Source organism: Phytophthora infestans, genomic scaffold (genome assembly GCF_000142945.1).
Source record: "Phytophthora infestans T30-4 supercont1.20 genomic scaffold, whole genome shotgun sequence".
NCBI lineage: Eukaryota > Oomycota > Peronosporomycetes > Peronosporales > Peronosporaceae > Phytophthora > Phytophthora infestans.
Window position 1 is genome coordinate 630,455 of NW_003303739.1, and position 70,908 is coordinate 701,362.

The following is a 70,908-nucleotide window of genomic DNA, read 5'->3' on the forward strand; positions in this document are numbered from 1 at the left end:
AAGACACAAAGGTACCGCAGCGTGACACTGAGGAACGTGCTGTGTGTACTATATGATTAGCAAATGCATATATTTCGCTGTGTAAAATCTACCCATGTATATCTTAAACATTGGGCTGCCCGGTCGGGACAGTAGGCGCGTCAATCCGAAGTGCGCTCCTTGCCAGTCCAATAATCACTTCAGGGTTGTTTGACATCCAATTCAGCGATTTCTTTTGTGATTTCCGAGCAGCTTCAAGTGCATCAACAGTAAGTTGAACCGCGGTAATGTCGTCACTGACACCAGAATCTGCCAGTTGTGCGCTTATCTCCTTCACAAGCGTAATACCTCGACGCCTTCGATTAAAGAATCTGCGTTCGTCTGAATTACACCACTTGGTGCCATATTTCTCCTCTAAAATGCTAACACCAGGACCGCCATTCAACCCAACAGACCACGCCTTCCACAAGTCATGTACAGACACTAGACTGCGGTTCAGCGCGTAGGAAACAGGTGGGGTAGTCGGAGCGCTGGGCGCTGGGCTTGGTTTAACAACACCTGGCTGGAACGACGCAGTAGTGGATGTGGCGCTAGCTTTGGGAACCAGCCTAACTTCAACAACCGCAGTACCGCAAGATAGCGGCACTATTGTCTGCATCACACCATTCAAGTTCCTCTCCATATTCTGCAACGACATCCCAGTTTTTTCGATCGCTACCTTAAGATCGTGATGCACGCCGTCGAGTTTGGACTGCAACACAGGCATTGCTTTTTGAAGACGTTGCTCCGATGGATAATTCATTTCGCTAACCAACCGTTTTGCCTCGCACTTGTATTGCAAAAACTCTGGCGATTGAAATATCTTGTGCTGCCAAATCGGGTGCCCAGGCATCCGGTCACTCATAAAGACTGCATCTTGTAAAATTACAATTCTCAGGTATTGTAGCAGCTCCAAAATTCCTCCTGCGGCAATCGTTTGCTCAAAATCACCAGTATTGAGTGATGATTGCGTTGATTTGACCTGTGGAAACACTTATCGTTGTAGGGTAATCGAAGGCTTGACGTGTGTGCGGGCAAGAAAATAGCTTCCATTGGCAGGCTCAAACACCGCTAATGCTCGCATGGCCTCACGGGGAAGAGAAGTCAAATAGCACTTTCCATGACTTGGTTATTCCACCGTCCAAGACGTCGAATCTGTGCCTCTCTTGCTCCAGCCAAATCAGCCATTCGTGCCCCCGATCCTCTGCCTATGTGCGTTTTCGCTTTGCTGTTAATACTAACGCTCTTTAATGCAGTCGCCATTGCTTCGCGGTGTACCTTATAGGACATCTCCACGGTTGGATCTTATCCTGTTTTTAGTAGTTTTGTTGGATACCATCGGTCGGAAGACGTAAAATCAGAAAAAGGCTCTCGCTCCACATGAAAACGCCAGAACAAATAGAATCCCAACAATCTATGAGGGCATATCTCCACAAACTTGTTTCGCAAGAAAGCACCAACTTCAATGCGACCGACCTGATTTGTTTTGCCTTGGCGCATAACCATAAGATGACACGACAAGGGCTGTAACCTTCGTTTTCTAGTTTGACGGAATGAATATCAGCAAGTTCCATCTTGTGAGAAGCCTCGCCCCGCATCAATGCGTAGTGGCTCATCAAAAATCCCATCAAGTTACGAAGTTTCACACCGGGATCGCCACCACTCTCCCAAAAGAATTGAGCAATGTGTCGTATTTGGTCTGTGGTCGTATACTTATCCAACATCGTATCAGACTTCGAAATGTTTCCGCTTACGCTCGTCCTCCTCGTATTCTGTTACTTTGAGAAGAGCTTTCACAGCCTCGTTTCGCGGGGAGGGGTTACTGCTGATATTTGCTTGTACTTGGTCGACCATTGCCGCAACGTAGCTGTTTACTGTAGATTTTCCGATTGTACTTTGTCGTTCCGTGCTTGGGCATCCGTTCTCGTTCTTGTGTCTCTTGCTGCGACCGATGACGCATTCTTCAAGAAACAAATGAAGCTTTTCACCCGTTACAGGGGTGCGGATTTAGTTACTAAAAGCTGGTCCTTTTGCCGTACACCAGTTCAAAAACTCTCGCTGACGGCTGTTGTACGCGCGTTGGGTGTTCTTGGGACGAATTTGAGAGGCCTTCGCGTACGTTCGATTGATTGACTCCTGGAGCTCGACGCTCATACGTGCTGCCTCCGCCATGGCGCTCTTCCTTCACCTTCTAGCGTTTGGGAGTGGGCCTCCCACTCCTCCCTTCACATTTTCAACCAATCAGTGCTTGAAAGGCGCTATGTCCAGCTAAATAGGATATTTAACCTCATTTGCGGGTGATAACGAGGTTTTTTGTACGCGCGGAGCTGGTTTCGGCCCGGGCGCCGGTTACGATAATGTATCCGACCTTCAGAGTACTATTGGTTTGATACGTGCACGAAAGTCGCCACTGATTGCGTGCATCTGAATCAACAAAGTGAGCGCTTTGACAAAATTGTACTCAGCGAAACCAGAATATAATGTTTGCTGTCGTCAAGTCACACTTAAAGTTCTGTTATAATGTTAGTCTTGTTTTTATGCATTTAAATCAAGATGTATGCATTTTAACAACAGTAATTTCAGCTTAAAAGTGCCTTTTAAAGGACTTAGGCACAATACTTAGTGACTCAGACGAATACTATCAGCATCCAAGGAATCTTAATTCCTTGTAATGCTACATGAGCTGTACGTACAGACCAATAAGGATTAATTCAGGGGTGAAAATGTGGTCCATTGAAAAGGTACGTACCTCAATACAAATTTCAAATAAAATGCTCTTATAATCTCCATTTTTCTCATGAATTCCGCAGGTTTTTCACAGCCATTCTTCGAAAAGAAAACACAGTTATTGTTACGACTAAAGAGTCATCATAAAGGAAAAAAAGCTACACCAAAACAACGTTAATAGTAATCTACCCCCGTAGTGGAGTGTGCTATCTTTCAGTCCGTCCGCGGCTAGGTTTAATAAAAATTACGCTAATGCGGGCGCTCCACTGGCTGTCGAGCGCAGCAAAGGCGACCCCCATTGGCCAGAATCGACATTATGTGGTGGACACATTATATGTGGTGGACATATCGTACTTAAATGCACCGTTCAAAATTTATTTTGCCCCCATTTTTAAAACGGAGGACACGGAGCGCCACGCTACTCGAGGTACGCTGCGTGTATGCATATTAGTTTGCATTAGTAGCTAGCAGGACCCACGTACACAGATAGACAGTCCGAGGCTCCTGAGGCTGCTTAGGGGGGGGGGGCTTATAACTTGCAGGATTTTAGCCTGCAAGGATGCGGTTGGTCGCATGATGCACGCGTTTCCTTGAGATATGGAGCGGTTCTATCTTCGGCAAACTGCTCTGTCAGCGTAGAGGCCCAACGTCGTTTAATGGCTTGATAATGGCTAACGGAATTGTCTGTGCCATATTTCAAATTGTGGCGCGGGAGGCTGGCTACTTGGATAATGACAACGAGCGGATTTCGTGTGTGAGGGAAGCGGCTGAGTTCCCAATGCCGTATTAACTGCGGCGCGGGAGGCTGGCTACTTGGATAATGACAACGAGTGGATTTCGTGTTTGAAAGAAGCGGCTGAGTTCCGAATGCCGTATCAACCACGACAGCTCTTCGTCACCGTTCTGGTGAATTCAGCTTCAGCAAATGCTGGTGTTTTATGGGATCGGCTCTTCCCTGATCTTTCCGAAGACTACGCACGGAAACATCGGGCTTTGATGGACCCCTACAAGTCGGCGCTGATAAAATTTGAAACGCTGATGAGCATTCAATAACTACCTAAGCGAACGGGTATGCGGTAGGAGACTTCGACAAGCTACCTCAATTGGGATCGCTCCCCACATTGATTAGTGAAGCGCTTCGCCAAACGGATTACATCGACGTGAGCTCACTGGATACGATGCGTCAGCTTTGGAGGCAATTGTAAGCACAGAAGATCAGCTAAACGAAAGTAAGCGAATGGTTTACGACCAGATTATTGAAGCGGTTGAATGCCCGGAGGAAGGCAAGAAGTTATTTTTTGTCGATGGCCCGGGTGGTACTGGAAAATCTACACTGCTTCGAAACATACTGGCCAAAGCCAGACTCTCGGTGGAAATCGTCATCGCTGTGATGTCCAGCGGTATTGCCTCGCTCTTGCTCATGGAAGGTAGGACATCTCATTCTACATTCAAGATCTCTTTGAAATTGAACGAGACCTCCATATGCGGTATCAGGAAGAACTCCTATATTCAGGAGTAGATCTAGCATGCTAGTTTGATTATTTGGGACGAAGCACCCATGGCCCATCGCCACGCGTTCGAGGCAGTAGACCGAACACTCCAGGACATACTGGACAACGATACCGAGCCTTTTGGTTGGAAAGTGTTTGTACTATCGGGAGATTTCCGCCGGATTCTCCGTCGTGAAAAATGGTACAGCCGTCGAGACAATTGACGCTAGCCTTAAGTTGTCGAGGCTGTGGTTTTAATTTCAGACGTTCCATCTTACTAAAAACATGCGAGTGCGCACTGCTGAGGAAATGGCTGCGTTCTCCGAGTTTCTTCTGCAAGTTGAGGAGGGAATACATGATGTTAACCCTATCCTAGCAAGTTATTACATGAAGATTCCGCGCGATATGCTGATCGAGAATCCACCTGTGCCTGAGGACGAGGACCAAGAAATTCGTCCTGGCGCTATTCCAAGAGACATGGATCGAATCATCGACGAGATGTATGGCGAGATTAAAAACCCCGAGGTTGCAACCAGCGGATATTTTGCTAAACGAACGATCCCCACGACCACGAAGGCAATCGTCCACCGCATCAATGAAGCGGTGGCCGACCGATTAGCTGGACAGGCGCGGAAATACATGTCCTCCGACTCTGTACAAGACGACGGTGACGGTAATTGCTTCGAGCAGGAGGTTTTCCACTCGAGGAATCTCAGTGGAATTCCTCCCCACAAGTTGACCATCAAGATAGGAATGCTTATCACGATGATGCGGAGCCTGAATCCAGATCTAGGGCTGTGTAACGGAACGCGGCTTCAAACCGTGACCATCAAGCCACATGTTATTCACGCCACAATCATGACAGGTGAGCGACCCAAACAAGGGCAGCATGTGTTAACTCCCCGCATTGTTTTCACCAGTGACGTAGCCATTCGGAGCTTTCCGTTTCATTTGAGACGCAAGCAGTTTCCTATCCGACCAGCCTTTGCGATGACGGTCAACAATGCGCAAGGACAAACGGTGCAGTACTGGGGGCTGTATCTTGCTAGGCCTTGCTTCTCCCACGGGAAGCTGTACGTTGCGATGTCGCGAGTGACTTCAAGATCAAGATTCAAGGCGCTGGTCGAGTACCCAAAGCTGGAGGATGAGGATGGGGCTTACACCCAGGACATTGTCCATAGGCAGATCTTTGGTTCGGAGTAGGAATATTCAATTTCATATGCATTTAATACATTACGTTTTACATAAAAAAAAATGATTTCGCCGGAGCGAAGAGCAGCCGGGAGCCCATTTCCCCTGAGACTAAAATCTGCCACCTCCGTCGCGAAGCGGCGGCGGCCGACTAGTCTTAGCAACTATTGCGGCAGTCTATCTGCCCGTCACACTTAAATTGTCGTGCCTGTCACGCTTTTCCGGACAATTCATTGGACAAATAATTTAAAGATTTTGACTGGCTGCCGAGAATTGGCTAACACTGGGTTGTGTAGCTTACATCATGTGTTTCACAGTTTACGTATGGGATTTGCACAAGGCTATCCATTACGGCATCGTTTTATTATTATTTACTATTTTAATAACGGCAAATCTACAGCCCATGATTTCTACACTATGATTTATACATGATTTGGTCCATGGCTGACCATGTTTGTAATTTAAATTATTTTCCCTTTTAAAATACAGGCGGGAAAGCCAGTCATTTGTCGGACACGCGTCACGAGAAGGCGAACCGCTCGCCACTGCTGCCCCGCGCGTCCTGGCAAGACCCCAAGACCCCCGCCAACCGACAGCGGTCTCTCTGCGCGCCCCTTCCCCCACCACCATTACGTCTGCCCGCAGGTACGCAGAATCGCTTATGCTCCATCATCTTCATTGACGCGTACAGGACGCAAACTAACTCTTCCTGCTGCTGAATCATGTTGTGTTGGACCATAGAGGCGTCTCATCCGCCCCAGAACCATATTCCAGCCCCCTCATCGTCTCCGTGTTCGCTTTAAAGGCTTTGAAGTAGAGAAACCTCGAAGAGGTGCGAATACGTGTGTTGATTGGATATGGATGCAGCTTTTGCTGATGAAATGCCTGCAGCTCGCCCAGAATTGCTCACGCGCGCGATACACCACCATGAAGCAGTTGAGAAGCACGACCAGAGTTCTCTACGAAACGGTATGACACATCTAATACGATGTTACCATGCGATGCATGTTCGACAACTAACTCTTTAACTAACTCTTTGTGTACTACTGTCATTTAGTAACCACTGCATTACTGTTACTTGGTACTCGCTGGAATTTTTGTTCAGGTATGTTTATTCCATGACCTTCGTGGCGATGATAAATAGTCAGGCTAAAGAGGTCTTCCATGTTTGCTCCATGTTTCTCCCATGTATTGATGTTACACAGCCATATGGTTCGGACAAGGAATGTTTAATCATCCTGAGTCCATCGTTAAACTATCAAATAAAAAACACTGCCGTCAACAGCAACAACAGCAAGGAGTCTTGCGACGCGATATCCAAATGTTTTAATGGCAGAATCGAGTGTCTAATGACTAATTTTGAATCAGCACAAAATGAACGAACTTCAATGCATTAAAAATGTTACAGTTTAGATATTTTTTAAGCTTTCAGGTATGAGAAGCGATCAATCTCCAGTTAATTACAAGCTCTAACAGGCAGTTCACGCGGGTATTTAGTGCAAGCTGGACAGGCCATCACTATCATTCGCATTGATGCGAGCTAAGTTTCATAGCGGCTTAGAAACGGCTTATTATATCGTGCACAGCGCTAGACTAAATATAATATATTTATAAATTAATTATTTAGTCAATCGCCGTGCTCGATATCATGGGCGCTTCATAATATTATTGTAAAGCGTTTTGTTTAAATGATTCTGACAGTGATAGCCAGCAATAATAAAGAGACTGTGTCAGGATTACTAGAATATTTTTTTAAGCATGGTAAGCAGGACTCAGTCTTTTGTAAAAATAATTGCGCGAACTGAAGCGACTGGTCTTAATTAACCCCATATTTATGACAATTTAAAGAAGTTGATTTAGGCCCATACGGGTTCAGAGGTTTTGAAAAATTATCCCGCCTCCACTTCGCTTCGGCGGGAAGGCAGCCAACTAGAATAGAAACTAAACTACCGCCGCGTAGCAGTAGCGCTCGGCTAGTTTTGCACAGCAATGAGCATTACTGACTCAGCGTGAAAGGCTCTGATGAAATATCCTCTCCGCGATGAGTTTGGTACTGCTCGCTGGGCGATCCAGGGCGATAACCTTCTCCTTCTTCGATAATCACTGATGACGTGTCCTCCCTCGCTGACAACTGAATCCGCATGACCCCCGAAGCTCCAGCACTTGAAGACTCATTGTCTTTCTCCGTTTCAATTAGCCTCTCACGCATTGATTTCCATCCAGACAAACTCAACTGCGGACCACGCGGTGGTCTTTGCGGACGGCCCCGCGACAACACCGATGGGTCCGGTGGAAGTTGCTCTAGCCCTGCAATAAAAAAAGCATTAGGCATTACATTCAGCCTTCGGACTGCAGCGACCTGTACGTACAGGGTAATGCTCGTTTGAGCAGCTTTTTGATGCAGAAGATGAACATCGAGAAGATGATGAACGACGCCACCCCCATAGCGATCACCAGCATAATGCTGCCCACTTTGGCCTTCTCGAACGACGGACATCTGTTGTGAACCACCAGCGAATTTCTCGTCTCTCGCTCGCAAACTGCCAAGCAAATGCACCCATTCTGTCCGATACAAACTGTCGAAGACTTGTCTCCTCCTTTTGCAGCATATTCCTCCTGCCATCGAGAGCGACAAGTAGTGCAAATTTCGTCTGAAAAATCACAATAGGATGAACTGGACGCCAAATAATAGACCTCGCCTGCGATTTGCTCCGAAATGCTCAAACATTGACCAAAAACTCCAACAGCACACTAAAGAACAATAGCGCGTTAAAAAGAGACCAGGCTACGGTGAACGTCGCCTTACCGAATCTCCAACGACTCCGACGTTAAGACAGTCGTAACAGGTGCGGGACTTCTCGCAACTTTCACCCGCGTACCAAGTGCACGAGTCCCCACTCGTAGAGACATTGGTGGGCGCTGTCACCTCCTGTTCGAGGCCGGAGCTGTTGGAGGAAGCCATGGAGTTGACTAGTGCTACGGAAGACTTTTTGCTTCGATAGAGACGTTGGTGGTACAGCATTACGCATCTTCTTTCTGGAACTTCAATATCGCTTGCACTTTAGAAGACGTTGTGGGTACATGTACATTGTGGGATGGCTCAACTTGCGTACCACTCGTTATCTAGGTGTCTGACAGTCGAGGTATAATAATAAAAGGGTTTGACTACATTGGCGCCATCATGTATTGCGATTCGACTGCCGGGGATCTCGGTGGGGCAGGACACACATCCACGACGACAGAAGGTGCTTCTGATAAAGATTCCTCGCTTCGAACTGTAGCGTCGAGCCTTGTCTCGACCTGGACGAAGCTGTGCTCCGTCTCGATGAGCTTCTCTCGCAGCGATTTCCAACCGGTCAAGCGAAGCTGAGGTCCCGACTGATGATGGTGTGTTGATCCTAGAAAGCAAGCACCGTTAAATAAACGTTTTGTTTCTCTTCCCGAGCGATAGAATATAAGCAAAATTACCTGATCTCATGGGTACCGAAGACCGGAACCACCTTCGCACCAAAAAGACCGAAAAAATTATAGTTGCACCGAAACAGATTCCCAAATGATGCATAACTGCGTGGCCGATGTAAACTCGTGAGAGCTATTTACGCTGCTGCTGTCACTGGATCCGTCGCACTGGTTCGCTACGACGGTTTGCTCCCAATCCGGCACTTCGGTCGCTGCAATACAGATACAGCCGTCCGATCCGGTGCAGTATTTGGTAGAGCCGCCACTTCCCGTCATCTCGTAGTTGCTCGACCACTCGGCAATGCAAGTCGAGCAGACTGAATCATCGGCACTGCAATATGTGTAGGCCGGAAAGTATCGTGACAACGGCTCGTAGTGTTCTCGGTTCGACAGATACTTTTCGTAGACAGAAATGCTGACGCAGGCGCCATTCGGGGCGATGGCACACTCGTCCGTCTCCAGCAAAACATTGAGACAGTCGAAGCCGGTTCGTGGCAGAGAGCAGGTCTCGCCGGCGTACCAAGTGCACGAGTCGCCGGCATTGGTAACCATCGCTCTAGTCGCATTTACTGCATCGCTTGATGCGGCGTTGGTGGGGTGCGACGTCATCTGTGTCTGGAGCAGCAAAATTTACTTAGGACGTCACTCCAGCGCAGGAATGGCGATGCGTGGCCATCGCACAAAATGGTCTCAAGTTGCTGGCACTTGTTTTATTGTGCTGCGACTTTGTGCCGTCTAGCATGACATCCAATCTCGGTACATGAAGTTACTTTTAGCCAAAATTTACTGAAAGTCGCTCACTTGATTTTAGTAAGCAAGTGCGATTGGACGCACTTTTAGGCTGCAAAAACATGCGAGAATGAGTTTTATCAGCTTTACAGTCTGCTGAAAAGAATTTATGGCACTTTTTAACATAGTGTAACCCTGGATAAACTAGCAATTTACTACATGTAAGAGCTACGCTACTGCATTCATCCACCTAGAGCGATGAGATGAACGCGCCGTTCATCCCATAGTTTAATGGGTTCATCTCATCATGCAAGTTGCATAGCTGAGGCGTTAGCACGCGTATTTTAATCGACGGCACTACTGCCCATGTTTGAAACCCATGATGAAATCCACGATAAATCATGGACATGCCCATGATCGGTCAGGTATTTTATTTTGCACCATACGGATCCAAATCCCCAACGCCTACCCTACAGTACCCCATTCTCCGGCTGAAGACGAGTGAACTATAAAGCGTGGCGCCGCCTCCGCCGCCGCTGAAGTCTGCCCCTCCGCTGAAAAAGCCCGCGCGCCCCGCGTAAGCTGCCACAGCGATCCGTTGGGTTGTGTAAAGGAGCCGCCGCCAAAACCGTTCGTAACGGACCGATGGTTACGACGCGCAGTTTGAGTGCCAAAAGAACCCGCGAGAGCACGGAGGTCGACATGGACGTGGACCATGACCAGGAAATGGACGTAAGCCAGGGCCAGGCCACCAGCAAAGCAGAGGACAACAAGGACGAGGAACGCGACGGTGATGGAGATGACAGTGAGGACGCTTCCAGTGCTGAAGACGACAGTGATGAAGTGGCGCCCGCCGATGATGATGCGTTGGACGAGACCAGCGGCGGCTCTCGCCATTACGGCGCTCGCAAACGTGCCAAGCAGGCGACGAGCGTTTGTTCAGACGAGTTGCTGGGCCGCGCAGAGGACAAGTCAGATAGCGCGGCAGAGTCTGACCCTGCGCGTCGACCTCCCGGCAACCACGTCAAGGTGGAGGTCCATGTTGACCCGCCTCAAACGTGGCATGCAAATTGGGACGCGTGGTTGGAATACCTTGAGGTGTACCAGGCCAAAACTCATCAGATGCTGCGGATCAGGGAGGTGCTCACCAACAAGACCAAGAACGAGCGCGTGCTGAAGACCAAACGCGGTAGCAGTGGAGCTGGTGTTGTACCTACGGAGCTCGATCCCTACTTCCGTGTGTACATATGTACACACGGATGGAAAGCCCCCGCAAGTCGCGAGCGGGCTGGGAAGGCTGGCAAAACGTGCTCGCCGCCAGGTCCGCACGACTGAATGTCCGCTGCGGTTCGTCGTGGAGTGGTGTGAGCAGGGCACCGGCTGGACTCTCCGTGTTCAAAACGGCGTATGGGTTCACAACCACCCAGTGGGCCACGCAACATTCAGAACCTACCCGGAGCAGCGTGGGGTTGGTAACCCCAACCTGCAAGATCATGTGAATGGGATGCTGTCGGCCTGCGCGCGGCGTCGGAAGATCTACGCTTTCTTGGTGTCGAATGACCAGAGCATCATCAAGTGCGATGTTGACAACTTGGTGCAGAAACATGCCGCTGGTGATTCGTCAATGGACGAAGACGATGCAGTTGCCAGTGGGCTTGGTGCATTTGCGGCAGCGGATCCCGAGAACCTTATAAGTGTGGATGAAACTCCTACAGGTAAGACAGGGGTGATCTCGTTGACGTCCAAGCACATGCGGCGCATGTACTATCGATTTAGCGAGTTCCTGATGATCGACTGTACGCACAAGACAAACAGGTAGTGTTCATGATTATCTATATCTGATCCATGATTAATCCATGACTGAGATTTACTGAGCGTGTGCTGATCAGTACCAACTACCAGCTCTGTACGTTCATGGTGGTGAATGACCACGGCGAGGGCGTCCCAGTACAGCACTCACTACTCGAGACCAACTTGGACTGGTACATGGACCGCGCGTGTGATCACTTTAAGCGCGCGCACCAAGGGCGCTTCAACATGCTGTGTGATCATGGTGGATAAGGATCTAAATGAGATCCGCATTTTGCGCAGCCACTTTCCTGAGGCCCAGATACTGATATGTGTGTTTCATGTGATCAAGTACCTGAAGGAGAAGCGGGCGAAACCCGAGTACCCCAAATTGTTGACACAAGACTCCTCTCAGATCGACGCGGCCATCCATAGTATGATTTACGCGCCCGGCAACGACGAGTACGAGCAACACAAGTCAGCACTGCAAGGTTTATGCTCCAGGATGGATATGGAGGCTTTCTACAATTACTTTGAGCGTAATTGGGACTCGTGCAAGGACATGTGGGTTCTGTGGCACCGCAACAAGCTTCCGCACTTCCGCGTACACACCAACAACCATCTGGAGAGTTGGTTTGGCAAGTTTAAGACCGGGGTCAAGAGCTCTACCAGGATGTCAGCGTGCATCGAGGCACTAGTGGAATCTGATATGCTGGAGGAGAACGAGTATCGCCACCAGCACGATAAGGTCGGTCGTTTTGTCAACTCTAACTACGACAAAGAGATGGCAATGGTGCTGCGTTTCACCACCCACCATGCAGCCAAAGCAGTGGAGCCTCAGTATGCCGCTGGTCTTCATAAGGCTGACACGTACAGGTTCGATCCGGACCCAGTCGAGCCAGGTGTCGTAACGGTGAGTGGTGAGAAGCACGTACACCGGATCCAGCTGATCGACTGGACATGCAACTGTGAGTTTGCATTATCTATGCGGCTTCCATGCCGCCATGTCATTGCGTATCGCAAGCATACGGGTGTGAAGGACAACGTCATTCCCTGGAATCGCATAGACGAGAGGTAAGTAATGAGACGGTAATGCGCATCTTTGATTGAACTAACCAGCGTGCCCATGTTTTTTCCATGATTGATCCATGATTGTCGCAGATGGACGAGCACTTCAGCCGATCTCCCCCGAACTCGGCAGGTTGCATATCGCGTCAGCGGCGAAGAGAAGAAATCAAGTAAACGAGCTCTCCGTACACCTGGCCAGCGCTACAAGGAGGCACTAGGTGCCACTCAGCGTATTGCATCCGAGCTGGCGTTTATTGATGATGACGCTGAGTTCGACGAAATGCTCCAGTTCCTGCTTGGCCAGTGGAACAACGTCCGACAGAGGAAGCGCGACAATAACAACTTGTCCTCACAAGAGAATGAGGACAAGAGGTCCGCGCCCCGCAAATACGAAGACAATTTGCCCGATGGAGTTGTGTGCGAGGAGGTCGGTCCGAAAGCAATCAGTAGATCTCCAGCCGCGGCAAACGTCACCTCGACCGCACTGGTGCCCTTCACTATTAGAATAAACCAGAAAGCACCCAAAACAGGCCGTCCCAAGAAAGACGAGAAGCAAGCTGTTGTAAAAGCACGAGTTGACGAGAAGTGGTACCAGGCAGGACAAGCAGGCCGGCGCCTCGCAGGCGAAGTGACGCTGTTGGACCTCGCAGCCGCGCTTGATCGAGATAAACCTGGACTTGAAGAAACTCGAAGGCGACTCTCTGGTGTGCTCGTCCGCTACCAGTCGTTCGCCGCAAAAAAGCCGACGTTCTCCAGGATAAAAAAACCTGTTTTGATCCAGGATCCGTTTTACATCCTGCCGGACAATCTCATCGAGTCGTGTTTCAAATTGCTGCCATTGCATAACTGTAAAAATACTGCAGTTGATTTGCGGACACCGCCTACGGCAAATTCAAAGCAAGACGCCGTCGAAGTAATCCAGATCGCGCAGATCGGTGCGTTCAACCGCAAGCAAATTGAGACCTTCCGCCGCATCTCTCAGCTTAAGGCTCACGTGGAGCAAGGGCTGGGATTGTGCAGATGGCTCCTGAACGACGCTCTCTCGGCGATGCCTGCAGCGTACCACGACACGGTGCGCTATGCCGCAGAGTACGTGTGCAAACGCTACCCAGACGATTGGCTCTCGGGTCTGCCGAAACGGTCGGAAAACCGGTGCATGTCAGTTTACACGGCCGTCCCGCCATTTTGGATGACCGATGCTGCTATTCGTGCCTTGTGTTCTCGACTGGAAATGGACTTTCCGACGTGCCGCTTTGCCGGAGACCAGAACCCCACCGAAACCAAGCGGCGCACACGAGCGCAGCCAGCCAAGCGGTCAGCCCTGAGGTCGCGACTAGACTCCGTGAGCTGTGTAGTATGGACGAGGTGGACACGATTCTGATCTCGGTTAATTACGAGAACGAGCATTGGTGCGGCATCGTGGTGAAGCGGAGTGCCAAGCGGATCCTGTATTACGACCCGCTCAACACTAAGGCGTACATACGCGCGTGCGAAGAAATTGTGTCGAGCATCTGCATTCAAGTCGAGGCTCTCAGAAACTTTGATAAGTATCACATGCAGAGCCCAATCCAATTTGATCTACACAGCTGCGGCGCATTTGTGTGCTGGTTTTTTATGCGGAACGCCACGCCAGGACTCCCGACTGATATGAGCACCCATGGCCTCGTTGCGCGCCGGTTTGAGTTGATGTACTATATTCTCACCGGGCGATTGCTTCCGCTGCAACCGCAAGTAGCTGCACCTGTCCTAGACCAAGATGACGACGACAAATCTCTGTCGGTAACACAGACCGCTACGGTTTAGAGCAGAGATGTGGGATGTTTGACGTGGCGGACGTTTTCAGGTACGAGGTAGCGCAAGTGGAGCGTGTTGCGTGCACCATAAAGCGGTCAGCTAGTGCGTGTGTGCGAAGCACCTGCTCCTTGGGGTAATTAATTGCTAATACACGTCATCGCTTTAACTTGACTCATTATCTCTTTCTGCCATCTTTCTGCATCGACGTGAGCTAGCGTGTTGCTCATCAGTACCTTGTCGAAATCTTTTCAAGCAGTCATGGACTATCCACGTCAAAATATAGACGATCATGGACTTTTGTACATGTGCTGTGTTTCGGGCTCTATAAAAATATGAGCTCGAGGACGCCGAAGATTCGGGCTCTATAAAAATATGAGCTCGAGGACGCCGAAGATACTGTACAAAGATACTTTCAAATCTTGCGTAAATAAAGTATCCGATTTGATGGGTTTTCTGAATCCTGGGGATGAATCCTGTATCAATATTTAGGGCTCCATGATTTTGAACATGGGCAGTATCACCGTCCTTTTTAATTATACATGTATTAATATTAATAATTATAAATGTCTTAATATTTTTAATAATACTTGTTGTTTGGCTTACACTGTGAGGTGCAAAAAACTCAAGTGGTGCGTCGAGTCTATGTTAAAACGTTTAAACGCAGCTTCGTCTACATTAATGAATGTTAGCTGCATTTCTGGAGCCTGCTTAGTGCAATTGACCCGAGTCGTGAGACCGCCGCGGACTTGATGAGACAAGGTGATAATCGCCTCCCTCCTCCATCGCATCCGCGTTTGCGCTGCGACCTTGCGCCACTTCCGCTCCTCCATACACTTCCTTCTCAATTGCTATCATCTTCTGACGAAGCTCTTTCCAGCCCGTTAAAGCGAGCTCGGGTCCAGTCTGAGGCCGTCGTGGCACAATCCAAGTTTCTCGAACAGCTACGACAACAAATCAACAATTAGCTGCCAATTTACGCGCGAGTTTCAAAAAATACAGTCGACGCAACTTACTAGGTATGGATGATCCCCGCCCACGACTATTTTCACGACGTTTAAACAGCAACTTAATGCCCCAAAGCCCAAGCAAGACGCCGAACACGATGCCAACAGCAAGTGCAAAGCCGATGCGTGTCACGGGCGACGCTTGACTATTCTCGCCTGAGCTGCCACCAGAACTGCATTGGTCCGTCAGGATCGACGTCGACCAGTCTGGCAGTTCACAACGTGCGAGACACAAACATCCGCTGAATCCTGTGCAATACGCCGAAGCTTCAATGGTGCCTGTGTTGTGGTAGTCAGACGCCCAATTTGCAGCGCAAGCCGAACACGCAGCGTCATCTGCGCTACAGTACGAATGTTTGCTGGAGGGGTAGTACTTGTGGAAGACGCCCACCTCTTGCTGCTTGCTGAAAAAGTGCGAATACTCAGCCAAACTCACGCACATTCCGTTGGCCATAACAGCACACTCGCCACTCGAGACTTTGACGTTGAGACAATCGTAGCACGTGCGTGGCCGCTTGCAGCTCCCATTCGCGTACCAAGTGCAGGAATCGGCGGTGTTGGAGCTGATGCGCTTGATCACCACTGCGGAATCCTCACCGACGTCGACGTCCACCGATGCAGTCGAAGCAGAGGAAGCGTTCATGGCGAATGCTTGGGCTAGACCAGTGTACAGTTTGCGGTGGAGTACGAATCCGTCCATACCTCAAGGGAGCCCCAGCAGATGCTTGTGAAGAGCGCCTCGTACTTTGATGTGGAGCATGAACTCAACCGAATACCGGTATGTGCATAATGAGCAGCATCTGTAGGGTTCTGTGATGGCCCTTATCCGGCTGCCTTTGACGCAGTATTTGTCGTAGTAGCAACAGAAATCGAGTGCAAACAAATACACTACTCGAAGTACTTCGAATAACTACAGAAATACAAGTGTTCATAATTACATTACCGTTAAAAGGCAGCTCGCCAAAAGGCCCGCCATGCCAAAACTTCTGCTGTGTAGCGTCGTCAATAGTATTGCTCGTGCTCATGCTACAGTCTCGCTCCGTCGTTTCCTGTGCGTGTCGTCCAGGCTCGCCGGGTCGGAACTCGCCTTGTTCAAGGCGGATCTCCGCAGTAGTCTCAGTCGTAGCTGGCGTGAAAGAACCTTGCGCATTGTGCTGCAGCGTCACCGCCTCGCTGCCAATAAATCCGTGCTCAGAGTCGATGAGGTTCTGTCGCAGCGACTTCCATCCCGACAGCGCAAGTTGCGGTCCCTTCGGCGGCGGTCGCGGTCTCGTACGTGTTTCACGGTAAATAACTACAGCCACATCACAACCCAGTCAGTCTATCGCCTCCTTTCAACGTAGAGCGTCCTTTAGACTTACCTTCCAGTCCAAATTGCCTACGGTTAACAAATCGACGCACTCCCCACGTCGCGAAGGCGAGGAATACTGCAACTGCGACGCCCACAAAGATGGACACTGTGATACGCGTAGCCATAGACGAACCCGCTAGCACTCCAGATCCACTGCCGTCTGCAAAGCATTGGTCATCAACCACTGAATCCTTCCAGTCTGGGGTCTCGCAGTCTGCTATACACACACAGCCGTCCGTGCCGGTGCAGTACGGAGACATGCCGGCGCTTCCTGTACTCGCGAAGTTGGCGTTCCATTGCTCGTTGCACGTGGCGCAGACGGAGTCATTGGCGCTGCAGTACGTGTACTCGCTGGACGGGAAGTACCGCTGCAGTGGCGTGTAGTAGTAGCGATTGGCCAGGTAGCTCTCGTAGTCGCTCATGCTCACACAGACGCCGTCTGGGTCCACAGCGCACGAGTCTGTCGATAGAAGCACGTTCAGACAGTCGGCGCACGTACGCGGCCGCGTGCACTCGCCGTCATCATACCACGTGCACGGGTCACCGGCATTGGAGCTCACAGACTTCTCCAAGTCGGTGGTAGTGACGCCAGTGACGGAAGCGGCCGAGTCGAAGCTGTTACTGGTAGCGTTGACGTCGACAGCGCTAGAGCCGCTCGCGGAGTCTGCAGATGCGTCCATCAGCTCAGTCGCGAAATTAAGTGAAGAGCTCCGCGTAGCTGTCGGGGAATCGGAGACTGAGCCCGACGGGCACGACGGTATCTGGCGGCAGGCGGCGGTGTCTAACCTTTCGTGGCTCCCGTGTCACTTGATGTGTCGAGTGACGCAGGTGGGCGCGACCATACCAATTTCAAGATAAGTGAGTTTACAGCACCGGGGCGTCCACGAGGTCACTTGTGCATAAAAGCTACATCGCTGACTCGCGGAAAGAGCTAGTGAATCCCGGATGCGAGGAATCTTGCTGCACCGGTAGAAAAGAAGATTCGGCCATTTAGGCTGTCTACACGTTTATAGTTTATTTCGCCCATTATGTCATAAGTCGTGCTGGTGATTCTTTCGTAAGTCAAAGAAATTGCCCAGTTTTGGCGAAGAAGTAATTGAGTATGTGTTTTTAGCCTTATCTTGAACGTGAGGAGTCGTGGCCAAGGAGCAAGTGTCATAAATTCTTAAAAGATGACCCGAACCTAACAGTTCTGAGTACATGTATACATTAATTAAACGTGTGTGTCAATTAAAGTCCATAATACTGTGTATTTTCTTTCAATTGTTAGTCGAATGTACTAATGCCGGCTCAGTGTGCTTCTTATGTACTTCAATAGCGTCTTTGGTGAATCCCGAAGAAATAGCTGAGCGTTTGTCGACCATAGAAAATACCATACCATCTCTCGCGGACTATTGCGTGACGATTTGTTGGACGTGTAGACCTAGCCCACGTGTTTATGATCCACAACTTGTGAAAAAAAGGAAGTAGGAACACTTTGAGTGCTGTGGACCACATGAATACTCAGATCAAGTTGTGTAAGGACCTTCGGAGCTACTCCCTACTTTTGGAATACCCTCGAACAAGAATCAAATACCGGGTTTTGGTTTCTAAAGAATGCAGGCTTTTGATAAATTCTTCTCACCCCTCCCTCGAAATATGGAATTTGAAATTACGAAAAATGACTGTTCTGAGGTGCTTAACTAAAGGAAAGTCACTATTGTGCAGCACGTGCAAAGTAGGCAAGCAAGGACACTTGCTGCTGGCACCCTTTCTTCCTGCTTAGCTCGTATCGCAGCTCTCTCTACATCGTTTTAAGCCCCTGCTCGGACACGCCTATTGAATCTGCTCGAGTAAGCAGTTTTGCTATCCACTTGAGGTGCTCCTTAATATGCGCAGAATCGAGCTCTATGCCATTATTGTCTGCTTCGCATCCGCAGGCACCATTTAGTGAGCATGGTGCGCAGTTGACTTAGGTTCGACTGGCATCTCAGGGGTACTAGCTTGGAAAATTGAAGAATGAGAGAGAATTTGTAAGTAAATTTGATGTCGAAGATCGAATTGCATCGCATTTGGATTTCGGAATTGCAACATCGTGCTTGCACCTTACGGACTGCAATCACCTTCTTCACGCAGTACTTCTCGACTGCATCGTCCTAAAAAAAAGAAGCTTGTAGCTGTTTCCCACTGCATTGTACAAGTGCAAGGTGCTAATTCTGCTTTACTTATACATGTAGTACAGTAGCTGCTTATTATAATAATGACTTCTTTTTGAAGAACTCGATGTCTGATGCAATCATGTTCAGGACTATTCCGATTAAGCTACCTGTATAATACACTCAGCTCTTACAGTCTTACTGAAATCGATCTGAATCGGAACCATGACATTCTGGGCATGCATGTTTGGACCGTGTAGACTGTGAATGTGTATCAACTCCGACTACTGTTTAACTTTTTGCCAATCATATCGGAGATACATACTGGAATTTGATTGGTTTCAGCCGTCGAACAGTTCGGTGACAGTAGTGACATTACTTCGGCTCACTTGATATTTGTAGCTGTACGTTCAAGTAACGGACGATCCGCACACGTCGCGTCACCAGAATCTGAGTCTGGCCAGATACTTTAGAATCTCTTTTGCATCAATAGCCAGAGTGGCCACTTGATGAAACATGGCGTCAATGTCTTCGTCTTCAAGTGAAGAAATCTCCATCCCCACGCCAGCACCGACCGCCTCCGCTGTCTACACTAAAGCCAGCGATAATGTTTGTATGTGGAAGCAGCAGAGTTCGGACGCCTGTGACTCGCCTCGGTCCTGCTACGATTGTCTGAACTCATCTCCATTCGACGGCGTCGAGTGCGTTATTACAAGTGCAGGGTTGTGTACTACCATGTCAGACTACGTGTGGCAGGAAGACTACCGTCTCAACCGCAGCGACGCCGCCCCGCACTACTTCCCTTCTACCAACACAACCTACTGCGAGAGTAGCGACCCCGTGTGCGTCGACTGCGCGGCGAATCAGTTCATCAAGTCTGCGTCCGGCTCCGTAGAGCCGACCCAGTATTGCGTGGGATCAAATGGCTGCGTGTGTGTAGGCTACTGCGAGTCGCCAGTATACTCAGCCAAAGTATCGAACGCGTACTGCGCGACAGTGAACTCCACGCCCAGTGTAAGCGTCATGGGCGTCTCTATGGCCGACATCATCACCATCGTTATTCTGTGCTTCGCCATTCCCGTGTTCGCATACCTGTGGTGGGTGCGGCGCCTGCACAAGCGTCGGCAGGCACGCGAAGAGGCCTATCGCAACCGACAGCCCGTGAACGGCCCGTTACTGCCGCTTGTGGGTTGGAAAAAATACTGCGCCGATCTGGCGGCGAACCAGACGGCACTTGCGGGCGCGGCGGGGAACGAAGATGAAGTGACGACGCCCACTGCTGTAGCGACCGAATTGGAAACTGCTACGGTACCGTCGGCACCGCTCTCAAGTTTGCAGGTGGCTACACTCTCAATCGAGTTTGAGGACCCGCAACATCCGCTAACTGCAGTGACGAGCACTGGTCGACGTCGATCGAGTCTTGACAACACAAACGTGGTGCGAGCACGACCGAGTCAACCGATTGTGAGGAGCGAAGAGGACAGTAAGGTGGAGGAGTTTGACGAGCGTTCGACACCGTATGCTCAACTGGACGACCGCACAGCTTAGTGTAGTAAGTGAAGTTAATATGAGTGCTTAGCTGTGAGAAATGATCGAGAACATTAAGCGGGGAAGCAGACATTGTGGTATTGGAGTCGGACGGTCGACGAATACGTGGTACTATCATGATGACACTTGAGACTCGAGGTCAAGTTGAGTTACTCGTCTTGAGTCTCCAGCTCAATGTAAAGCTGCTGGCACAATGATACCTAAATACCAGGTCAAGCTGTGCCTACCGCTTTTCTTACTTCCATTCAACGGCAGCACCTGACAATACATGCCTTGGTATGAGACTCTCATTGAGAAGACGTTGGGGTCCTCCCTCATGCATGAAAATGAGCTCAAGTGACGCAGATGTTTTATTCCACGGTGGTCATGGGGAATAAAACCTTTTGAAAAAAATCTAAGTGCACTATTTTGTGCGGTTGGCCACGGTAACTTGAAGTTTTTTTCTAAGCTTATGTCCAGGCCCACAGTCCGTTTAGTCAGATCGGCTCGTTCATAATCCACAGAACGCTGATATGATACCTTGGTGGCTGGTTACTCTTCATTGCTGGAAAGTCTCCGTAGATGACAGATCAAAGCTACAACACGTCGGCTTCAGGCTCGTCGGCATCTGCCACAGTCAGTGCCTCGAGTTGCAGCTGGAAGACAGCAATGTCACAAGACGGCGAGTGTTTCCTGGAGCCTCGAACGTGCACCGAGTGTCTAGAGAAGATCCCGTCCACAGGAGACGTAAGCGTTGTCAGATCTTTTTCGAATGCTGCTTCCAGCTAATCTCCTACTTCATTCTACTTGCAGACGTGCGTTCTTACGGATTTAGGCATCTGTATGAGCGTAGGGGACGTTGCAAAAACGTTAGCTATCCATGACGGCGTGTACTACGTGGCCGGGAACGCCACGTACTGTGACCTAAGCAGCCCGAGTGCTCAAGACTGTGTAGTAATCGATAGCTGTGAGTCTTCGAGCTGGTTGAGCTATGCGCGTCAGCGACTGCCTCTGATCGCACTTGCTGTCGACGGAGACACCCCAGAAGGTTGCAGCTTTGCCACAGATACAGTCACCACTGAAGCCGGTGCTAGAAGCGAGTCGACTTCCGAAGATACTTCCTTCATGAGATCTTCGAGGAAAGATACTTTATCGAGTGACGACAAGTGCACGTGGTATCAGAACACGACGCTCTGCCGTACACCTCGGACATGTTTCGACTGTTTGAACACAATAGCTGACAACGGAGAGCCCTGTACGATCACACCGGACGGATACTGCGCTACGTTGTCGTCTAGTTACAACTCTAGCTTGGATTTCCGGAGTCCAAGTAGAGCTGGCGTAGCTAATGGATACTACTACCCGTCGACCAACACGTCGTATTGCGAGCCTAGTGATGCCGCCTGCTCTAACTGTGGTATCGCTGGCTCAGCCAGTAACTCGGTGTCGTATTGTGTGGGGCGTGACGGCTGCATCTGCGTGGCGTTCTGTCAGTCTGCTGAGTGGCAAGAGACTGTCATATCGGAGAAGTGTGCAGCCTCAGCATCGTCCTCCACACTGAGTAAATATGGCACTGAATTCCCATGGAGAATGTTCGTTATTGCCCTCAGTTTGGCTGTGGTGGTCATTCTGGCGGTGGTTCTAGGCGTGTGGCGAGTACGACAGATAATTCGAGCTAGAAGACAAGAGTCGATACGGCTGAGGAGATCCGAAACGAGAAGATCAACTCTGTCGCTGGAGCTGCCGGCGTGGACAGCGATGCGTGAAGAACTGATAGACAAGAAAGTGGATCCTGTGGGGGAAGGACGTGGCCGGTTGCGACCCATGTAGTTGTTTGTTTTTATTACTTCGAAGTATTACACATAGTAATATAATAATTTGTACTTGTTAAATCGAAACACGTTGGGTCTGGGAGAGTGTTGGCGTTGACGAAGATCGATTTGGAGACGGTGGAGCAGCAGGAAGCACGGGGACACTGGGAGACATGGGGCGGTACCCACCACCTTCCTCGACCGTGACCATTGGAGCATCGTCTGGGACGTCAGCGAGTCGACCTTCATTCTCGTCGTTGCGTTCGTCGGCGATGAGTCCGTTGTGCATTTCCTTCCACGCTGACAACTCTAACGTAAGTCCCGTGGGTGGTCGCCGCCGTTCTGCAATACTTTGCGCCAACATATTATGCCAGCGAACTTCCCTTCCTGTAAATAATAGTAATCGTAATGTCAGTACTAACTCAGACGTTTAATACTGCAGAGTACTATCGATACTTACGACGAACACGAAACATGTTGCAGAGCTGGAAAATTGCCGACATAGCGAGTAAAAGGCCCACCACAATAATATCCGCAATAGCAATCGACGGGATGCTGGAGCCACTATTACTATTTGCTGTCGGGATGGCTTCACATGCTTCCTCCACCACAATCGATTTCCAGTTCGGTGACTCACAAAAAGCCACACAAACACAGTCACTCGCACCAGTGCAATACGCAGACAGGTTCGTCTTGCCCGAATAAGCGCCAACAAAGCTTTCAGCACGGCATTTCGCACACGCGACGTCGTCGTCTTCACAGTAGGTCGTATTGGTCGACGGAAAAAAGTGTGCCGCGCTGTCCGAGTGCACCCGTCGATAGTCCAGTGCGAAGTCGAATGCCTCGATCGTTGTGCAGTATCCTCCTGGAGTGATAGCGCACTTCTGTCCACTGTACAGTGCCGTGTTCAGACAATCATAACACGTCCGCGGAGTCTCACACAGTGTCGAGTTCTGGTACCACATACACTCGTCATCGGCTGCGTACGTATCTTTGGTAGCTGGTTTGGTTAAATTACTGGAAGCTGAGATATCTGTTGCCAATGTTGATGATGAACTGGCAGCTAGAGGACACGTCGTGGTCTGGTTGTTCTCCCTCAGCAGAGCTGCAAGTCTCGCTAGCGTGTCATTCCACCAGGATTCAGACTCGCAGGTTGCTATGCAGACACAGTCACTGGTGCCCGTGCAATACACGGACGGATTATTATTCCCGACTGTGAATGTTGTTTCTTGACAAGAACTGCAGACCGAGTCGTCGGGTTCGCAGTACGTTGTGTTTACCTCTGGGAAGTAATTGTAGTGGATTGGGTATGTGGAGGCGGATTGAGGACGGCGATAGTCCTTTGTGTAATCATAGGCCGAGCTGCTCTCGCAAAGTCCAAACGGAGTCAACACGCATTCCTAAATAGAGGGGATATTTAAACAAGGCTACTCAAAATTATAACAAATCGCAGGCGTACCTGGCCACTGCTCAGTCGGCTGTTTAGGCAGTTGTAGCAGGAGCGAGGCTGGGTGTAGCATGAATCTTTGGCCGTCACCTGCTCCCAAGCGCAGTCGTTCGCTGTCGCGGAACCGCTGGCGCTCACGTGGCTTGAAGTGGACGAGAATGAAGAGCTCGACATGCGGCGCAACTGCGGAAGTGGAGAGAGAGTACACTTCCAGCGCTGACCACTAGTGGCATCTGTGTGATACTGTAGTCTAAACCTGTGTACATGTATTTTTCTAAGGTTTCCAAAAAAAATGTTTTTGTACCTAAGTAAATACTAAAGTATATTGCTAGACAGGTTAAGTAGATTCACAGTTTTACAAAATGACGTTAATTTACCAAATAATAGGGGTTATCACGGGTGAAATGCTGAATGTTTCAGCAGTCAAATCTTCACTTTTTAGCTGTGAGGCACTGACCGCAACAAAGAATGACTTCAGATTCTGATTGGTTGATATATCAATGGCACTGAAGGCTTGACTCTAAAAGCCTCTTCCTTCTACGAGCAGGTAAAGCTGTTAATGCGTGCCTACTGACATGCCGGAAGCGTGACTGTGGGTAGTGGTCGCTTTAACCAGCATCTAATATTTCTTCTCGCCAGTGCCACATCCTGAGCCACAGCCTCCGCTGCCGTATCACTGCGTGCATGCACGTGTGATTGCGGCGCGTTTCCTGGCGGCCAATCAAATCATACCTCCCACTGGGACTTTTCACCAATTATTTTAAAATTTCACCTCTCACCCAGGAATCTCCTGTTTTTAGGAACGAGGCAGGTAGGTTTGATCGGATTGGCTGCTAAAGCCTACCTTCTAACCGTAATAGAGAACTTTCGGGAGCGTGTGAGTTTCAATTTCAGATTAAGTAATCGTCTACCTATAAGTGAATCTGAAACAACCTTTTCGGTTGCTCCAATGACCGGTCGTTTCAAAACGAAAAGAAGCAGCAAGCTCGATCGCCACCAAATGCATTTTCCGCTTTGTTTCTCCGGTGACACTGGATCCACTGCGCTCGTAGGATGAACGAGGACATTGGCAACTTAGAAGCTGAAAAACAACGTTTTCATGAGGCTGCAGAAGCAGAAAAACGACGTCAACATGAGCTGGACTTTGAAACTCGCCGCCAAAAAGCAGATGAAGAACGTGAAAAGAGGATGTTTGACTTCCTCAAGTCAGTGTTGATGCAGAAAAAATCTACGGAGTAGCGATGCTCAGGTAGATATCAATTGGCGGTGGACTTAACCCGAAAAACATGGAAACTTGATTGCCGAGTGGTTGCATGCATGTGTGGCAATTAGTGAGTAGGACGCCAACGAAAAAAAGACTCCCCACAGCGGTTTGCCGTGCCCGATTCTTCTTGTCCCAGTTGAGAAATTCCCATAACGTTTTCACGCGGCCAAAGCCCCACTCGACGCTTTCTCTTATGCTGCTCATGTTACGGTTAAATTCAGAAGCTGAAGAAGCTGTTGCAATTGATGAACAACGTATATATATCGGCTACACCCGTACGCTGGGTCGCCGTATATGAGCTTTCTGCAAAACATGCCACTTTGATCATCCTCCATTAGGTCTAGGATGCCGCTAAGATTGAGCATGGCTGAGTCGTGGCGTCTTCCTTCTAATGAACCAACAAACTGATAATGATTCCATCAGGGGCTTGGATACTCTGCCAATTAAAACAGTGTCTTCGAGGATGACCGTTGTATAGAGCTCGCTGGAGGTTTCGTATCGCGACACAGGTGTCTCTCTTGCACTAGGTCTAGCCATGTACTGCTTGGTGCCATCAATAAAAGCCCAGCACGTTCGTAAAGGTGAATCCTTCGCGTGAATAGCAGCAGCGTACACGGTAATGCGTAAGTGGACCAAATCATTGTTGAAGTAGACTAAATCGCAGTGTTGGTCAACGGTGAGCTGTGCGGTTGCTTTCAATATTCGACTGTACGGGCCAGTCCCTCTACTAAACTCACTTGCTACTGTCAACAATTTCGATGGCTCAGAAAGTCGCCGACACAACATCGCTAAAGCTTCAACACGACCCACGCGACCACCTGACGGTGTTGTCACTCCGTCCTCCGGAAGCCGCAGCTTGGTGGCCAGAACCGCCAATTCAGCAATAGAAAAATGATAGCGAACTTTAGCAGTTGAATAGTCTAGCATGCTGTCAAATGATCTTGATCGATCAACAGGAGGGGGTGCGTCTCGCTGTCGAAAGCAGTTATTTCGTTGCAGCACGGCCATGATTCTTGCGAAGCGCCTCCGGTTTCTCCTAGCCAGGATCCATACAGAAGCAACAACAACGAACGCATCATCTGCAGAAAGCTTCGGCGCAGCGAACACAATTTGCGAGTGTGGCAATCTCTGTTGAAACCCGCTTTTAGATAGCCTCCGTGGACCTGGAACCTAATCACTTTCGAGATAAGATTGGCGCCCAACCACCGTCAAACTGAATTTGAAGCTGAAACGTGGTCAACTCCGACCTTCCGAAAGCTCTCTTATATCATCACAATTGTCAAAATGAGCTGTTTAGGTTTGTCAAATGATAAATTATCCTTTGGCAAACCACCTTGGATTGCGACGTATTTTACAGCACATGCACATAAAGTAAAAGCCGATGGCTGCATTTTATAAATACAAAACGTAGCTAAATTTGTTTTTTTTCTGTTTGGTAACTTTAAATGCAGCCATCGACTTTCACTACACACACATCGGTAAAGCGAAAGCCACCTTACTAAGTAGATCGCATCGTATGCATGCTTTGAAACACCGCTACCGTTTACAAACTAGCACGAGGTGTTAGCTCTTTTGTCTTGTTGGGCTAACACTTGATCCATAACGACATCGTACCGCAGTCAATACGTATTTTATGAAGTAACGTTTGCCTGCTTGCTCTACAAATATTTTACCTTGGCTCTACTGAGCTGTAACCTACGGCTGCATGACTGAGTACTTATGTTGGGCGCTCTACTTGTGCTCTGCGTGGAAGATTAAAGACTGATTGTATACAGTTGTTATGTAACATTTAATGTGCATCCTCTCTTGTGAGAGGTTTTCTAACTGCTCATTCGTCTCGTAATCTCCACCGATGCTCACCTTCTCGTGAGCGAAGAGATCTTCACAATCGCATCGTCGTGTACGATGTCTCAAGATGTCCTAAAATCATGGTAATCTCCTGTGATTTCAGACACACCTTCTCCAGCGATCAGCCTGATAGCATCACAATCTGACGTACTTATTTACGCTGTGGCGCAGGGAGAGGCTTTGTCAGGATGCTCACACGCAACCTTACGGACTCGCAGTGCTCCTACATTTTTCTGTACGAAGTCTTAGACGAGCTTGTGACGTGTATCGATGTGTTTTGCGCGACCGGATGAAGCTTCTCCTTCTAGTTGAGCAATTCCGGCCTGGTTGTCGATGTGAAGCACCGACAGCTCTTGTAGCTTCAGTCCTATTTCCTTGAGGCACTCCAAGATGCCTATCATCTCCGCGGTTGTCTGTGACGCCGCCACAAACTCTGACTCCATGGTCGAGTGTGCAACGCACGTTTGATTCTTGTATTGCCTCGCCACTACGACTCCTGCCACCATGAGTACTCTTCCTGTTATTGACTTCCTGTCCTTCTTGTTCAGTGCATAGTCTGCGTCGTTGTACGCCTCCACCAGCACCTTGTCGTCGCACTTTTGCTCGTGTTCATCAGGAACTTTAATATCGTTGTTCCCTTCAGATACCTGGTAATCCGCTTAGCTAGCGTACTGTTCTCCTCAGTGGGTGTGTGCGCGTTCCTGGTCACGTAGTGCACTGCAAAGCTATGTCTGACGCTGCGGGCATCTTGAGATCCACAGCAAACAGCCCACCAGAGATGCACCGATGGACGTATTGGACTCCCAGCACCCTTACTTGGCTGTAGTGCACCCGCCTCCTCGCCGCCGTGTCCACCATCGATTGGCGTACGTACGGGTGCCAAGCTATCCAGCTCACACTTCACCAACCAAAATCAGATGACCTGTTGTTTATCCGGTGCCCACCCATTTTCGTTTGTCGTAGTTAAACGGGATCCCTTAAATCTTAACGACAACAAGCCCTCCGTTCCACGACCTACATGCCGTCGAAGAACTTAACTTCGCTCCTGGCCGCCACTAAGACGGCAACGAGCGAGGAAAAGGTCGGCAAGTGCTTCATCCACATAGATGCCTAAAGGTGCCATGCCGTCTCCTTTTGTCTTAATGTACAGGCAACGTCCGTGTAGCACTGCTGATACCCCAGCGAGACCAAAATATGGTGCAGGAAGTGATTTCACAGTCGGCCCGACTGCTTCAACCCATTCAGTCCTTCTACAGGATCAACACCATTTCGTCTTTGCTGGTCTCGCCCAGTGCCTTGAGCTGTGCCTTAATGAGATCCATGCCCTGCAGTATCAGCAGGATGATGATCAGGTCAGCTTCCTTCTTGGCCTTCACATATGCACTTGGAACGTCTCGTGGCGCACTGGAACCCCACCCCCAGACATGCGACACCACTAGTATCACTCTCTCTCTCGCTGACGCTACCCCCGCTACTACTGAGAATGTGAATGTATTGTCCACACCATACTCTGGCTGGTCTTCATGAGCCACCAGGCTAGCCTTGTACCGCTCGATGGTACCGTCCGCGAAATTTTCAGCTTAAACACCCACTCCGGACGCAGGCATTATACTCCCGGCGGCTTCTTTGCCAATGCCCACGTGGCGTTCTGTTCCAACGCATCAATATCCCCCTTGATAGTTTGCCTCCATTTTTCTGCACGCTGGTCCTTCATTGCTTGTTTGTAGTTCTTCGGGTCTTTACGCATCACGAAGCTCACCCTGTTCATCTGGACGTGCTTCGCGTCCATGTTACGCGTACGCATCCGTGTGTGATGCTGTTTTTCGAATGCCACTTGCTCTTCGACTGCTCCTTCTTTTTCTGCTGCATATTTCCTTTCAGCTGTTTTCCTGTTCTTGTATCTCGTCTTCGACTTCTTCGACCGTTACCACTTCTTCTCCTTCGACTTGTCCGTCGAACTGTTGTTCTTCTTCCTACAGTGTCACTGCCTTGCGACTCGTCATCGCTTGTCTCCTTTCGTTTCGTATTTGACATACCCTCTTCGACTCTGCTTGCTCTATTTCTGGATCCTCGAGTTCGCGCTGTGCCTGCAAATGTGCATTTCGCTTCTCATCCAAGGTCTCCACGCTCTTGATATACAGCGAAGTGATCAGTATCCGCCCTTGGGTATGTTTATCTTGTATCCTTTTGCTCCATCGTTCTTACCAATGATCATACCGACTTGTGCTCTTGTCTATCCGGTCTTCTTGACGGCGTCTCTGTACGCAGTGCATGGACTGCAAACTTAACAATCTCTGGCAGCTTCGGCACCGTTCCTGTCATCACTTCTAATGGTGACATTCACTTGCCATTGGCTCTGCATGAGCTGCAGTTGAGTACGTACGCCGCGTACTCGACTGCATCTCCTCAACGGTAGAGGGATAATCCACTAGCGAACATCATACACCTAGCCATATTCAGCACAGTGCTGCCCATTTGTTCGGCCTTTCCGTCCAATGCCTGGTTATCTCTCACTAATCGGACAATGCTCTCCTGTCGCATTGTAGAACGGATCCATGTTCGTGTACATCGCCTCCGTCGGTCCTAAGCACGTGGATTCTGAAGCTAAATCTTTTCTCGAAGTACACTAAGAAGTGCTCGAACTTCTTCGTCGCTTTCATCATATTCTTGGCCAGGAACTCACGTCGCTCGTAGAGTAGCCAACGAAGTTGATTAAGCTCCTGTTGCCTCGTATGTCCTTGGTTGACATAAGTCCCTTGATGTCACTCCCGATGACGCCTCCGATCTTATCCATAGCCTCTTTTGCTCCCGTGCTCTTCTAGGACTTGTTGTGTTTACTCTGTTTATCTTGTGCGCAGGTCAAACAGCTCAATCGCTTTCTGCTCGTTAATCGGAAGCCCGAGCCGCCCGCGTCGGCCATGCGTTCGACCGTGTTATGCGAGAGGTGCCCTAGTGGCTTATGTAGATATATGAGTGTCGTCTCCGTCACAGCACACCCCCCCCCGTAAGTTGCTTGCTTCTTTTAGCCGACTGACCACCGCACTGATCCGTGCTCTCTTTCTAGTATTCCCCATAGTATAGATTATCAGTACGTAGTGACGTCTGTGGATCTCGAGCACTCACACACAGCTCTTCTGTTGTCTTATGTAGCTCTTATCACCGCGTCGCTCCAGGAACGCCTGCGGGGCCGTGACAACTGGCCTGGCGACCAACCTGCGGTCGCCGGAAACCACGGAGTCGACGATATGGTCAAGATGCTGGCGCGTGTAGAAAGACTGACAGGACGTCTGGAAAGACTCGAAGAGCCACAGACAAAGATGAGCATTGGTGGAAAATACGAGAAGGATGGGCAGTTAGGAAACTTCTCTCGAGAGAGAGAATACACATTTCATTGCCAAGTAGGCTTACATAACGGCTGCATACACTCCGTTTTTAATCTTCTACGCAGAGCCCAGGAAAAGCGCCCAACATGCTGTGAGCCCAATGGATTTCGACGACACCTCACAGCGCCCAAGGCCGCGCAATGTTCATGCCACCGACCTCTACGGGTTGAACGTGGCGGCAGACCCGCTCTCGAAATGAGAAATTGAAGTTAAGCGCAAAACTCTGAGCGCCTGGGCAGACTTCAAAGATTTTTCGAAGGCATGGCGTAGCAAAAAGCCCAGTTCATGGCGGGCCAGGCGGATCTTTAAAAGCATATGAAGCAGCGTGAGGATACGCTTTTCTTCGAGCACAAATACACAGAGTCGAGCGCGTTCACAGACTTCATAAAGGCTCGAGCTCGACAAATGATAGTCGGATCTTCTGATACGTCGTTAAGGACAGCACTACAGATGACGCCAGCCCCGGAGATGCCGACGCCGCAGACGCAAAATGCGACAAACATGCAGCAATGGATAGACGCACCGATGGCAGATCAATTCATACCACCACTGAACTTTAGACTCGAGGTCCCGAAGCCACGCGACCTGGACTGATCGGGCTTCGCAAATTTCACTGGCAAGGAAGTATACTCTGGCCTAGGTGCGGACTTCAAGACGTGGGGGCTTAGGTTCCTACAGAAGCTGGCTGAAGCTCAGCAGATGAGCGGTGGCGACTGGTCGGAGTAATTCCGAATCCTCACCCTAAATGGCGAGCTAGATGGGACTGCACTATTGTACTTTGAGAGGATGGTTTCACTCTGGGCGACGGAGTCACCCACACTGGAGCATGTGGTGAATCGGATGTTGGCTCCGCGTATGACGATGATCACTGTATGAAAGGGATTACAGTAGGTGACGACTGAAAAACAGCACGACAGGACACGGTCTGAGCTCTTCCAGTACTTGACGTATGTGGCTGAACGATGGTAGTGTTCCGATCTGCACGTGTTACAGTGCCTGGGCAAGTAGGCACCTGGTTATTTCCAGAGTACGATGCCTTACAAGACTGAATTCGCGGTGCATGAGACTACATGAGTCTCCGTAGTCGGTCAAATCATACATTCGTTCAGCGCCTACACCAATCGTGGCGGCGATCTTCTCGTTTTCAAAACAATTAAACTTTTTACAGACGTTCGAGACGATCGGCAATGGGTTTAGTCCCTGCTTCAGAACGGTGCAGCCAATAGTGGTCCCACAAGCATCATGGTCAGGACTCTAGCCCCCGATTATTAATGCAAGAAACGAGGGTAAATCTGTAATTTATCCAGCGGCTGGCGAAGACATCCGAGTGAAGTTCGACGAATAGGAACAAGACGCCATTTAGCAATCTACACCAGGTGACTCGTCCAGGTTCAGCATCAACGTCCGCAAAGCTTTCAGGGTAGTGTCGGCAATGACAAGGTCTCCAGCGACCAGGGAATCAGCTAGTACATGTACGATGCCGGATATAGATAATACATCTGCTGCATCCTGGATCGGAGAGCACAACGCGAGCAGCGCCACCGGCCAAGATCTAGTGAGAGCTATGTCGTGTTCCGAATTGATTTTCAAACTACCCGTGATCACCAAGCACCTCCTAGGAGCATCGAGCTACCTGGCGGACTTAGGATCGAGAGTGTGGACTGGAGCAAAATCGAGACCATGGACTAACTGTATGCGTCTAAGGTGTCAACAGGATATTCTAACCGAATTTCGCAAGATCTACAAGCCAAAGTTGCGTTCCTACAGTGGCGGTCGCTCGCAGATACATCGCACCAACGGTACCTCAATACGTGGAGACAACGGTGCCGTTCTGCGCCCGGCGGGGTTCAGCCAGTGGCTGTCACCAGTCGATCCCGAGCAACAATCCATACAGCTTATTATGTTCGCAGTTGAATGCTGGGAAGACCACGGCGAGACAGAACATCGCCGAGTTAATACCGTACCGGCTAAGCTCAGCCACGTCAGATGGTGTCATCAGCTTCATGCCGGAGATCGATCAGCCTTGCAGTCGCAACACGAACTGGTCCTCCAAGGTACGCGCCGACTCAGCTCTCCCCGTCGCCAGCGCGCTGAAGTTACCATCGAGATGCTCCGCCAGGTCACCACAGCATCCATCATGTTCATCGCCCGGCACCGCGTGCTCTGTGGGGCCGCAGTGCTGGGTTTATTTTTTTTGTTTAAGAGGAGCTGAGTATCTATGTTCAAGAGGCAAGCGACACGTATGTAGTCTACAAGTCGGTGACGTTACGAGACGAAAATGGCGCGCGATCTCAAGCAAGTTTACAAGAGCAACATCGTTACAGATCACACTGAGAAGGAGCAAAACCGATCAGACAAAACCGTCGACTACCAGGACCATGTTAAAGAGCGGACTAAAACCCGTGTGCCTCGTCTTCGCTGCTCTACTTCTCCAGCGAAATGCACACCTGCTCTAGCTGTCACCAGAGTCGCCGCTGTGCTTGTTGAGTTCCCGACTGATGCTATCTGCATAAACAATGACGAAAGTTCTACGAGCAGCAGCAGAACAGACTGGCGAGGAACCAGAACGCTTTTCAAAACATTCACTCAGAACCGGAGGCGCATCGGCGCTGCATGCCGCTGGCGTTGATATGGACACAATTCGTATGCATGGATGATGGTGGTCGGATGCGTATCTAGCATACATACGAGAAGCACCAGCGTCAACGCTTCAGCTCGCAAAACGCATGGGCCAAGCGTCCAATAAGCTAAATCAGCGCTCGTATTTCGGTTGGGACAGCTCGAGCACAAGAGCTCGGGAGACCGAGTCGATAAACAAAATCTCAGCTTGATTGTACATCCCCAAACAATACGACAATGTTTCAAAGGAAACCGTACGAAGGGTGCTAGCCGATTCCCTTCGTCGCCGGGTGGGTCGGCGCCCGCACCAATAACGACGGCACCGTCGACCAACATGTATGTCCTAAGTACGGCCCCAACGCAACCTTCCCTGCTCAGACGACAGCCCCCCCCCCCTCACCACACGCAGACGTATTTTCACGACTGATTCCAAAATGGTCACGCTCTATCACCGCTGGTCCCAAAATCGATACATATACGTTATCCAGTCATGATTGGTAGCTCGAGTTGAATGAAGGCAACAAAAACAAATGAGCTGCTTCGATAAGTATTCAGCGGTTTAGAGCGTGTACATGATTTTGTCATTTATGGCCGATAGTTGGGCAGTGAAACTGTCCTGTGATCGTTGGTTTACTTGTGAAGAAGTTCAAACAGACATTGACCAACAACATAATTCTCAGGCTTCACTTCAGCCGCAAATTCAACTTCAGACACCAGCGGATAGCGTTGTGATCCGACTCGCCACAGTTACTGCATACGTAAGGTTTGCGTGGATTTTTACTTGCAGCTCTGAGGTCGAAGTCAACCACAGCACGCATATCAGCGACGATATCTTCATCTGCGCTAGAATTGTGAGCCGCTTGATAAGTCGAACTTTGTCTGTTCGTACCACCCATGCTTGATTCTACACGACCACGGAAACGCCGCTTATCCCCCCTCCCCCCGCCTTGTCGCGCTCGGATCGCTTAGCGGCTCGGTCTAAATTGGGTTTAACCCTTCTAATACGACCATTACGGATTATCCGGAATGTAATTTCAAAGATGAAATTGTTCCGCATTGTCCGCAACAGATTTGCAGCACTGAAAATCCGCATATTGATATTTGTATAGGATAAATTTTAGCAGGCCAACTGTAGCAGCTCCGACCGATGAGACATGAAATATTTAGAAAGTGGTTAGGGTTGCAGATATAAGAAACTGGGGGCGCTCGCCAGCCTTTCATTTCGAGATCTGCGCCCGAGAAGAGACCATCACTCCTGTTTCGAGAATATGTACGCCTACGCTACCGAGAAAACGTTCGCCCATATGTGGAACGAGCTTACCAAGAAAGGCTGGAAGTTTCGAAAGTCGTTGGGGCTGAGCGACGATCGGAGGTATCTACCGCCGGGTGGGAGTCTCAAAGGAACGGAAGGCGTTGACTATTTCCTCGGTACGTTACTTATGAACACTGTTTCATGCTGCTTTACTATCTAACCCCTTTTGGAATAGGTGACAAGAGTCTAATGAACTATTGCCGAAGGCAAGGGTGGCTATCGGTTGACCCTTTACCAAACCCAACGCCGTCCACCGCGTCACCAGTTGCTTTGACGTTGTCTGGTGCTGCACAGACCCCCGATCCGCACACGACGTGTGAAAGTGAGCTTTCAGCCGCAGCGAAAGATGCGCCACGACAGCCGAGGCCTGCAGCAAAGGCTAACCCTCGTGACAACACGTCCAGGTCGCATGCAGTTGAACGAACACCACAAACGGCCAGCTAACACAAGTCTTCAGCGTCAAGCCAAGATTCTAAACAACGTCGCGCTGGTAAATTTATCAGTTGGCCTCTGCTTGAGCTTTACTAACGTATTTATAACGGTTTATACAGAACCCCCTATTCTGGATACCACCCAAGTTGTTCCAGATACTACCTACCAGACTGGTCCGGATATTCCTGCTGAAAGGACGGATAATCCGGAAGTGGCAATTCCGGAAGCACTGAATGCCGCGCGTGCTGGCCTCCGAACCGGTGTCTCTCCTGACGATTTTGATTCTGATGACTTTATCAATGCCCTGCGGCGGGACACTTTATTCGAAGATCTCGATGCTGATGATTTCAACAGGGGAGGAGAGGACTGGTTGCGAGCCCTAGATTCGGATGCAGAAGGTGACGAAGAGCTCATTCTCCAAGATGGAAATGATGATGAATCTGTGGACGACATTGCTTCAGTCGCCAGTGACGAGAGTGGTGACGATCTTGCGAATGAAGACGATGATGTGCCTGTGGACTTTGATCTGACTAGTGAAGACTTGGATAACCTCCGCGCAGGAGGCTGGGACGTCTACATGGAGCAGCAGTCTTGTCAAGTACTGCGGGAGGGCTCTTCTCTCTACGAAGGTCCGTCTGGTCCAACTCGCGCTGCATTAGCTTACGCTGAAAACCCATTGGCGATCTTCTATTTCTTCTTGCCGAAGGAGCTGTGGCGAAAAATCGCAAATGAAACGAACAAGTTTCGCCGAGGCAGTGCGGAATCTATCGCCCAGCAGATGCGAGCACGTGCCCTTCTCCGTCGTGAGACCGTTCCGTCGACTGCTGTACTCACTACCGAGGATTACAGAAGAAAGTTGGAACGCAAGAGCTCAATACAGCCCCATGAGATTGTTCGCTTTATTGGACTACTTGTCGCGAGAACGCTGGAGCCGCGCCGAGAGAGTCTCAGTCGTCATTGGATTACGAAGGCTGAGGGTGCACTATCCCGCGTTACATTCGGACAGTTCATGAGTCGGGATCGTTTTCACGACATTACTCGCTACTTGCATTTCAACGACAATGCCCGGCAGCACGACAGTGCGGATCGTGCGTTCAAGATCCGTCCTGTTATTCAAGCTTTGCAGAAGACATTCTTCCGCGGATATCGGCTCGGTGCGCGAATTTCGTTCGACGAGGGGATGGTGCCAATGCGTCACCGCCGCAATCCAATGCGCCAGTACATGTCCAGCAAGCCGAACAAGTGGGGTACGAAGTTCTACATGACGTGCTGCGCGGACACCGCGTATTGCTCGAGGTATGTTGTACGTTTATTACGGATATCCGGCACATGTGGCGGATATCCGTGGTAGTTTTGGTTCAGTGCATCCGTAATGCGTTCCGCACTATCCATATTGTATTCGCCTTATCGCTAACAATATGGTGTGTTTGTATATGTAGACTGGAAATTTACTGCGGGAAAGCGAACGCTAGCGAAGACGCTGTGGCGCAGCGAGCTGTGGTGAAGAATGTGACGCGCGTACTACGAGGACAGCCTTCTCAGAGGCTTATTTGTACAGACAATTTCTATACGTCAATCCCGTTATCGGACAAACTCCTCAGTATGGGCCACTACCTCGTCGGGACCATTCGCAAGGACCGGAAAGGGTGGTGTAAAGCTATTGACTTTACGCAGAAAAAGAGACCGAAGAAAATGGCCAGAGGAACTTACCGAATAGCTGTATGGAGAGATCGCCCCGAGTTCGTAGCTCTGTCGTGGATGGACAGCAAGCCAGTTACATTTTTAGCGACTGGTTGCTCCACCCAAATTACTCACGTCACCCGTAGAGAGCCCGGCGGATCGATCTCCCAAGTCCCATGCCCTCAGCTGGTTCGAGATTACCATGAAGCGATGGGAGGTGTGGACGTTCATGATCAACTACGCCTTCAACGGTACTCAATCCAGCGCTCCATCCGCATGCGAAAGTACTACAAGACCATTTTTCTCGGCTTAGTGGATATTGCTATGGTAAATGCTTTTATCATTCACAAGATCGCCCTGCGTCGTCTCAACAAGCCCGTTCCCACGCATGCCGTGTTCATGCGGCGACTACATATTGCCCTGTTGAGTCAGACAAGCGAAGATTTTGCCGGGGACGATGACTTAGCAGACCTCGTGACCGAGCCACTTCCTCGAAGCGCGCACACGCTCGAGAAGACGGAAGAGAAAAACGGAAACAAGCGCCGCCAGTGGCTCTGTAAGGTCTGCTCAGCGTACGCGGGTCCTGGCGTCCGCAGCTTCGAAACGAGCTATTTTTGCGCGACGTGCTCAAGAGTCAAGAAGGGGCGCGTTACTCTATGCAATAAGGCTCGCCGACTAGACCACGGTAGCGCTCTCACCTGCAACGAAGTATGGCACCAGAGCTGGCGCAGCGGCATGGCTATTCATGCTGAGATGCAGCACAAAATCCGGTTTGTAGAGAAGCGTAGACGCGAGGTCTGTAGCGAGAGTGAAGAAGACTAATGAATGGCACTTGGGAATATTGTTCACATTTTGTTGTGTTGTCGTTTGGGTAATGCTTAACAGTTTTGCAGGGAGATCGCAATTGACAGTAATTAGGACGATTTTCGTACTGCCCATCTCTAATGATTAGCCAATCACATTCTCTAGGCAATCCACGTGTCAGACAAAAGGGCTGCATACATGATATAAAGTACTGATTTTCCGGTATAGTTTACTTCATATGCTATAATCACGGATAATCCGGAACAGCCTTCGTATTAGAAGGGTTAACTGGAGGTGCAAGGGTTATAGTTTTTGGAATCAGCTCACTTTCTAGAGGTAGGGTATTAGTAGGGTTTGAAAGTGCTTCAACTTACGAGGTGACAGTGTACGCGTTGCGAAAGAAAGTAAAGGTACCGATATTGGTTGAGCTCTTGGAACATTTATACAAAGTGGCAATAATGTGTCCGCATGGTATTTGGAGATATCCGCGATCGGCACTACGAGTACACGTTTTGGCCCTTATACTCAGTGACACAACCGTTTTGCTGAGGACTGTCCGCTCCATCGAAAGGGTCGTTGATGGTGTCCTCTTCGATTATCATGCCTTTGCGTACAGGCTCAGCGTAGAAGATTGAATCAGTACTTTTTCTTACTCGATACCTACCGGCCAGACCAAGCTGTTTGCTAAAAATATTCATTGCTCGCGAGGTAATTGTTTCACTTTGTGATATCCACTTCGACGCAGTAGCCTTCTTTTGAGCCAGTTTTTCTACTGCACGTCGACATATAGTTATGAGGGCCCCATACACGCTCTTGTCGCGCACACCACTAACCAGCAAAGCGTTTTTTTCGCCCTCAATCGCGCTTGTATTACGATAAAAAACAAAGGATGCCTCCGCTCGAAAGATTTAGGGTTCTGCCAATTATTACGTAAAAACAAACCCTATCCTGGACTCAGCGAGCCATTGCCATATTGTATCCAGCTAGTCGGATGAATTAAACGTAAGTATTCCGAAACACAATGTGTTTTCTTACGTTCACCTGAGCCGTCGTTATGCTGGGAAAGCGACTTGGATTAAATCTAGCACTGCATCATACTGACGCTGATTTGTAGTGGCCTGAAGACGAAAACCGTAGGTCCTGACGCTCTTAATGTTTCGCTCGACTGTTCTACAAATGGTTGACAACGTTGAAAAGTATATGAAGAGAACAGAATTGTGAGTGGATGTCGAGTCCACGCTCGCTGAAACGAACTTGAGCGTCACGCTGCTTCTCTCTGACAGAAAAAAAACTGGATAGTCGGACAAACCAAAGCACAATTCGCAAAAAAAAACAATCGAAGTTATCAGCGATTTCTGAAGGACGAACGAAATTGCTGCGGGAATGTTCTTCCAATCACCGTCTTTTCCGGTTAGCAGAGCACAAACACCCTTGTAACGTGAATGGCTCATAAATGTCCCATCACACCCCAATACCGGCACCAAGTGTGATAGCTTTTTATACGAGATCCGAACGACAAAGACTAGTAAAACTACGATTTAGTGTGTCAATCTGACAACAAACACGAGATCTCGAGTTTTGTCTAGCAAGAGATCGTAAAAAGGCGGGCAGAGGATCATAGCCATCACCCGCGTCTATCATATGAGATTTTGCTTGCTGTATTTGCCGGTACACCATTGCGGGGCGGTCGTACACGTTTACATTGTCAGCTTTATCCAATGACGCCACTACTCGAGCTGCAGCTGTGCTTAATCCTTCAACGATAGCAGCGTCAATTCGGCCAGCTGGTTCAGTTGCCTCCCTGAACAATGTCGTTTTCCGTCGCAAACGCCCGAATGCTCGAGCAGTAAAGAGCGCACATACCAAGCACCTACAGGAGCTAAAGACATCTTTGAATCGGAGCGCTTCCATGGGTTATTCTTGTGTAGACACAAACCACGTGCACGCGGCCGATTGACAGCACCATATCTTCGCGTGGTCACACGAGTTGCTTTGAAAGATAGACGTATTTTCGTTTAATGCAACATTCTTTAAAAATCTGCTAGCTTCAGGAGCTGATGAAACAGCATATCTAACTTGAATTGCTCCTCGTACACGCTGAGCAAAACGATCGATCTTGCCGCCGGCCATACCAGTTGGAAAATAGCTACCGTATGAGCACCCTTTGTCAAATTCTATTCGAAGCTTCAAATTACTTGCACATTCATAATCAACGAATAAATTGTTTATATTTGTAATCACTCAGAAGGTCTCTAACACGTTCGACTTCCCGAGCTTTTATACTCCCTTAACGGAGAAAATATAGTTTTCACAAGTAGAAATCTGAGTAACACAATAGCCCATCCCCCACAATAAACGCGGACAGGCCAGCTTTACGATTTGCAGTAGGCGGCTCTCGGTCTGTACAGTGGGGTAGGGTTGACAAGCCAGCGAAAGCAGGTCACATGAAGGTGCGATGAATGTAGCGTGTCATTGCTGTTTTGTGTGGTCTTACACTCATTATCGTATCTTCCCGCAGGTCCCAGCAGCAGCGACCACAACCAACGAGCTACCAGCGCCTCCAGCAGCGGGACGTTGTCGATGGTGGGGCTGAGCGCGTCGGATCTACTACCCCAGACCCTCAGAGCCGGCGAGACACTTGAGTATTACACCCGAGCCTTTGTCTGTGGAGACCCTAGAGGTCAGCGCATTGCAGTCGTCACCAGAGTGGACACCACTCCTGACGTCGATTTTCCGATCTCCGTCGACACGGAAGAGCCCATACCGTTGGATATGATGACGAAGAGGCTGTCGGACGCCTCGGGCGCCCCGGTTCCGCTGTCCGAGTCGCAGTGGCGCAAACTCCGGACCTACCAGCTCGAAGGTGGATCTGTGCCGGCCCCTTCACCCTCTAGCGTACTAAAACGAGCGCTTCAGAGTGTTGTGGGTGATGCAGTAGCAGCCGTTCATCAGGCACTACGAGATATGCGTGAGGATATTGTCCCTGAGAGCCCTCAATCGGACTTCGATAGTCCAAACACACACATTCAGCCTGGGACCGCACTTAGCAGCTCCAAATCTGATGCGATGGAGGCGCTAACGTCTGGAGCAATTGCTAGTCATGACGTGAAGGAGAATACAAGAGAGGAAGAAGGCAGAAGACCGTCTATTTTGGAGATTATCAATTTAGTTTCGTCTGAAGAAGATGACGAGCGTGGGGTTGCTGTATCTACGGAGGATCAGGCTGCTGCGTACGTGAAGGCGATCCCAACCCGGTATGTACGAGCCAAGATTCGCCACCAGCCTAAGAAGAGGCGTGCTGAGTGGCATGTGCCAAGGTCGAGGAAGCGCTGTAATCAGAAGAAGTGTGCGGTTACTAGTAGTGGCATGAACGTCTATCATGCCAGGACGTTGAAGGCGAGTCGTATGAAAGACATTCTGAGTTCACCAGAGGTAAAACGTCGCCTACAGAACCTTCATGATCGACGCAAGTCATTGCCGGAGACTCCGTCCCAGGAGGAGGAAGCGACGTCGCTGCAGCACCAAGGATTGGAGTGGCCAGATGACGTTGAGCACCTAACGAGCTGCAAAAGCAATGGCGTTCTCTTTCCAGACATCGGAAAGTTTGATAAGTGCGAGTGCGTCATTGATTGTTTCCTCGACGGTTGTAAGAACGTTTTCAGTGCTACGTTTTGCACTCCTGATTGCTGCAGCCTCGGTGCGATGTGCAGCAATGCTCCACGCACGCTCGATACATTAAAACTTTTCGATACTGGACGAGTTGGTTTAGGCGTCTTCACGACGACCTGGCTGGATATCGGTGACGTTGTTGGCGAGTATTGTGGGGAATTAAGTGAGTTTCCAGCAATTGTCGAGGGGCAGCCGGATCAAGCCACCAAGCAAAACAGCGGCTACACACTGCTGTACAATGCGAAGTCTACGAAACGAAACTACGTTTACGTAGATGCGCTCAAGTGCGGCTCTATCACCCGTTTCATAAGTCATTCCTGTGACCCCAACGCCGCCTTCGTAGAGCAGTCCAACCGTTCCAGCGTCAAGGTGCTTGTAAAGATGATTCGCGACGTCAAAGCTGGTGCAGAAATTACCGTACACTACGGGAATGAGAGGTGGTTTAAGTGTGCGTGTGATGAATGTTGGGAGAAAACCAAAGACGACGATGGAGATGACTAGCTTGCGGTTGTGGTGCATACCCTCAGGTGTATCTCGAAGTACATAATGCTAGCAGGAAGTAAACACAGTTTTAGCATGTAAAAGGAAAGAATACAAATTCTGGAGTCATGCAAACTGTACCGCTTTCGCTTACAGGACACTTACTATGTCTGCTGAAGATGTAAGATGCTGTATAAAGTGTTTAACTGCGTCGGGGCCACACACGACGCTTGAGCAAACGTCGTGTAAGTCATTCAAAGCTAAGTGCAGGTCCGATTGTGCGCGGACGGCCTACAACCGGCAGGACCGCCACTCCATAACGTCTCCGCTTCTTCCTGTTGACTAAAATGTCGCGCCCACTGCTGTCAACGTGTGTAGTAGCTCGCAGGGCGTACAGGACGTGAATGCACGTACCAAATGCGTAGCAGTAGTCGCATTGACACCACTGTCGCTCGGCATCCACGTGCCAACCACCAAACGGCTGTCCTTCGACCTCTTTGCGGGCGTAATTGACCCCCATCTGCGCGGAAACAGCTATACCTTCCTCCGTCCGTTTATTAGGCGCCACCGTGACACGAGGGGCAGGTAGCGATATGACACGAATGATATTGGGCTCTCCAGCTACTCCTCCACTCACTGCATCCACTTCTTGTCCTTCTGCTATCCCTAGGAGCTGTGCTCGTACCAACTCCGATACCCGACGCGCGAGGGTTGGTGTCGGAACCACGCCAAACTCGAATGCCTTCGTACTGGACGATTGATCTTGGCAACAGGCGCTCAACTCTCGTAGTAAAGTGCCCATTTTTAAGCGGCGACGTAGCGTATAGTCCCGCTTTATCAACGCGTTAAACGTTTCGGCTGGATTATTAGTCGTTGCGAAGCCACTGGGTGTGGCGAATATCTGCCACGTAGTGAAGAGACCAGTCAACCATTGTCCATGCATGTACTGAGCAAATTGGACCAACGCAGGTTCCTTCAGCCACCGCGTCATAATGACACGCAGCATCTCTAAATAGGCGGCTTCACTGCGTGCAAAATGCAGGTCATATACCTCCCGAAGTACGGTGGCTGCCACACCGGAGGAAAAGCTCCGAATACGCTCTTGAACCTTCTTCATTACATGGAAGAAGCACATTAGGAAGCGGTAAGACGGATTGCCTCCAAACACCAACGCAAGGGCGTTGCACTGTGCCTTATCGCCGTCTGCCATCGCGTACTGAATGCGTAGGTCGTTCTTGGTGATCCAGAAGTAGATTCGTCGCAACGAAAAGAATACAGCTTCAAATACAGACTGAGTCTCCTGTGAGACCACAAATAGAGCAACTAGGTGAAATCTGCGCGACCTGTCAGATATCCCCACCACTATAACTGGATAGTCACACTGATTCATCTTATACGTCCCGTCAACGTGTAAGATGAAGTTCTGTGGGGGCACAGTAAGTCGCAGCATTAACGCCTTCATTGATAGACCCACAATGAAGGGTTTCTCGTCGGACCCATTGCCCACAATCGGTTTGCCACTGCTGTCTAGCTCCCATCCAAACGTGAACGTTTGCGTCATTGTCTCCAAGCCGGTGTACGCACGCGCGTGGACCCAGGCCCTGAGCTCCTGTACTCGGTCGTGATTTTCAAGGTAAGTTCGCGAGTAATTATTCACAAAGTTCTGGACAGTCTTTAAGGGAGGGAGATCCTCAAGAGGCGTCGAGAACTTTCGAGCTAGAGCGTGGCGAATACGCATAGGTCGGAGGTGCTCATCAGCGAGCTCGCGGCAGTAGATCTTCTGCGTAGTAGTGAGCTTCTTGCTCTTTGGAGAGGATACACGGGTGTTGTGAGCTCCATACTCGAAAATAGATACGTGCGCTGTCTCCAGGCACGTAACGATCTTTCCTCGCCACTCGCAGTCTAACTCACTAGCTTCGCAGCAAAGGCCGAAGCTGCATGTAAGTAGGCGGTAACGCATCTTGTGCTCTGCGTCAATACACATGCTGCATGCCATCGTCTGACTCTTCTGGATCTCGAACGCCTTCATCGTCTCCATCACAGCGTCGGCCGCGGCAGCGTCAATGCCGACGGCCCTCTCCTCCCACGGCACACGCTTCGGCATGGCCACACTCGCCGAACAGGAGCTCTGCGAGTGACGTCCAGCAGCTTTAAACCTATGTGGGCCACATTCGCCACATATCTGCACGGCCACCGCTGATAGGCCAGCGAAGACCCAAGCTCACCTTGTCTGCGCGCTTCCTGCAGCGAGCAGAGCCGAAACCACTTATTGTGTTACTACAGCACTCTTCTGTGCTGACACATTCTGACGGTGTTTTAAGTAATTCACGGTGCCATGATGGTACTGTTTTGTGCAATTACAGCGTGCTCCCCTTAACGTCCACTGCTCACTATTAATAATACATACGGTAGCTGCTCCTAATCACGACTGGATAATGTCCATGTTTTGATTTGGGGGTCGGAGCTGATAAAGCGTGCCCGTTTTGGGGTCAGTCGTGAAAATACGCCCCCACGCAGACCCCGACCGTGGGAACGCTGACATATAGTGTGGTTACGTCGTCTCCTTCGTCTTTCACACTGACGCCAGCGGCTAACGTTACAGCTACTTCACCCACCCAGCAGCAGGACCTCTACCAAAGCAACTGAAACGACCAGCAATGGGGCTAACACAACCAGAATGGTCAGTGGGGGTACCCAAACGGCCAGCAATGGGGTCCAGTTTTTACTGAGTTGCCAAGGGATAGTCACTGACTTGTGCGGCCATGAGACAGCGGGTCAACAACTACTGACAAACAGTGCACTCTTCAGTGTATTGCTATAGGGCATTAACGTTGATTAATAAGGAATCGAGCAGTAGCAAGCACATGCGAGATATTGGGTGCGTCAGTGATGTTAGCGGCTACATGGCGTCTGTGGTGCGGCGAGTGGGGACCGCACAAACGCGACCTTGTATCTGGCAGCGACGCGTTGGGGTTACGAGCCAATCAGGAGCGACCAAAGATTGCAGCAGGAACCCGATATGCCGAGGGAAAGCGACGTGAGGACGGAGAGCAGTACCAGATTGACTCTCACTTTAAGATTTGCGCAGTCGGCACAGAGACGTAAGCAACTGTGAGTCCGGAGACGTGCGAGACAGCAGGTGGGGTGCACGCCACGGTCAGAGGACGAACACGAGAAGAAAAAAAGGAGACAAGAGAAGAGAGGTGGGACTGGACGGACAACCAGCGGTCGGTGCACTGGTGGACGCGAGGAGCAACGACAGCGACGGGCGACTAGACGAGTAGGAGAGGACCCTCCGAGTTATTGTGTGGCTGCATGTTGGAAGTGCAAGATGTGCACGTACATCGACTCCAGAGTAGTATCCTATGTTACGGCATATGGAAGGTTCTAGAAGGATCTAGGCATAGTGATAGGTCCTAGCTAGCGGATGGTTGGTTAGTTCTCACTTCGAGATTGGTAAAGCCACTGACGAGGCCCCGGCGGGGGCCGAAACGCGTCTGGCACGCGTTTAATCCAAGTCATTCACATCTACTCGATTCTACATTTCCTACAGGTTATGAGCCCAAACGGCTTGGTATGGGCACTGCGGTGTACGCGGAATACGCGCTGGGGGAGTTCAGGCTCAAGTCGTCGCTGAAGCAACGGGCTCCGACGACAGGGGGAGCGGAACATACAAGTGCGCGGTGGACACGCAGTCGCTCTTTGCGTTCGGGAAAAGGACGGCCGAGTTCTGCACAAGGAGGTGGTTTCGAGTGGTGTGAGCGGTGGATCGAAAGAGGTCGATCGAGAAGGGGAACAACAACAAGCTCAAGCAAGGCTCAAGGACGGCTACAAGGTGTCAAGAGACGACGTGGTGGTGAACATGAGGGAGCCGGGAAACCTAGCGATCGCGGCAGCAACGGTTACGCTGGCCAGCGCGCAGGTGGTAAACCCTACAAGAATGTATGCAGTGAAGAGGCTGCAGCTGACAAGCATCATGCGGAGAGCAGCCGATGGCTGTACTCTCGTGACCAAGACGGCTACGACTCCTGTCGTCGAGGGGGAGCGTTGGAAGTGCAAGATGTGCACGTACATCGACTCCAGAGTAGTATTCTATGTTACGGCATATGGAAGGTTCTAGAAGGATCTAGGCATAGTGATAGGTCTTAGCTAGTGGATGGTTGGTTAGTTCTCACTTCGAGATTGGTAAAGCCACTGATGAGGCCCCGGCGGGGGCCGAAACGCGTCTGGCACGCGTTCAATCCAAGTCATTCATATCTACTCGATTCTACATTTCCTACACTGCAAGCCGTAGGGTAGGCGCCAGAGGCGTGATCCAAGTGGCTTTAGCTAGCGAGGTTTAGTGGGACCCGAATCGTCGGTGAATTGCGTGGTCAGAGTCGGTTTAAAGGACTGAGGCAAGGAGAGTGGACGCTTGACAAGTTACGGACGCGTGGCGAGTCAGGAGCGTAAGAATAAGAATGAGTAGCGGTGTATTCCGGGAAAGAAGGCCCAGAGAAGAGCCATGGCAATAGGTCGAAAGCTGATAGGGTGAGTCAGGTGAGTGACAGCACGCCACCGAGAGCTAGTTCGCGGCGGCTAGTCACAACAGGCCAGAGTCACAGCTTAACGTTACTTCAAAAGAAGCGATTATACATGTAATACCGCTACACGTACAGAACTGGATCCTTCTAATGTGCTCAATTCTTCAAGAGAAAACTCCGGATGAGCTCGACATCACGATCGCGGTGCATGAACCCAAAGTTTTTGAATGTTCAACCTGCATGTACAGTACAATGTTGAACACAGCACTGCTGTTGCAGCACTGTCGTCGCATCGAGTGAGCACTATTAATACAGTATTAATACTGTATCCATACCGGTATCTGTACCTTTAAACAATAATGCAGTTTTCTGTTAGAAGAACCGTTTAGGTCTCCTCGGATTTCCTACGGTTAGGAGTCCTGTCCAACATATATTATTGTGGTTTTCATCAATTTTGCCGCCCGATTTGCTGTGTTATCTCGGGGCCCGATTTAAATAAATTGGGCAGGGTGTAGGGTAATAAGGCTTGAATTAGCTATATGTGACCCTACTTCAGGTCTTAATGACGAGGGCGACGTCATCTCCAGACGACCTTACCACCCACAACTCAGTTTTACTTATTGAGGAAGAGGTAAACACTAAACGTATGCATACTGTAGCGCGATTGCCGAGTAGAAGGGTGCTATAATTCTCCTACGGCGGTTAGACTGGAAGTGTTCTAGCAAATGAGTTTGGGCAGATCACATATGCCGTCCAAAGACGGCAATTCTGGCACTTCCCCTTTAATTCGAAGTGCCCATCGACATATCCGGCCCGAGATAGCAATCTTACCTTACCCCTACTTTCTATTTCGACGGCGCTCAGCAAATCGGATCCGATATAGTGGATCTCGGATCATCCGCTTTGCCAAAATGGATGAAAACCACAATAATACTACTAAAATAAGTACTGTGAGGATAGAGTGCATCCACGTGACGTAAAGGAACAGCAGTTTGCGATGCAAAGCGCGGGATGCTGGAACCCATGTGGCCACCGTGGCCAGGCCACCACCGATAATCACTCTGGTATTTTCACCACGACAGACAGCACTTATTTAGTACTGTAGCCGAAGAACATGAAGTCGTACGCGGCGTTCGTGTTACTCGCCACCGCGGCCACGTTGGCTGCGTCCAACCCCAACCAAAGCTACCAGGGAGACGGCTCGGGTAGCTACAGCTCTGCAAACTCGAGCGTTGTCGGAAGTAGTTCGGACGATACCCAGGCACCAACGGTGGTGCCGACAGCGACGCCTGCTCCATTTACAACCGTCCCCCTCCACGACGGAGCCACCTACAGCCACGCAGCCTCCTACAGCCACGCAGCCCCCAGTGACGGAACCGCCCTCGACTACTCAGCCTCCTGTGACGGAATCACCCTCGACCACGCAGCCCACGCACTCTTCAAGCGGAAGTGATACCACTCAGGACGGCGGTTTGGAGACCCCGCTGCCGACCCCGCCGCACACTTTGACACCCGAGACGGTTGCGCCGTCGACTACGTCTCCTCCGCTTGAGTCACACGCGGGCAGCGGCGAGCAGACACAACAGGCTTCGACCTCGACGAGTGGACACGACGATTCTTCACTCCCTGGGGACTTGGAGACTCAGTTGCCGATAATTTCTCCTACTTTGGCTCCGGCGACGACAGTTCCACCTGTTGAGCAGCATCCAGGCTCATCAAGCAACCCGGATGACTCTCAGACCACGCAGGACTCGACCGCGGCAAGTGGAAGCGAAGCTGAACAGCAGAGCTCAAACCCTGGAAGTGCTGATACTGACTTGACTGAGACACCGACGATTCCTCCTGCAACGACGGCTCCACCCACCGAGCTGCCAGGATCAGCGAGTGACCACGAGGCCTCTCAAACGTCTAATGGAAGTGACGCGTCTCAGCAGCACTCGACGTCCGCAAGCGCCGATACTGAAGTGACACAGGCCCCAACGCTTCCTCCAACTAGTCCACCCTCAACGACAGCTCCACCCACAGAGCAGCACAGTGGCAGTAGCGCTTCTCAGCAGGGATCGGTCTCTGCAAGTGGAAGCGGAGAAACCCAAGCTCCTAGCCAGTCCTCGCACTCAAATCAACAGGACGCGACGACGACAGCGCCTCCGACTGAGCAATTGACCCCAATAAGTGGCAGCGGCGATTCTCACGACCAGAACTCAAAGTCTGGAAGCTCAGAAGGCCCAACAAACGAGCCAACGATTCCTCCGACGTTGGCGCCGTCGACGACGGCTCCCGAGCAGCAAAAGAGTTCGTCAAGTGGCAGTGACGATCATCAGAGCTCAAATTCTGGCAGCGCTGGACGCCCCACGACGACGCCGGCTCCTGCTACTACCGCGCCAAGCACTGAGGCTCCTCCAGTCTCGGAACAGTCGAGCACCTCAAGCAGTGCGAGCGCGTCTCAGCATGACTCAAACTCAGGAAGTACGGATGATAACAAGACGCAGACACCGACGATGCCTCCTACGGCTACTCCCGTGACAGAGACACCCGCAACAACGACGCCGACTACCACGAAGCCGTCGACCTCATCAAGTGGGAGTGATGCTGGGCAAAAGGACGACTCTGCTCCGAGCTCATCAAGTGGAAGCTATGAGACTTCTGGAAGTACAGATGACAGCAACAGCCAGACGACACCGACGATGCCTCCTACGGTTACCCCGAAGACGGATACCCCCGTAACAACAGCTCCGTCTCCAGCAGACTCGTCGAGTAGCAACGACTCTACTCATCATGACTCTACTTCAGCCAGTGGACACCAGGAGCAGACTCCAAGCGGCGGAACCGACCACGGCCAGGAGGCTCCGGTCGCAACCATGCCCCCTCCTGTTGCCCCTAAGACGAATGCTCCAGCGACAAAAGCCCCGTCAGAGTCAACAGACAACGAGGTTACTCAGACGTCCCAGCAGGAATCGAGTGCTGGAAGTGGAAGCGACGAGACTCAGAGCTCCGAAAGCAATGACAAGGAGACCCCGTCGCCTACCATGCCCTCTGTCATCCATCCCGCGACGAAGGCACCAGTGACAACTGCCCCAGTTAGCGAGGAGTCCGACTCCTCGAGCGGTAGCGATGTCACGCAAAAGATTCAGGTGAAGACACACTCGGAGACGACGAGCGACACCAAGACACAGTCTCCGACTATGCCTCCTACTGTCCCTCCCGCGACTAAGGCCCCGGCCACGACAGTGCCTACCACCGAACAGCAGTCACGCGACGACGACCCCGTTCAAGAATCGAGTCTGTCGACACAAGACGCCGACACTGTGGCACCTGAAGACGACGCGGATAATACGCACACTGACACCGTGGCATCTGAACATGACGCGGATACTACACAGACCGACACTGTGGCTGCTAAACATGACGCGGGTGCAAAGCAGACCGCAGTTGGCCACAAAGCCACGGGAGCTACCAACTGCGCGATGTAGTTCCTTGCGGAAAATTACGGAGAACCGAACCGTGTTGACTCCAAGTAAGTAAGGCTTACTGTAAGCATTCTAGAGATATACTACTAATTGCATGGGCATTCGTGCCCTTTTTAAGCATCGTGCAAGTACATTCAAGTACCGGTATTATCCCATTCATGCCAAATTGACGGTTAGTTACATGCATCTTCATTTATAGGCCATTGCGAAGCAGAATACCAGGATACAACTGGAGATAACCCTGGGCTGGGGTCACCCCGATTTGCACAAGTCGGTTGGGTATAAATATAGCGCACCACAGTGAACAAAGTCGGCGACAAGCAGGAGGTTATTGATCGTCACAACATTCTGTGTAAGCATCGGGAAAACATGCGTACAGGTACCTATTAATACTGTTGCGTTGACGACGTTATCACTACAGTACGCATTAACTAAGCTACAATACATGCAATGCTTCGAAGTAGAATTGCACGTTATCGATGGTTTGTGCCTTCGTTGCTCGAGCATTATAAGCGTAAATACCCCTTTTAGTGAAAGAAAATATACCACGCCCTGCTAACTCGAGCCTAGCAGCACCGCCACGACAATGCAGCTCGAGTTCAAAATCTCTTTCGCGAAGTACAATTGCATATGTCACTCACAACGATTTGCAAAAGATTGCTTGTGTCTATTCGATACCACGATATCGCGCTGTCCGCCGGACAGCGCGAGGACAGTGTCCGGACAGCAGTCAAGGAAACGTTGAAGCTTTCGAAGAATTGCGTGGCCAGGGCTTCGTTTCCTGTTCGAGATCGTAGCGTTGAATAGCACCTCAACAAGTTACAGACCGGTCTATCGTTTGTCTTACTCGCAAGTTGACGGTCAACGGCGTGTTCTTGTTGGACCATCTGGGAATTGAACAACGAGTTCCTCGTGACCAAGTCGCCACTGGCAATCGCAATGCAACGCGACGCTACCATTCTCGCTCCCCAGCGGCTCACACGGCACTGGTTGTAGACAAGCCCCGTGCCAAATAGGTTGGTTGGGCACTTGACACCAGAGGCCACGGACGTGTCCGATTCGCGCAAGTCTCGCAAGTTCATTCCGGGTTTTGCTTTCTATCAAGCACATCTAAACAACCTGTTAGCGATGAAGTCACCCCTTTCTTTCGCTCTTCTTGCCACAGCGGCCACCTTTGCAATCACTGATGCCTCCGAATACTTCACTGGAGATGGTACCACCTACACGCTCAGTGACACCAGCTCTGGAAACTGCAACATGATGTCGGCACTCAACTTTGCCACCACCGACTACGCCGCTCTAAACAACGAGCAGTGGAGCGGTCTCCAGAACTGTGGTCGTTGCGTTGAGGTCTCGTGTGCTGACGCACGCTGCGCTGACCAGACCAAGTCCGTCGTGGTGCAGATTCTCGACCGCTGTCCCGAGTGCAAGCACGGTGATCTCGATTTATCACCGTCGGTCTTCAAGACGCTCACGGGGTCCCACCCGTCCCGCTACACGATCAAGTGGAAGTTTGTTGACTGCCCGGTGGCAGGCAACGTCAACTACTGTCTGAAGGGAGGCAGCAACAACTACTGGACGGCCATTCAGCCCACCAACTGCGCTACTGGTGTCCAGAGTCTGACGATTAACGGCCAAGAAACGAAGATGCTGGATGGTGCTTACTACTATCTGCTTGATGGCGCAGGCACGTCCCAGACAGATCTGTCGAGCGTATCAGTGTCGCTGACGGACGTCAACGGTGTGTCTATCACGGACAAGGTGTCTCTGAGCGCGGGTTCGTGCACGAAGGGGTCGTACCAGTTCCCGTCGGGTGGTAAGCCGTCAAAACCTTCGACGAACACGTCGACCCCCACCACTGCACCAAAGCCGACCACGGCCACTCCTACAATGGCCCCCACGAAGGTGCCGACGAAGGCCCCGACTGTGACTACCAAGGCCCCGACGCCCACTACTGCTACTCCTCCACAGGAGCCGCAGACTCCTGCTCCTGTCCCGACCACCTCGACTCCGATGACGGATGCTCCTGCAACTACGGCTCCTACACCCATCACACAGTCCGGTTCGGGTGATGAAGGCTCGCAGACTACTCAGGAGGATATGAGCTCCACCAGCGGAGCCAATGGCGTGACTCAGTCGTCCCTACAGGCCTCGAGCTCTGGAAATGAAGATAGCCCGGAACAGAACGTTGAGCAGGGACCTAGCTCCGATAGCAACGATGTGGAGACCCAGGCTCCGACCACTCAGCAATCGAGCGAGGGAGACGAAACCCAACAGTCTAGTACTGACGGCGAGACTTCGACTGAATCGCCGGATGTCCCTGCTACGGTCGTACCGGGAGACAGCGATAACCAGACACCTGAGCAGCAGCAGCCGACCATATCTAGCGCGGACGGTGGGGTCGAATACTCTACGACCGACGCCCCTCAGCAGTCGGGATCGGGTGTGGGTGCCGAGACAGAAACATCTTCGTCGGCGTCTACCTACATGGATTGCGGCAGTTCAAGTCATCCTACAGAACAGAGTCCTAGCTCGTCCAGCAACGGAAACCCGGTTCAGGAAACTCAGCAGAGTGCCGAGCAGGGCTCGAATTTGGCAAATGTTGACGACAACACCAACAACTCGGCACCGAACCAGCAGTCGGGTTCCACCGCTGAGAACGGTGAGGCTCAAGTTACCCAGCAGGACCCCGACTCGGTCGATATTGAAGGCTCGACTGAGGTTGGCGGTGACGTTGACATGGTGGACTCGCAGGCAGGCCCTGTGGACCAGAACGACGAGGACCAAACTGTCCAACAACAGACTTCAAGCGATGGTGGAGCCGATACAAACTCGGAGACGCCCGAACAGACTGAAAACCCCCAACAAGACTCGTCATCCTCCAGCGAGACTCCTATTCAAATCAGCACTGGAGCTGCCAACTGCCCTATGTAAGCACAACAAGCAACGCACATGTAGAACCATTCGTGTCAAGTAGCGTACTAAAGAGTTAATACATGTAGTATGGCTCAACTAGGCGAATGATATCCAGGCCTTCCGAATAATACATTGCAGTGAAAATATTATGGCAATAATTACATGGAATAATAAAATTTTCAGTTATGATGAAAACTTTCAGTTATATGGTATTAGTATCGTCTTAAATTATTTGTAGCCCATGCTTTACAAAACGACTCAATCCCAGCTACGCAAAACTGAGAACCAACCACTGCTTGGTTGGCTGGCAAGTCCTTGGGAGTGCATCCAGCTCAGTCCTTCTCTTAGAAACCACATGGACAGTCGCGACCTTGGCTCTAGGTGTGCTAACCTTTTTTGGGGGAACCTCCGAGGTCCCATCGGGGATGTGTAGCGTTGACCGTTTTCCAAAGGTTCTTCCTCCGATTTCACGTTCGACAGGCCTTGCCTTGGAGTCCAAGTCATTCGGTCATCAACGCACCGAATGCTGCCGTCGATGGTAACCAATGAGCCCCTCGCACCAGGTACCAGGTATCCCAGGTAGTGACAGGTCACACTTTATGTAATCAGGGTATATTAGACCTGTACCCCGTTACATACACGGATTCACCAATCGCAGACGATGGCGCCAAAGTGTTGGCGCCAACAAAAACCCGCCCTCGAAGTCACTACTTCATTTCTCAATTAGCACATTTGAAGAGGGTGAACAAGCGAATGGCAGCCAGTGAGGTTCGCCTAGCTCGTGGGCTGGCTAAGACTTACGCGACCGCTACAGAGCGCCCCCAGTCGATGTCGACCATCGGATGCGTAGATAATACACTTGCGCATGAACGGCTCCGCGGAATGAGCGCCGTTGAGAGCGTGGACATTGGCCTTGGACGGAGGGCTCCCATCTCCAAGGAAATCTGCGGCGCACGGCTTTGGGGAAACGTATGAAGGTTCCAAAATCCCAGCTTCGATTTTAAGAAGGGTCCACCTCGGCAAGTATTGAGTCACAACATACGTGATGTGTGCTTTCTATCTTTTTTTTTATTGAGAAGAACTTTTGCTTATATTTAATTTGATCGATAATTTGTAGCCAGAAAGCCTAATTAAGATTTACGGAGGTCAGGTCAGAGCTGAAGGGGTCGGGATCCTGCGTGAACTCAATGGAGTTTAAACTCATTGCAATGATTCATGGAGGTATTCCGGAAAGCCTAAGCAAGCCGCTAAAATCGAGCATATGGTACGTAATGTGCTTTCAGATGCAATGCTTAGGCTTTCCTATCATGCTGAATGATACCAGCAGAACACCTCCGAGAGGCTGCGGAGGACGAAAGCATTCCGGAGGGCCACGGAGACCAAGGCTTAGACGACGACTAAATGTGGGGGCTTCCGGATCGACGCATCAGCGAGATTGCAAATTAAGTAAAGCCAGCCTAGGCTGGAAACGATCAAGAACAAGAGAATGATGAAGGTTGCACGCTGCAGCTGAGGACCAAGCCTGGCTCGACACGACTAGCGTCCCATTGATCAGGGACAGGACGATTTTTACCGAGCGCCGAGAGCTCGTGCGACTCGATCCTGGGTCGGACGCCTTCTTCCGCGGCTTTGAGCATTGCAAGATCGCCATGGTCGAGCGTCGGAGGATGGCGTGGGATGCAGCCGTCCTCAAGATTCCGCGTGCTCAACATGCAGTGCGCCAAAACAGGGTGGCGGTGGCCCGAATTGCCAGAGTGGAGCGAGAGTGAAGATTCCTTTTTTGTAGGATTCCGCATCGTCCAATATGGCGAAGGGGCCTTGGTTGTCCTCGAAGAAGGTCGACTCCATCAAGCATTGGACAACCAACGTAGGGAGTCTAAGGAGATCTGTGTCAAGACCCCGCGCTCTCTCAATACCATCTACAAGTTTTAAAAAAACGTGCTTCTCCGACAGAACAGCTTCGGCCTTCACAGCCCCCAACCACAGAGTCTTCACTCACAGGGTCACCGCAATCGAAGTTGAATCCGAAACAAGGTGACCTTAGACACATCAAACATTAACATTTAACTTGAACTTACTTGATCTCTTCACGTGATACAGTCTTGAAGCGACCCATTCATCGCGGCACCGACGAGGCGATCGCGGGATTGTTGGAGAAAAGCAAGAAGCGCGGCGAGATAATGGCACTTCTATCAAAAGGTCGTGAAGAAGCTCAAGCTGGAAGATGCAACGACGAAGCCACGGAGGTTCCTCAGGGTACTGCAATCCTAGCTCCGCAACTATTCCGGTTCACCCGCAAAGCACCCCGGTGCTACACCAGCAACCACTCCATGCTCCGGTACTCCAACAGCAGTACATCACTCCAGGCCCGCAACAACATCCCGCTTCAGCACTCCAGCACAATCTTCCCGCTCCAGAGTTGCAGTGCACTCCCCACGGTATAGCACTCCATCATAATAATCACGCTCCAAGGATCAACCAGCTACAACATCACGCTTCAGCTCTCCAGCAGCATACACTCCTCACGCTACAATGCTCTAGGATTCGTACTCGTTCCAGGTCTTTTTGACGTCCTCCCAGCCAAATAATTCGCATCATGCAGCATGCTCCACCCCGTTCATTGTTTCGCCCTCTATTGCGACTCCGACAATCCAACCTACTGGGGTAGACTACATTCTCGCAGCTCTGAGCGCGAAAATCTAACGTCTCCGACGCTCGGAGCCAGGTTTGTAGGAGAGGATATCAAGGCGTTAGCGCGATGTCACAACGTAGTACTTCTCCGCTTCGGAAAAGAATTAACAGTTGGGTTTTTCAATAAAAAACTTTGCATGTGTGATTGGTCAATGTCCATTCTGAGATGGGTACGATTGGTTAAAATGAGTTCATATGAGGATTTGTGTGTACACGAATTGAGAATAATTAACACGAAAATGGATTCAATTGCTTTTAGTAATATATCACTAGATTAAACTCCATTTGCGCTTTTTCTAGTATATTTTAAAGTTTAATTCTGATTATTTTTGACGATAAAACGAAAAAAAGCGAAAAAACGCCACCCTCCATAAAGTGATAGCTCAAATGGTCAGGTATTGCTACACGCTCAAACAAGGAACACCCGAGTCGAGGGAAACCCGAAACGAGCAGGCCCTACATGCTTTAGCACCTGAACCAACCTTGGTTCAAGCTCCCTATCAAGAGAGCAAGGCTCTCATCTCAACGATGAGCTGTACATACTGCCTGCGCACCAACCACGATACTGGCGACTGCTATGTTCTACAGCGCCACCTACAAAATGGTCAGGTAAAGGCAGGAACGGTGCTTCCCGCCAACTTTAAGCTGAAACCTTCGTCCAATCAAACTCGACAGCATCCTTACAAGGACGGTTTCGGCGGCAAGTCACGAAACCAAAATCGGAATGACTACAAGAGCAAGCGGAACAGCAATCGAAACAGAAGCCAGAACGGCAACCAGAAGAATACATCTGGAAAATCCAAGAGTCACAATAAATTCCACGGTCGCCGCAAGGACACCGACTCCGACAACGAGTATGGAATCATAGCCATCACCACTCTGGACCTCAGACAAGAAACAGAGGCTGTAAGTCTCACCGCCCAAGATGCGGAGCATGACCCAGTGTGGACTGTCGACTCAGGCTGCACTCGCCACGTTACGTCCAATCCGCAGTGGTTTGAGAAGCTGATCCCAAGTGCTGGCAAGTCAATCACTGTCGGCGGCAATCACCAGATTCCGATAAAAGGAACTGGTGATGTCAAGATGACAATCAAGGACACGAAGGGAAAGGAACGAGAAATAACCTTGGCCAATGTGCTATATGCGCCCCACCTGAAGTTCAACCTACTCTCCGTGCGCCAAGCCGTCGAAGATGATTTCAAAATCAACTTCCCCAACGCCAAGAAGTGCGTTCTGTTCTTCGCTAGCCGAACCAAATTTGAAGCCAAAATTGGTGAAGGGACTCGACTCTACCAGTTTCACGCGAGCCCGGCAACCTCAAGTCAGGTAGCCCATGTGGCCACTTCAGGTAAGCCTGATAATGTTTTACTTTGGCATAAACGAATGGGTCATCCTAACTTTCGTATTATGCAGGATCTGGCTTAAGCCAACACTGTGATGGACATGGGCCTGAAGGACTTTGATTCCAAGAAAGACTACTTTTGCTCTTCCTGCACATACGCCAAGGCCCATCGTAACCCATTCAATAAAAGTACCGTTGAACGGGCAAAGTTCCCTCTTGAAAAAGTTCATTCTGATATGGCTGGTCCATTACCCGTCCCCACACTCTCGGGGTGTCAATATTTTCTGACCTTTATAGATGACTACTCACGGTACATGTTCATCTACATCATCAAGCGAAAGTCTGAGCTGTACGAATGCTATGAAGATTTTTGCCAGAAAGCACAAAATGTTTTTCGCGCTGATGTAGGCGAACTCCAGTTCAATGAGAACATACACGATGAAGAAGTTAGACATCTTCAAAGCGACAATGCCCGAGAATATGAGAAACTTGGAAAAATGATTTTTCAGAAGTACAATACGCACGCACAATTTACAAATGCGTACACGCCCCAGCAAAATGGAGTTGCAGAGAGGCGCATGCGTACACTACTCGAACGAACCAGGGCTTTCCTCATTGATGGTAACCTACCGCAGCTTCTTTGGGGAGAATGCGTCAAACACGTTGCTGACCTTCTGAACATTACTCCCAGCTCGGTAACCGATAAGGTCACCCCATACGAGAAATGGTTCAAGCGAAAACCATCCGCGCACTACATCAAAGTGTTGGGTGTACTGCGTACGCTCACATCCCTGAGATACACCGCACAAAACTAGAATTACGTGCTAAGAAGTGCATGTACTTAGGACTCCCATCAAACAAAAAGGGATATAGACTCCTTGACACGAAAGAAAACCGTGTTATCTACAGCAGGGATGTTGTGTTTAGAGAAGACGAGTTCCCACACTTGGAATTCCTCAATACACCAGCAATCTCGGACCAAAATGGCCCCGCACCGACGCTATCACCGTCGCTACCAACACCACAATTGCTACCTCCAATAGCCTCACTACTAAAACGCAGCGTCAATGCGCTTGCCGCGGAAGTAGTAGTAAAGATGAAGAAAGTCAAACACAAAACGAGCGCTCAGAACGAGGATGAACACTCGTGTCTACTTGATGATTCACTCGACATTAACGAACGAAAAGAGCACCTCACTCATATCTACGCTCTATTGGCTATCAGACACATATCTGAACCAAAGACGCTCCTAGAATCCCAGAAACTACCAGAAGCACAACACTGGGAGAAGGCAGCCATTTGTGAATACAAATCATTGATTGACAACAAAACGTGGGTCCTCACAAAACTACCGACAGGGAGAAGGGCCCTACAGTGTCGATGGGTATTCGTTGTAAAATACAATGGAGACGGCAGTATTGACCGCTATAAAGCCCGCCTGGTAATAAAAGGTTTTTTGCAAAAGTATGGCGTTGACTACGATGAGATATTCTCTCCAGTGATCCGCATGGAAGTGCTGCGACTTTTACTGACGATTGCAGCACTCCTTGACCTTGAGATCCATCAAATGGATGTTAAAACCGCTTTCCTGCACGGATACCGCGATGAGGAAATTTACATGCTGCAACCTGAGGGGTTTACTGTTCGTGGAAAAGAGCACTTAGTCTGCAAGCTTTTGAAGAGCCTATATGGTCTCAAGCAGGCACCTCGGATCTGGTATCTTACCCTGTGCTCTTTTCTTCTCACCATGAAATTCCACAAACTCATCAAAGACCAATGCGTTTTCATTGGAGTTGTGGATGGAGCTACATGCTACATTCTAGTCTATGTGGACGACCTCCTCATCATAGCCCCTACGCTTGATATCATTAACAACATAAAGAACGCTCTCAAGCAGCGCTTCAAAATGTCTGATCTCGGTGAAGCTCAATACATCTTAGGCTGGTCAATCGTACGCAACCGTACGGACCGAACCATTTTCATCCACCAAGAGAAGTACGCTACCAAAGTCCTGGATCGCTTCTCTCATCTTGATGCACACCCGGTTGGTACACCCGCTGCTCCCAGTGTGAAGCTGACGGAGGCCATGTGCCCCCAAACGCCAGAAGAAAAACATGAGATGAAAGCGATCCCGTACAGAGAGGCAGTTGGTAGCTTCATGTACTTAATGATGGGAGCTAGATCTGATCTCGCATATTTTCTACGAGAAGTCAGTCAATTCCTGGTGAGCCCAGGAAAACCTCACCGGAATGCCGTTAAGAGAGGATTGAAGTACTTAAACGGTACGCGCAATCTTGGCATCACCCTTGGTGGAAAGCAAAATCTAGAGCAGTACAAGTCAAAGCATTATCTCACTGCATACTCCGACGCAGACTATGCCAATTGCCCAGACACACGACGATCTGTGGGAGGCTATATCGCATATATGTGTGGAAGCCCAATTTCATGGCAAGCGAGAAAGCACCACACCGTAGTTCTGTCCACAACAGAGGCGGAATACATAGCCCTATGTCACTGCATGCAAGAAGTTATTTTCTTAAAGCTTCTTTTAGTAGAGCCTAAACACGAAAGCTCACATGCTATTACCCTATTTGAGGACAATCAAAGTTGTATTAAACTTTCCTACAACCCAGAACTGCATGGCAGAAGCAAGCACATTGACATTCGGTATCACTTTGTACAAGAAAAAGTAGAGCGAAAAGAATTTGAAATTATGTACTGCAACACCAAAGAAATGGTAGCAGACATTTTTCAAAAGCATTATCAAAACCCCTTTTTATAAATCTAAGAGGGTCACTACATGTAAGACACTCATACAAAAATAAGAAAAAGAAAAAAAAGGAAAAGAAAAATAGTAATCGATATGTAAAATTTATACAGCAACAAGTTTTGTTAAAAGTAAATACGTATTATTTAAATTTTAAAGATTAGCACGAGAAATGTCCTCAATTGAGTACACACCATCTACTGTCTCAAAGAAACTTGTCAAAAGCTCCTCCCGGTTAGGGAAGAAGTGATAGGTGTCGGAATCGATGAACACAAACTTGTTACCAGCCCAGGCACGAGCGATACAATGCCATGTACCTGCTCGTTGCCCAGGCCGCCTACCTATAATCAGCAGAGCCGATTTTCGACTCTGCACGATGGAGGCAGGTCGCTTGGGTCTGCTCTTGAACCCCGACCTTGTGTTCAGGTAAATCAGCTGTTTCCGCCGCTTCTGCAAGCCCTTCTGCAACGCATCCATAGTGTAGGCACCGTAGCGTGGATGTCCATGATCCACACTTGGGCTCACCTCTACCAACCGAGCCAAAATAGGCCGCAACATGGCTGGGGTGATAAAATCCCTAGTTTGAAGAGCGTTGCTGATCGATAAGAGACCGCACATTGAGTACCGGTCCGACAGCATCTCTTGATGTTGGCACAAAATTGATGTGCGAAGACTGACAGGCATCTGTGTATACAAAAGATAGTATATTAGTACTGTGCAAATCACATGAGCCATAGCAGCAAAATATTGATTGCAGTAAATCAATATGACAAAACCCAAGGTTATTGAGACCAGTGGAGACGATTCGCTACCGAGTGAAACAAGTTCACTCAGAGCTAGCCCAGACTATAGCGTCAGGCGCGCATCGCACTAAGTCTCGCTCCCTTGAGGATTGCACTTGATCAACACCTTCAATACTTGCATGCAAATCAGAAGAAAACTGCACCTCTGCAAAAGTTGAAAGATCAAGAAATGAACACATGCACTCAACGAGAACGATACGGAATAGAAAGCAAGCTTATTTCACTGATACTTGAGCTGCACGACGGTAAAAAACTTTGCGACCTTCGGAAAGGTATAGACATACTTCTAGCAACTCACTACCGCAAGAAACAGTCGATTATCCTCGAAGTAGTAATTTTAGTCAAAGTCCTCAGCGTCTTGAATGCAAATCAGCTGCACCATCTGGGATAAGAACTGCACCCAGCTTGGGACACAGAGAGGCTGTCAATGATGTGTCCTAATTGGTGACATAGCGTACAAGTTATTGTACAAAATGTCTTACCATACAAAATATGTTCTGGACCCAATCCCGCATAAGTCGATACATCACCTTTTACAGGAAAGATAAATCAATGGTGCCAGGAAACTCTCTGAAGACAGACTCATAAAATTCAATCACATCTCTTTTTTCTTCCTTCTACTCAAGCTCCTCCGCCTTCCTCGCCTCACCTTCAATAGAAAGCAACCGACTGCCTTTTTTCTTAGGATTTTTTTTGTCACCACTTGGTTCAATATACAGTACTACATTGTGTATTATTAACTGTAAATAGTCCTTTTCGTAATACTGGGCGAGTACAGTATTCACGAGTGTGGTACTGTATTATCGTTTTTGCATGTGATTTGAAGCTAAAACACAGTCAGTGCCTGCCAGCTGGGATAATAGTTGCGAAAAGCAAACTATGAAAAAATAAACATTATGTCAAAAAAAATGGAAGCTGCATTGTTAAATAAATGCTGCCACTTGGATGCATGAAGTAGTCGCCTCCTAGCTCTCTCAAGAGACGAGAAGTTAGCATCATATTACACAACGCTACATGGAGTAGGCTGTGAGGTGCAGCCTTTGCACAACATTAATTATGATATGCTGCATATATTATTTTATTTACTTTGTTCGCAGCGAACTTCGCTTGGCGTACAACCAGTGTTGCACTGCGCAAGTTTCCTACACCTTCCGTGTCAATCTATTCACTTGAATCAATCAGTTTTCTCACATTTTCGACCAATCATGTCTTGTCGGCACAGTCGGCCAGGTGTCGGCAATTTTATGGTATGGATCGATAACGCTAGTGGACATGCAGATAAAGCGGTGCAGAAGGTTGCACGCGAGCTGCGAACACGCGTTTTTTTTTCGCCTAACACGACCGATTTTGTGCAGCCAGCGGATCGCTTTCCAAATCAGCGAATCAAGGTGCACTGGCGGAACTTATGTGAGCGTCGCAATATAGATACTGTTAGACGGGGGGAGTGGATGCAAGGCGCAAAGACAAGCGGGGCACTTACTAATCCTGGAAAGCGTGTCTTCTTAGAAACAACAGCAGAGTTCATTCGCCTCGTCATGCTGGAAAAAACGAGAAAGGGGTGAGCTGGGCAAAACGTTGATGGTGTTATGCGGGCTAGATGTGGGCAACAACGGTAAGTGGAAGGCAAATCAGCTAAGTATGACGTTGCAGGATTTCATTGCGAGATGCAGTGAGGATTGTAGTACAGGATATCAGGAGGCTACTGCGAGTGCATCAGTGTAATAAAAAGCTTAATGTGGACCTTCAAAATCACCATAAAAAGTCGTGCACCACTATTAATCGTGCACCCTAATTAATCGTGCGCAAATCTTCCTTTCATAATGCATCACCATAATAAGTCAGGGTCAGATTAATTAGAGTGAAGGGTGCAAGGAGGAGGACTGAGCTGGATGCACTTCTAAGGACTTGCCAGCCAACCAAGCAGTGGTTGGCTCTCAGTTTTGCTTAGCTGGGATGGAGTCGTTATGTAAAGCATGGGCTACAAAATTTTTATGACGATACTAATACCATATAACTGAAAGTTTTCATCATAACTGAAAATTTTATTATTCCAAGTAAATATTGCCATAATATTTTCACTGCAATGTATTATTCGGAAGGCCTGGATATCATTCGCCTAGTTGAGCCATACTACATGTATTAACTCTTTAGTACGCTACTTGACACGAATGGTTCTACATGTGCGTTGCATGTTGTGCTTACATAGGGCAGTTGGCAGCTCCAGTGCTGCTTTGAATAGGAGTCTCGCTGGAGGATGACGAGTCTTGTTGGGGGTCTCAGTCTCGTTATTAGTCTGCTCGGGCGTCTCCGAGTTTGTATCGGCTCCACCATCGCTTGAAGTCTGTTGTTGGATAGTTTGGTCCTCGTTGTTCTGGTCCGCAGGGCCTGCCTGCTTGTCCACCACCGCCAACCTCGGTCGAGCCTTCCAAATCGGCCGGATCGGGGTCCTGCTGGGTAACTTGAGCCTTATCGTTCTCGGCGGTAGAACCCGACTGCTGGTTCGGTGCCGACTTGTTGGTGTTGCCGTCAATATTTGCCGAGTTCGAGCCGTGCTCGGCATGCTGTGGTCGCTGCGCTAGTACGCATGTTGGCTGTACGCCGCCACAGTCTGCTTGGCGCGGCGGATCTGGCGTACTTGTCTAGTCCGAAAAAGAATTAACAGTTCTTTAAATCGGCGATAACTTCGGCCATACAGCTCCAGCGGAAGCGTGGTTGAGCTAGTTTGAAAGTTATACTTACGTAGCGTCAGCACGTTGTTTTTAGCAAATTTTCCGCCAATTTTACCGGTTTTTCGCCAGTTCATGCTGCACCTTGGCCTCGATGTGACTCTTTAGCTCTTCGTAGGGAATGAATTTCCTGCTACCCTTCCAGACCGATAGTTGCTGCTTCCATTTTCCAGGTAGCGCATGGTACAAGTAGAGTGACTTCTGTTCGTGACCGATAGTTGCTGCTATCATTTTCCAGGTAGCGCATGGTACAAGTAGAGTGACTTCTGTTTGTGAGCACACTGTTTGTGGCTTCGGAGGCAACCTTCATGGCAGATTCGATGTCAATTATGAACCCCGTAAGGTCTGAACCTTCTTCATACCTCAGTGCCATCAGGTATGATAGCACATGATACGGGTCGCCGTGGATGGCAGCACCTTCGTACTTGCTACAGCTCGTCTGGAAGATCTCAAACGCAGTAGTCTTGTCCTTGACCATGAGAACATGTTGGTCATCGATGGTCTTGATAAGGAAAGCTTTTGCTTTTGCCTCGTTGAGTCGAAGCTTTTTCGAGCTCAGCCTCTGGCTTTTAGCCTTCAGCTTCTCTGCTCGCTTCAGTTCATCCCGCTTCTGAGCCGTGAATGACTGGATAACGGGGGGATTCTCCTGCCCCATTTCCACATCGCCGTCGTCTCCGGCTGTGGGTGCATCCGAGCTTGCGGAGCTGGCATCAGAGGAGGACTCGCTCGGTGAGGAGCCCACCATTTCGTCGGCCTTGGGAGCACCGGCAGCATCAAGCGCGGCGGACATGTCGTTCATGTCGGACAGTGCCGGGTTGAGTTCTTCATCGGAGTCGAACTCGTAGTCGGAGTCACCGGTGTAGTCGATACGCTCGACGTAGCCGAGAAGGTTCTTTCCTTCGAGGGCGGCAGTGACGCGGGTCTTCCAGATGATGAAGCTCCGGCCATTGAGGCGCGGAAACTCGCGGTCGTCAGCGGTGGAGGCTTGCGTTGGGCTCATAACCTATTGAAGGTGAAGCGAGGAAGGTGGAGGAGCTTGAGTAGAAGGAAGAAAAAAAGAGATGTGATTGAATTTTATGAATCTGTCTTCAGAGAGTTTCCTGGCACCATTGATTTATCTTTCCTGTAAAAGGTGATGCATCGACTTATGCAGGATTGGGTCCAGAACATATTTTGTATGGTAAGACATTTTGTACAATAACTTGTACGCTATGTCACCAATAAGGACACATCATTGACACTTTCACAGCTGCTGGGCAATCAATGATGTGTAGAGCAAATCAATTGCAGTAAACTGCATTTCGCTAATGCTTGAAACGCTAGAAGCTAATGCAATTCTCACATGGTAACGTTACTACACAGAGACATCTAGGCTAGGTCGCATAACTACATGGTTTCTTACGCTTTTAGCATGAATGGCTAGCAGGAAGTTTGCCTGCGCCAACGCTCCCCCAACTCACTTCTACTTTAGCACTCCCTTTAGCCATTGTTCTGCTAGCGACCGTTTCGCGGAAAAGTCAGTGTGAAGTAGAAGTTGGGAGTCTTTCGGTGCGCGTTTCTCTTCGGATCCGGCGATTTGCTAGATAATCAGGACAGAGATGCAATCCAACAATTTGAGACGGACAAGAGGTGGTCCAATGTGTCAGAATCAGAGCGGAACTTCGGTTCGATACTCGCTGTGCGGATTATATTCGGTCAACAATGCTCTTCAACACCGCGATATGTTGTCGGTTGAGACAATGGCGCCAATTGTGCGTCGTTTGAACGAAAAATCAGGCGAAAGTGAGGGCCTTGAACCTCACGGTAACGACAAATACGGTGCCTATTCTACGGCGGCGCTGCACGAAGCACTTCGAGCCAAGGGATATCAACTGAGGTACCTCAACAACATGGCGACTTTCAATTGTAGCAAGAAGAAGTGGTTTAAGAAGGTGGCCCGCTCCAAGTACAAGCATCTCATGATCATTGGTAGAGCAATGGGTCAGAAGAAAGGGACGTGGCACTGTATTGCGCGAGCTTTAGTTCGTGACAAACACTACCTTATCGACTCCGATGAATTCGTCTACAAGGCAAGCACTGAGGAGGGATTGCAATATTTCTTTGCCGAGGTTGATGGTGTTTATGCCATCGAGCCAAGTAATCAATCAAAATAAATTTTCTTTTACTTTTAATCCTTCTTCAAAATTCAAGTTTTAAATTTAAAAACACATTGTCAGTTTAATTTATAGTAATAATAATTAAATTTGGGCAACTCCACAGTAATTTAATATTAAACAACACGTGAAAATGTGAGTTTGTTTGTATGTCTCTTTAAGTCGTTTGTGTAGCTGGTATTAGCCTGAGTAATCTACTTGAGTGAAAAAAGATCATGCTTTTTCGCGTGGAGCTGGATCAGTGATCCCTTCCGTCGCAACACGAGCCCGATATGCTTCTATCAGCTTGTTCAGCTTGCCTCCATTGTAGTACTTCCGCAGCTGCTTGAGGGCGGAAGACCCACTCTTGCGCTTAGTGCCTTGCTCTTGAAAAAAGTTGAGCAAGTTTGCCTCTGCTTCTTGTCCAACACGAAGGACTTGGTCGCAGTACGTCGATGTGGACGGGTCCAGATGAAATCCGTTAGGCAAGAACAGCTTCATGTAGTTCACGGTTTGCTTGTAGGCAGACTTTCTCTGCCGATCTCCGCACACATCCCAGATTCTTGGGGTCTTCGCGTACCACTCAAACCAAATAGCTGCAGGTCCCTTAGGAAGCGCCTTGCTTCCACATGTCTTGGACTTGGCAGGACTCTACGAGCAATCCGCACCTACCTGAGTTGCATTAGACGACGGAGATGAGGACGCTACCGCCTGACTGACACCACGCTCGAGTAGGCTGACTCGGTCGGTTAATGAGCGGTTCATCGCTATCAGCTCGCCAATAATGCGATTCTGATGGTTGATAAGCTTCTCCTCTCTTGTTAGCTTCTCTTCGGCCACCTCGTTCTCAACGAGATCCTTCCGCGTAACCTTCCCTTGCAGTTCCGAACTCCACGCTAGCATCTGAGCCCTGGACAATCCAACCGTCATTAAGCATTCCCGCATTCTGGTGGCGTACAGGCACATCGGATAGCGCTCGAGTACTTCAGGGAAATGCTGGATCAACGACGCCACCAGGACTTCAGCCACACGCCCGTTGGGTTTTTTCTCTGGATCTTGGGTGTTGATGCTAGTCTGAAATAACAGATTTCCCAATTCCAGCGCTTGCTCTCGGCTCGCGAAGTCAAACCATGAAAGTGTGGGTACCGGTGGCTTTTTGCTGGAGTCCCACCCGCTGAGTACTCGAGCTACCTTCTGGTCTTCACTTGTTGTGTTGAATACGTATGCGAACGCTTTGTTTGTTGCCGTCATGTTCCACGACCCTCTGTCGAAAATCCATTGTGCACTGAGTAGTGGGTCGCTGTTGGCATGTTGGGCTCCACCACGCCGAAACGAATGAGACGTCAAATTCCCAGTGGGGTTCGCTTTGGCTTGAGCAGCCGATGCAGACTTGACAACGCGATTCACGTAGGCATGGATCTTCATGTTATCCACAGGTACCTTTCGCGTTTTTTGAGGAGGTTCAGCTGGAACGTCGTCGTCGTCGCAAAGCGCAAGGGCTTCAGCTAGTGGGATGTCGACAGGTGCTGCCACACTCTCCTCGCTCCCTGCCGCAAGATGAGGATGGTCGAGTAGTTGGGCGCACGGGGAATCTTGCATTACCAGTGCCATTGCGATAGCATGGAGAGGGCACGTTATGAAGCTGTCCCTGTCGGGGAAAAGTGAAATCCCTTGTTCTTCTGCTGTTTTCACCCGGATGAGCCTAACGAACACCACACCATCGGCACTAACAGAAAGATTGCCCTTGACCACGAACCCAAGGTCGGAGGCACGACCAAACGCATACCACATCAGTGCAAGCAAGGCCGCGTCTTGGTAGTCCTTGGAGCTGGCGGCGTCATAGTAGAGTCCATCCATCAGAATACGCAAGTCCTCCTTCGTACACGCAGGTGCCTTCTTGACCATTCCACCTTCGACTCTCTTAAGGCAGTGGCGCTCGAGCGTCTGGCCCATCTTGAGAAGCTTCTGTTCGATGGCCGTGCGGTGCTTCGGGTAGGTGTCGAGCAGCCAGTTCTTCACGTGACGGTAATAGCTCATGACAGAGTTCCTAGCCAGCGGCTTCCCTCCTCGTCCCTCCATAAAGGCTAGATGAACACCAAAGCGATCCATGAGCTTCACAAACACCGCTCCGCTTCCGTCTCCAAGGAGGGAGGCTGCGACCAAGTCCATGGTGACTCCTTCCGCAGCGATGAACCGGCCAAATGCGTTGATAGCTGTTTGGCGAGCGCGCTGGGAGTTGGCAGGTGCGAGGTCTTGAAGGCTCATACTCGTTTCTAGTGTTTTGTCGGCAAGAGCGCAAATATGCCAGTGATGTGGACTGAACTAGTGGCTCGTATTGAGCCGCTGCATATTCTGCCCTCCGTGCCTACATTATACGTCGGCACAATGTCGGTAGCCTGTAAACCTACCCCTAGTGGATATTATTGGTAGATTAGATACATAGATGAATGTCATTGGTCAAAAGGCGCACACTGCTGCCATTTTCCTATACTTAAATGATGATTAAATTTGTGTCGGCACCTCGATGATATTCATCCATATCTGGCGTTCTTTGGCGAGCGGGCCTGCTGGACCCCAACTGCGCGCCTCGCGCAGTCATTCAGCCATGATGCGATTGTTGATGAACGCACTCGGGGATGTACGATAGCAGACCTCATTAACGCAATCCAGGAGGCCTAGAATAGGATAGTTTGACTTGGCGTTCTTGAAGATCAGCATTGGGCAGAGGAGTTTGGCATTGGCACCACCCTTAATTAAGACACACAGCTTGCTCGCCGAGTTGAGGGCTGTTGGTCACTCGCTGGAATGATTAATTATGGTGCACGTCTAATTATGGTGCACGGTTATTTGTGGTGCATGACTAATTATGGTTTTGTTACCCTAAATAATCTCTTAAGTACGAGGCACGACTAGTTTCGAAGCACGACTTTAATAATTAGAGTGAAGGGCGTATCCAATTCACCATGCCTTTGACACCAGCCAGCAATGTATCTTGGAAGTATATCGCTCTTATCAAAACAAAAACGTATTTTGTCATTAATAAGTGTTTCCTTGCAAGTACTATTTTCACAAAAAAGCAAGAATATCATGCGGTTGAATTATCGGAAGGCCTGATGGCATGCCGGTAATGTCATCAGCATGTCAAGCGTAACTAGCATCCTAAGATCTGAACTTGGTGTCGCTGCATTGAGCTGTTCGTGTCCAGGGACCACACGGTGACCAAGTTGGATGTGACGATCTTTCCTGTCGACAATTGACGTGCCAGCAGATGGAGAGCACCATGCCACTCTGATGGGGTGACCTTGTGGCTGCTGCTCCTGGCTGTCCACCCTCTTCACATGGATATCTGTACGGCACAAACTGTGCCCCATCAAAATAAAAGTGCAGCTCTTTCATCAACGAATGTCCTTTGCTTTGTCCTTTGTGCCCCAAGAAATGAGCCACCACATGGACAGTCGTGACAGCGCATGGACTTGGCTCTACGTGGGTTAACCTTTTGCGTGGGAACCACCGAGGCCCCATCGAGAATGTGTAGCGCTGACCGTTTTCCAGAGGTTCTTCCTCCGATTTCACGCTCGACAGGCCTTGCCTCGGAGTTCGAGGCATTCGGTCATCAACGCACCGAAATGCCGCCGCAACATGTTCAGCCGTTTCGGTACGGAGCGCGCCTGGTACTGTACCGGTATTGACAGGCACATTTCGGTCCGCGGCGCCAGCTGGGCCCTGCCTGTCCAGCCGGCAAACCAAGACGATCCAGCGGTCTTTTGATCTCCTCCTACAGGCAACTCTCTGCCCACTCTCTGCGTGGGCTTTCGTGTCGTCCTTCATTCCCGCTTTTGCCGGCCGTCGAGCAATTGAAAACTCGAACGTCGGACTCCATTCGCGTCGCCGGACCTTGTATATATTGACTATTTTTTTCCGCAAGAATGAAGGCATTCTCTTTGATCGCGACGGCGGCCACCCTGGCGGTTACTAACGCCGACGAGTACTTCACCGGTGACGCTACAGCCTACACGTTGGGCCAGACCAGTGCCGGTAATTGCAACATGATGTCGGCACTCAACTTCGCCACAACGGACTACGCCGCTCTAAACAACGAGCAATGGGACGGCCTTCAGAACTGTGGTCGCTGCGCCGAGGTGTCGTGCGCTGACGACCGATGCGCTGACCAGTCCACGTCCGTCGTGGTGCAGATTCTCGACCGCTGCCCAGAATGCAAGTACGGCGACCTGGACCTGTCACCATCGGTTTTCAAGACGCTTACCGGGTCCCACCCGTCCCGGTACACCATCAAGTGGAAGTTCGTGAAGTGCCCCGTGTCGGGTAACGTTAACTACTGCCTAAAGGGCGGTAGCAACAACTACTGGATGGGTGTGCAACCTACCAACTGCGCCACGGGCGTCAAGAGCCTGCAGATCAACGGCCAGGACACGACCATGCTCGGATCGGCGTACTACTACCTACTGGACGGCGCTAGTCAGGTTCAGACGGACCTAACCAGCTTGACTATCTCCATGACGGACGTGAACGGTAACTCGATCGAAGACACAGTGTCGCTTACTGCCGACTCATGCACGGAAGGCGTTAACCAGTTCCCTTCGGGCGGCTCCACTTCGCAGTCCTCGCCGAAGCAGAGCACGCCGACCACCAGTGCCCCCAAGTCGACGACGGCGGCACCCACGACGTCACCGCCTACACAGGCTCCAACACAAGCTCCGACACAAGCCCCCACGCCGACACCAACGCCGACACAGACCCCAGCTCCTACGACGCAGACGCCTCCCCCCACCACGGTGCGTCCTGCTACTTCTGCCCCTGTTACTACTGCCCCACCAGTTGAGCAAGACATCTTACCCACTTCTGTTCCTGTGTCTACCACTGCTCCTCCGACCACTGCTCCACCGACCACTGCCCCTCCGACCACTGCCCCTCCGACAAATATGCCTGTTGCTACCGTTGCGCCTTCAACTACTGCCCCACCAACTCTCGCGCCTGCGACGACTTCACCTGAATCAACGCCCACTCAGGACTCGGAAACGGCGAGTGAAAGTGACGACAGCCTACAGCTCTTCAACGTGACCGGCACGGTCAAACCAGTAGCCACAACGGCACCGAAGAAGAGCGGCAAGACCAACGGCAAGATCCCCGATACCAGCAGTGCTACCTCCGACGATGAATACACATACGATCAAGAGCAGACCCAGCAGAACGCCGTCGTGCCGGCCGCTTCGACGGCTCCGTCGACAGAAGAGACCGCCGATAGACAAGATGGCGATGACGATGGCACTCAGACGATCACTACGAAGTCGGAGGAGTCTTCGGCCGGCACGGACTGGTTGATCATCGTACTATCCACGTTTGGTGCTGTGGGCGTCGTGGCGCTCATTGTGGTGGTGGTGATGGCCAAGAGGAAGAACATCCAGGAAGAGAAGGTCCGGGATATGGAGGCACATTCCATGGTGAGCGTGCAGTCTTTCGACGTGCAGACTACGCCTTCTGACAGGAGACACGCGTTGGCCGGCATCTTGTAGAGCACCCGGGTGTACTGTACATTGTAGTGAAGGGCCTATGACTTCCAGTAGTTTTATTTGTAACGAGTGTTTGTGTTGGAGCGCCATGTCGTAAGCGGAGAACAAGAATCAAAAACAGCTGTCTTCTTTCTTTCGTGCAACGAACAACGTTACATGAACTGGTACAGGTACATTGAATGTACAGAGTATTCATGTAACATTCCGTAATGGCGTGGAAACACGCACACACCACTTTATTACAATACATGTACAGTGCTGCACACTCGGTAAATGTACATGTACATGTACCAGTCCAACACCTTGCCTTGCTGAAGTTGTGAATCTGAGAGTTGCGTTTAGAGTTCTCAGCGACAACTATGAACGATCTTCCTGTAGCTTAAAAACTAAATCAATGCACTGTGCCCACTTCAGGTAAATCACTATACAGATCAACCCTTCGGTAGTACTCTCTGCTCATAGAATACCCTCTGGCAAGAATAAAAAATCGGCTCCTGATTAAAACAAGCCTTTGATTGAAATATCTATCACCCCTCCCTTGGAAATAAAATATAAAATTACGAAAAATGACTGTTCTGAGGTGCTTAAAGTCACTGTTGTTCAGCACGTCCAAAGTTAGCAGGCAAGGACATCTGCTGCTTGCACCCTTCCTTCCTGCTTAGCTCGTCTCGCAGCTTTCTCTCTGCATCACTTTAAGCCCCTGCACACTTCTATCCGACACGCCCTGTCGCTTACTAGTAGTATCTCGCGGTAGGAACGCCAATTCGACATTTGTAGTTCTCATCAGCGTCATAGGCTCCATGGACGCTAGCATTGTCGATGATCTGCAAGCACTTTCGGTGCTGTGTCCTGAACTAGCATCTTGGTGGCACTAGCTTGGAAAATTAATTAATGAGAGACTCTAGGAGGTCCGCAAATGCAAGGGTGCGCGACTTCTGTAAATGTACCATTTCCACGGTACACGGGCCACCCTATGCATAAAA

General features: G+C 50.0%; 10 protein-coding genes across 10 annotated transcripts; 6 read left to right on the forward strand and 4 right to left on the reverse strand.

Moving 5' to 3' along the window:
• Nucleotides 1-7,422: 7,422 nt before the first annotated feature.
• On the reverse strand, nucleotides 7,423-8,388 carry PITG_10683 (uncharacterized protein; the record flags this gene model as incomplete). The annotated part of the gene is made up of 3 exons (XM_002901489.1): nucleotides 7,423-7,678; nucleotides 7,792-8,177; nucleotides 8,233-8,388. 3 exons carry the CDS (start codon nucleotides 8,386-8,388, stop codon nucleotides 7,423-7,425), a joined length of 798 nt encoding a protein of 265 aa, XP_002901535.1.
• Nucleotides 8,389-15,115: 6,727 nt separating this feature from the next.
• On the reverse strand, nucleotides 15,116-15,911 carry PITG_10686 (uncharacterized protein; the record flags this gene model as incomplete). Its single annotated transcript, XM_002901490.1, has 3 exons — nucleotides 15,116-15,133; nucleotides 15,186-15,205; nucleotides 15,278-15,911. The coding sequence occupies 3 exons, from the start codon at nucleotides 15,909-15,911 to the stop codon at nucleotides 15,116-15,118; spliced, it is 672 nt and encodes a 223-aa protein (XP_002901536.1).
• A 662-nt stretch (nucleotides 15,912-16,573) lies between these two features.
• Nucleotides 16,574-17,041, reverse strand: PITG_10687 (uncharacterized protein; the record flags this gene model as incomplete). The annotated part of the gene is made up of 1 exon (XM_002901491.1): nucleotides 16,574-17,041. One exon carries the CDS (start codon nucleotides 17,039-17,041, stop codon nucleotides 16,574-16,576), a length of 468 nt encoding a protein of 155 aa, XP_002901537.1.
• A 2,226-nt stretch (nucleotides 17,042-19,267) lies between these two features.
• PITG_10688 (uncharacterized protein) lies at nucleotides 19,268-20,346 on the forward strand (the record flags this gene model as incomplete). Its single annotated transcript, XM_002901492.1, has 1 exon — nucleotides 19,268-20,346. One exon carries the CDS (start codon nucleotides 19,280-19,282, stop codon nucleotides 20,300-20,302), a length of 1,023 nt encoding a protein of 340 aa, XP_002901538.1.
• A 517-nt stretch (nucleotides 20,347-20,863) lies between these two features.
• Nucleotides 20,864-22,111, forward strand: PITG_10689 (uncharacterized protein; the record flags this gene model as incomplete). The annotated part of the gene is made up of 2 exons (XM_002901493.1): nucleotides 20,864-21,028; nucleotides 21,095-22,111. 2 exons carry the CDS (start codon nucleotides 20,864-20,866, stop codon nucleotides 22,109-22,111), a joined length of 1,182 nt encoding a protein of 393 aa, XP_002901539.1.
• A 57-nt stretch (nucleotides 22,112-22,168) lies between these two features.
• PITG_10690 (uncharacterized protein) lies at nucleotides 22,169-23,777 on the reverse strand (the record flags this gene model as incomplete). Its single annotated transcript, XM_002901494.1, has 3 exons — nucleotides 22,169-22,479; nucleotides 22,553-23,492; nucleotides 23,552-23,777. 3 exons carry the CDS (start codon nucleotides 23,711-23,713, stop codon nucleotides 22,169-22,171), a joined length of 1,413 nt encoding a protein of 470 aa, XP_002901540.1.
• Nucleotides 23,778-43,894: 20,117 nt separating this feature from the next.
• PITG_10693 (uncharacterized protein) lies at nucleotides 43,895-45,150 on the forward strand (the record flags this gene model as incomplete). Its single annotated transcript, XM_002901495.1, has 3 exons — nucleotides 43,895-43,908; nucleotides 44,119-44,257; nucleotides 44,689-45,150. 3 exons carry the CDS (start codon nucleotides 43,895-43,897, stop codon nucleotides 45,148-45,150), a joined length of 615 nt encoding a protein of 204 aa, XP_002901541.1.
• A 965-nt stretch (nucleotides 45,151-46,115) lies between these two features.
• Nucleotides 46,116-49,135, forward strand: PITG_10694 (uncharacterized protein; the record flags this gene model as incomplete). Its single annotated transcript, XM_002901496.1, has 3 exons — nucleotides 46,116-46,184; nucleotides 46,659-46,758; nucleotides 46,889-49,135. The coding sequence occupies 3 exons, from the start codon at nucleotides 46,116-46,118 to the stop codon at nucleotides 49,021-49,023; spliced, it is 2,304 nt and encodes a 767-aa protein (XP_002901542.1).
• A 1,013-nt stretch (nucleotides 49,136-50,148) lies between these two features.
• On the forward strand, nucleotides 50,149-50,950 carry PITG_10695 (uncharacterized protein; the record flags this gene model as incomplete). The annotated part of the gene is made up of 2 exons (XM_002901497.1): nucleotides 50,149-50,828; nucleotides 50,890-50,950. 2 exons carry the CDS (start codon nucleotides 50,149-50,151, stop codon nucleotides 50,948-50,950), a joined length of 741 nt encoding a protein of 246 aa, XP_002901543.1.
• A 17,373-nt stretch (nucleotides 50,951-68,323) lies between these two features.
• Nucleotides 68,324-69,928, forward strand: PITG_10701 (carbohydrate-binding protein, putative; the record flags this gene model as incomplete). Its single annotated transcript, XM_002901498.1, has 1 exon — nucleotides 68,324-69,928. One exon carries the CDS (start codon nucleotides 68,324-68,326, stop codon nucleotides 69,926-69,928), a length of 1,605 nt encoding a protein of 534 aa, XP_002901544.1.
• Between the last annotated feature and the right edge of the window lie 980 nt (nucleotides 69,929-70,908).